At 40.9% G+C, this 72089-nt stretch overlaps 1 protein-coding gene across 1 annotated transcript; it reads right to left on the bottom strand.

Annotated features, from left to right (window-relative positions):
* Positions 1-16898: 16898 nt before the first annotated feature.
* On the bottom strand, positions 16899-43883 carry LOC147625167 (ubiquitin-conjugating enzyme E2 5-like). Its single transcript, XM_086818415.1, has 6 exons — positions 43705-43883; positions 43510-43589; positions 42666-42780; positions 42333-42385; positions 42038-42166; positions 16899-17214 (listed from the first exon to the last, which is right to left on the bottom strand). The coding sequence occupies exons 1-6, from the start codon at positions 43746-43748 to the stop codon at positions 17090-17092; spliced, it is 546 nt and encodes a 181-aa protein (XP_086674541.1). The 5' UTR covers positions 43749-43883; the 3' UTR covers positions 16899-17089.
* Positions 43884-72089: the final 28206 nt, after the last annotated feature.

The following is a 72089-nucleotide window of genomic DNA, read 5'->3' as shown; positions in this document are numbered from 1 at the left end:
CGTAAGTCTCATGGTTAGATCAAGGAAGAGACTTGCACTTGGATCATAGAGTCCAATGCTTTTTTCCTCATCAAGAGGCACAACCGTTGATTCTTTTCCATAGAACAAGGGTTATCCGAGATTTACTTCAACTATCGTAACTTAATAGCGTTGAGTCTCATTTTAGGGATCCATCAGTCCAACCTAACCCCATCCAATCCCATGGGTTAGCCAACCGCTCAACCACTTTAGTAATAGGATCCATTTAGGAATTTGGTTATGTTTTGCTCCCGAGTACTAGGGAAAGAGATTATAGTCTTTGTAAAAACAGTTTTCAATTCATGACGATTAGATTTTGAGCCATGAAAATGATAATAGTTGTCATTTTAAAAACTGATGGAATTTTGGATTTCACTGTGCTAACAACAAAGTGGATTTTGGAATCCAAATTTCCAGTGAGACTAATGTTTCTATTGTGACATCAAAATTTTTGCTTTAAAAAGTGGTTGCAAGATGAGGTTATCTAGTTTCATGTAGTGGGCGCCCTTGGCTTTAGCCAAAAAACAGGCATTTTTTCAAGAAGAATAGCCAATCTCTCCTAGTTAGCCAAGGAGTTTCACTTCAAGGTCTTCTAATGAAACATCATATGCAAAGTTGGGCACCCAAAACTATAATCTGATTGAATATCCAATAAATACAAATCCCCTTTTCTTTGGGAACCAAAATTGTATATAGGCCCTGTCGGAAGTTTAGACAAGTACAGTGAATGTGAGTAAATTGCCTATAACTTTTACATTATTGCTCATATGATGTTCCCACTTTGCATATCACAAATACAAATACATAGAGCTTAACTTGATTTATCGAGTAATTTTTTATTTGTTCTACTATTTTCTATATTATTAAAAAGTATTAGAATTGTTAAAAAACATACTATTTTGTCCTTATTAATCATTTGAGCCGCTTTTATGTGTTGGAGTTTCCTTTATTGTGAATTCTCAGTAAAATGCGATGTGTGGGATTGAATGTGTTGGATGTCTACCTATCACGTTGTAGTGATTTTTATCCAAAATGTTTTCCTTGTTAGTCATTTGGGTGGATTTTAAGTGTTGTTGTTTCATTTATTGTTGTGAATTGAGTAGTACAACGCGATGTGGGGGATTGAATGTGTTCGATGTATGTCTACCATGTTATAGTGGTTTTTATCCAAAAATTTCTTTAGTAGTCATTTGAGCCGATTCTAAGAGTTGCAGTTTCTTTTATTTTGAATTTAGTACAACGCGATGTGGGGGATTGAATGTGTTGGATGCCTTCCTATCGCGTTGTAGCCTATTTTTACCCAAAATGTTTTCCTTGTTTATCATTTGAACCCTGCGCGTTTTTGTTTTGATTGTGAATTCAGTACAACGCAATGTGGGGGATGGAATGTGTGGGATGTTTGTCTATCACATTGTAGTGATTTTTATAGAAAAAGTTTTCTTGGTTAGTGATTTGAGCCATTGTCCAACTTTGTTAGATGGCACATACAGTGGACCACGAGAGGGCGGCCTCATCAAAAGATCCTAAAATATATCAAAAAGTTTCACCAAGCAAAAATATATCCAGCCTTTGGTCAATGAGGACTCGAAGGTATGAGAAGCATAGGTCCATTCTACATGAACTGTGAAAGATGCAAAGGCACATACATAGTGTACTTTTGAAGCTCCCATTCCAACACCTTGTCAAATACATTTAGTGTACTTTTGAAGCTCCCATTCCAACACCTTGTCAAATACATTTACGAAAGGAACCACATTAGTATGCATTGGCAAAGTTCGGTGCTCGATTTCTTGTGTGAGGCTATCGAGGGTTGGACAGCTACATTCTAGCAACCCATGAACAAAGAGTGTTGTCAAAGGACATGACTTTAAGTATGACAAGACTTTAAAGCCAGTTGACCTCATTGACACAAAGATGAAAGATACCCTGGAGATCCCTCCCCTGAGAGAAAGAGTTACTATCACTAAAGAGACAATTACTATCACTAAAGAGACAATGTCAATCATTCATGTGACACATGGCTTAATGCACAAAGGACCAATAATGAAGCCAGAAATAGGGAGACATAGAGAGAGTATTGAAAGGGCGAGGAAAGAAGGTGCCTTTCTAGAATTTCATAATGCTAATGTTGAAGCTATGAGGTATTTAGGCCCCTCCTTTGTTATGAGGCTTCCGCTATGAAACACTTTTCAACACTTCCCTTTGGACATGGAGGAGATTGATATCTTGTCCAAAATGCACAAGGAGGAGATTGATATCTTATCCAAAATGCACAAGGAGGAGATTGATATCTTATCCAAAATGCACAAGGAGGAGATCACGGGCAGAGTTATGCACGCTATTTTAAGGTTTGTTATGTCCATGTGATAAAATTTAATTTAAAGTATTATGCTTTCTTAAAGTAATACGATGTGAATTAAATGTGCAGCTTGGTTTTATCAAATCTCCCATGGGAAGCTCAGCGTAGGGTATATGTTTTGGATTCTCTTATATCCTTGCTTCTAGTTTTAGAGGAGGTTTCCTATGTGGATGTATGTCCATGGTTTAGGCATGTAGTTTTGGAATAATCCCATATCTTTGTAATGGCCTACTATGAAAACTAAGTGTCATGTGACCTAAATTATACTTTTGGTATTCCGACATAGATACTAGATTTACCATCTTATACTATTTACTTACTTTTGTAGTGCACACTAGAGTTTGATTGCTATAGATACTCAGTCGAAGCAATGTTATCTTGCAAATTCAAGTGTAGGATTTCATAGCAATGTGAGGCAATAAGTCCACACGATCGTTTTTTATATTACTGAGAGAGAGAGAGAGAGAGAGAGAGAGAGAGAGAGAGAGAGAGAGAGAGAGTATTGACAAATGAAAAATGTCGTGCCGCAGATCTATTAGAAAGTTAATAGCTAGTATCAAAGCCTCTACTCATGTTAATAGCTAGTATCAAAGCCTCTACTCATGAAGATTTATAAGGCAACAGAGATCATTAGATGCAGAGTCCCATAGCACATGATGGCTTTAGTTTTGGTTCGAGAGTATGCTACAATGCCATGTTGCACTCAATGTTGGGACTGCCCTTAGAAAATGTAAGCATGCACTTAGAAAATGTAAGCAACATGGGACTGCCATGTTGCTACTTCCCTTAGAAAATGTAAGCATGCACTTCTTCTTTTAATGACATCTCAGTTTCTTTGTATCTTCACTGAAAGCATATATGTAATTTTTCATATGTTTAGAATCCATGATTAGCGCAATATACGGATTTGCATGTACAACTATTCAAGGCCACAACAATTGAAAATCTAATCAATTGTTGTGGGCAATGATAGCCTAATGTGCATGTACAACTATTCAAGGCCACAACAATTGAAAATCTAATCAATTGTTGTGGGCAATGATAGCCTAATGTGCCATTTGCATTTGTGCCCCCTCCACAACAGCAGCCAAGACCAATGCCACCGCCATGGGCAGTATCCACAAACGCCGATAGGAAGTGGATCCACCTTGGAGATTTGCCATCCCCTCGACGAGAGCAAGCATAGCAAGAGCATGCTTGTGACTCTACCAAACAGCAAGAGCATGCTCGTGACTCTACCAAACAACAAGAGCAAGCTTACTCTCCCCCACAACAAGAGCAAGCTTCCCCTACCTAACAATAATATTCTAAATTAGCCTAGTTAACTAGAATTCACATATTAAGAACACATCTCTAATGCAATATGTAAATTCAATATATTTGATAATGTAAGAAGGCATTGATCTTTTTATTACCTACTCTCAGCATGTACAAAATTTTTCCATGCCGGATGTTAATAAGGCATTTTTGTATCTCCATGTTGTAATGCTAATCATCTCTATGATATAGTCGGTAGTAGCACCAAGTAAACTTTCTTCATAGTAATGTCTTTATATGAAATGGTCCTTTCATTCATGTAGAATTCAAAGTAACATATGTAAGTAATAGCCTATTATAGCTTAATGTTGTTCAATCTAGACATTTTCAAGGACGAGGAGTAGGCATGCCTATGACTTGTGGTTGCCATTAAAAGCAAATAGAAAGAAAAAGATGCAAAAAGAAGAAAATTTAAGAAGTGATATTTACACAACATATAGACAAAGATAACTCTTGAAATTTTATTATGGATGGAAAGGTTACAATCTCGAGGTGATTCCATAACCTCTAGGATATGTGGTTCGATACAAGCAGAGAAAGTTTTGGAAGCTTCACTCCTGCTTCTGATTTTTCTACCACCTAACTTAAAATAGAAATCCCTTGGTGCATCACTACACATCATTTGGATCTCTTGTCTAAGAAAGGACAATGGAACAATGGCTTTCTAGATTGACCACTAAAACGAGTCTCGATCTTGTGATTGGATTACAACATCTATGATGGAAAAGTGAGTTCCATCACACATGTCTTGATCCAAGCATTGCCATATACCTCTCCACATTCACCATCTTCTATAAAATCTCATGCATAATGTTTGCCTCCCAATGAAATACATGGTCATTGAAATAACCAATGCTAAAAATTAATGGTTGTCACCCCCTAATAGAATTTGCTACAAACATTATGTTCTAATTTTACCTCAATGTAACATCTGGCGTTGTTACTTTGCATTCAATCAATGGCATCTTCTACAAAGGTCCTCTTTACATCCCATCCCTCACCCAAAAACTGGTTTGTCCAATCATTATCAAGGGACCTCACTTAATATGTTAACTTTGTTTTCTTGACACCCTCACATGATGCAAAGATCTGTGCAAAGGTGCTAAATGGTATAAACCAACTCAAATAGATGTCCTTAGAACCTATTCATGGTTTCATTACTGCATGCATATCTGTTCTTATCTTATTCTTGCATGCTATAATGATGTTTGTGTAAGAACAACCCCATTCTTGGCTAGACAATGGTGGTAGTGGGATACACTCCAGTCTCAAAATATTATTGTTTGCATTAGCCAAAACATACATAGAATTGTAGAAGAAGATTACATGTGCTACTAAATGGCTGGGTGGGTTGTCATATAGTAATATGCCTATCTCTACATGGAAAGACATTAATTCTTCCACTGCTGCACTATGCATTCTGCCAATTCTTCATATTCGATGGATATAAAGCTGCAAGAAAATTTTAATTCTTAGATATAGAGCACAAAAAATTTAGATATTGAACATAAAAAATAAAGACTACATATTGAATCTTACTATTTGTCTTCGATCTTGTACTTTCTAAATGTTGGCAACTACTAGAGAGAAGGGCAAAGTACCCAATGAGGACCCCACATATGTTGCCATTGTATGCCCACACTTTGTAGACCTTGTACTTTCATCGTAGTGATGTAGCACTATGTCCGTGTGCATATAAACATGCTACACAAGGACCTCTATTGCACCATTTCGCCGCCTGTAGAACTCTAGAATCCTACCTTTCCAATTCTTGTTATGATGACCAATGTCTTTTTGTTTTACCTTGAATGCTCCTTGATGAATGCTCCTTGAGTGCTGGGTCTCATCATGATCCAGTCTGGCTTCCTGAACCGTTGAGAAATCCAGATGCCAATAGCATCCTTCTTGTTGAAAAGCTCCACACTTTCAATGCTGCAAATATGTTTTCTCTTAAAGCTCTTCTATAAGGGAGAACGGAAAATTATTACCATTTTGATAGACTCAACAATCTAAATAACAAAAAAAACTATTAAAAAAAATTGTGAACCTTACACTCCGTTCTTCTTGTAGTAGTCGAGTTGACAAATAACCGTGTAAGTTTTCACAAATGACATCATGGTTAATAATGCTAATGAACATAACAAACAAAACAAAATCACAAAGAAATCGTGATTAGCAAACATAGCTTAACAAAGTTTACCACACTATTAAGATGGAAAAAAAAGAGATTGAGAGAAGAAGAAGAAGCAAATATAGTGAAAATAAGTGATGTTGTAAGAGAGGAAGATCAAATTGTGGAGAAAGTTTTTAATCAGACTAGTTTTGAATCAGTCTGGCCCTAACTTACATTATACGGCTCGTATAATGATAATTTACCAAAAAATACGAGGATATACCTGAATAAATGTATAATTCAAGGAATAACATTTTTTTTAGCATTTGATTCGATCAAAAGATATTCGAACGAAAGCCATTCGATGGATAAGCATTCGATCGAAAGCCATTCGATCGAATAAAAATGTGAAATCGCCCCTCATTTTCACCATTTCGCATACGTTCTCTCTCTCTCTCTCTCTCTCTCTCTCTCTCTCTCTCTCTCTCTCTCTCTCTCTCTCTCTCTCTCTCTCTCTCTCGCCATTTGCATAGGTTTAAAAAAAGTAAAAATTTTAAATTTTAGATTTTTTTAATTATAATTTTCAAATGTGTTAGATATCCGTAACGCCACTACGGGCGTTACCACAAGAGGGGACGGCCTCTGGCTCACCACCCAACCATAGAGGAAGAATGAGGATTGCCCCTCATCCCCCAGGCTATATAGTGTGTGGCCTGCCGTCCACACTAGCATGGCCACCCACGACTCCGCATGGGCGTCCTCTCCCACTAAACCCTGGACATGGCCATCCGGTTTGCCGTCGGTCACACAGGCATTACAGCCTACGTGACATTGCCCCCCCCTTAAGAAGAGTTTTCGTCCTCGAAAACAAACTGGGGAAACCTTTTGGAAATTGCACTACGGCGTTCCCCAGGTAGCTACCTCCTCCTCTGATACTAGTGTTAGATTCCGTAACGTCGCTAGACGGGCGTTACCACACAAGAGGGGACGGCCTCTGGCTCACCACCCAGCCATAGAGGAAGAATGAGGATTGCCCCTCATCCCCCAGGCTATATAGTGTGTGACCTGCCGTCCACACTAGTCTGGCCACCCATGACTCCGCATGGGTGTCCTCTCCCACTGAACCCCGGACATGGCCATCCGGTCTGCCGCCGTCGGTCCACAGGCATTACAACCTACGTGACAAAATGTGTTTTCAAATTCGAATTCAAATGTGTTTTTAATTATAATTTTCAAATGTGTTTTCAAATTAGAATTTATTTTAAATTTTTTTAAAATGCATTGTTCTCATTTGTATTGCATATGTTGTCCCACTCCGCTATTGTTTACAGATACCGCTATGGGACAACAATTTGTGTGTAAAGCATATTTTAATTTTAAAAAAAATATCTTCATTTACATTTGCATTGCAGTGTCACTGCAATGTTCAATTAGACATTGTTGTGATTACTGCAACCTACTTCACCACTGCTAAGTGATGCGATAGGTGGTGATTGTAGGTTTGTTTGCTTACTACCTGTGTGCATTGTGCCATTGTTTTGGGTGGCATTGTGCACTTCCAAGTTTTTGTTTGTACTCACCCATGTGAGTACTCTGTCTCACTGTTTTGGGTGGCATTGTGCACTTCCAAGTTTTTGTTTGTATTCACCCATGTGAGTTCTCTGTCCCCACTGTTTCGGGTGGCAATGTATCACTTCTGGGTATTTCCCTCTTCTCTTTAGGCACCACCTGTGTACAACTTTATCACTGGTTCGAGTGGCATTGTTGTACTTTTCCAGGTTTCCATATCGTAGATTCTAGAATATAGATTAGTTGATAGAACAACCCAAGCATTTTTACTCAGTGCCACTCATTTGGGTGGCACTTTAAGCACTTCTGTTTCCCTAGGAATGGAAGGGGGAGGCAGTGTTGAGATAGTCGAACGTCTGTGCCACTGTTTATGGGTGGTATCAAAGTTCAGCTGGCTTGATACTCTCTTTCACTCCATTCATTATGATAAGCTTGTGCATATCCATGCATGGTGAAATCAACATTCATGATTTTATCATGCTTTAGATTTAGGTTTATAGCTTTGAAACTAGGCATATCCATAGTTTTCTTTATCTCCTGACTATATATCTTAGGTATATCCATGGTGGAAACATTTCATGTCAAAACACAAAGTTTTGGTGTATGAAACGTTTCACCCCGTCACACAAAGACAAAACGAAATGCATAACCGAAACGTCTAAGCACTTATGTCTACGCACTAATGCACACACACACACACACACACACACATGTATTAATGTTTGTCCTTTGTTTGTAATTGTAGTTAAATTGGTTATGTAAGCATTATCGCATAAATATTAATGCAAACACGTACGCACTAATGTGAATGTGAATGTCTCCATCTATGTATTGTTATAAATTGTCCATTTTTATCTCGATAGGTTTACTGGTATACCTGGATTCAGCCATGAGCTTTTCAGAGCCAAAGCAAGAGCCTGTACAAGCACCAGCGTGGCCGTATGGAGAAAGAGAAGCATAGCAACGGGAAAGAGAAAGCAACGCAAAACTCCAACTCTTGAGAGCATGATTCCTGTAGTATGTGGTGATATTTGTTACCTTTGGTTACCATGGATACTACCTTGGTTTTCAGTTTTGCAACATACTTATATAACTTATTTTGCTAACGTTAGGTGGCAGATTAGAACAAGCTACAACATTAACACGGACTCTGAATAGATGCTCCTTAACCCTCGTTGCACTGCCATGAAATTCATGGCCACAAGACTTACACTTAACATGAGATGTGTATCTACCATGCTTCAACTCTTCTACATAGTCCCACTCAGGCCCTCGGGATCCACCCATCATAATCTTAAGCTGTTTAAAGCACAAAATGACTCGAAGCTAGCTTCTAACACGGTCTATCAACAATGTCCCACCCCTTAGACCCGAGTGTGAACTATGTTCGAACACAAGGGATTCTAGCTTTTGCAATTTAATAACCTATACCCCAGTGTGAACTATGTTCCAACACAAGGGATTATAGCTCCTTTAAGTAACCTAAACCTAGTGTGAACGATGTTCCAACACAGGGGATTCTAGCTCCTTTAATTGACCTAATAAGCCCTAGTGTGAACAATGTTCCAACACAAGGGAACCCTAATGTGAACTATGTTCCAACACAAGGGATTCTAGCTACTTTAATTGACCTAAGCCCTAGTGTGAACAATGTTCCAACACAAGGGATTCTAACTACTTTAATTGATCTAAGCCCTAGTGTGAACAATGTTCCAACACAAGGGATTCACGCTACTTTAATTAATCTAAACCCTAGTGTGAACAATGTTCAAACATAAGGGATTCTAACTACTTAGACTCACTAACCCTACTAGTATGAACTATGTTGAAACACAAGGGTCTCAACCTACATAAATTGCCTAATTTAATAGTTCTAACTAAGTTAGATTTTTATTTTCTTACCGCCGCAAGTGGCAAGAGGCAGATTCCTTTTGCAAGAACCCAGGGAATTGTACAATGACAATGCGGCCCATAAGCAAGCTTATATAGCTAATAGTCATTGTTTCGATAGAATTGAATTCGAATGAAATACATACAATAGAATACCTTTCGATCATATGATATTCTATTGTATGACATTCGATCCAATACCATACGATCGATTTGCTGGGACTAAAACGTTAAGGTCCGACGTGGCATGGAATAATACAGCCGTATTTTAAGTGTATTTGACTAAATATTCCCTTATTCGTGTATAACGTATAACTCATATAACATATAATGCAACCTAGGTCTGGCCTCTTTTCATGATATTCCTTCTAACATACGTTTTGGTAGGTAGTAATCAATCTTAACATTCTTCTATTTTTTAAGTTTTATGCCAATATATTTTATTCCTCATTTTTTAGCACAAAATTGTGGAGCTTACTCTCACGAAAAAGGTCCATGTTACATGGATCTCAAATCCAAACGCTCATTGGTTGGCCTTATATTATTTTGATGGGCTCTAAAAGGGCCCATTTGGAGCTTGAATTTTCCCTAATGTAAGACCCTTGGAGAAGAAATTCTAATTTATCAACACAAAAATTAGAACATAACATATATTTGTAAAAATAAAAAGCATAAACCTTAATAGATAAAATAAAATAAACAAGAGAGATAGAGAATAGAGGCAATTGTCGACACAACATTGGGTTGAAGCTCACCAAGGATAAGTGTGGCCCTTCCCATATTAATATGTATTAGAAAAAGTGCTAACTTTTAAAAAAGATAATTCCAAAAACAAAGCACAATTTATGAGCGTGCAAGCTCTACAAAAATATAGCAAGCAATAATATAAAGTCTTGGGCCTACCAAAAGTATAAAATTCTATTTGGTATATGTACAAAGGTATGAGTCCTTCAAAAATATTGATGCGTAAATATGAAAGCATAAAAGGTGTTCTTATGTCCTCCAAAATATCCCATATTAGTCCAACACTTGTTCCACACCCGCGATTAACACATAATCCACCACTCAATCATTGCCTTTATCAAAATAATATTAGTCAATGCACACAATTGATTAACCATATCATACCAATACACACACCTGACTAAACAAAGTAATCCTGATAAACATCATACCAACACACATAGCTTGATTAAACACATTAATCTTGGTAGATGATATAAATAAAAGGCACATCTAAAATAAAATATCTTGAAATAAAATAATGGGCATCCCTATAGAGGTTATAACTAACGTTCCCTTTTGCTCAGGTTGCAATTGATCTCAATTGCATGGATGATAAGAGCAGATGAGATTTTGGTAAGAATGGAAAAACGTTTCCAGCATGCATTTGGCATCTTTAATAGAGAATGGTTCTTGAAAGTCACAAGATACTTAAGTGTTACCGATGTGTGTAGACTCAGGCATAAGATATTCTTGTAATTTTAGCATATGTTATTTTATTTCTTTATCCTTAATTTGTGCTTTTACTTTCATCATTATTTAATTATTATTATTTAATTATTATTAATATTAGAAACATATGAGGTGAAACATATGAGTTATTTTAGCATATGTTATTTTATTTCTTTATCCTTAATTTGTGCTTTTACTTTCATCATTATTTAATTATTATTATTTTTAGAAACATATGAGGTGAAACATATGAGGTGAAACTTTATTTTCAATAGATTTAGGCATACCTAGATCTTTTTTTTTTTAAGAAACATGAGGTGAAACTTTATTTTCAATAGATTTAGGCATCCTATATAAATATTCAAAATTATCCTCTTACTCGAGAGAGAAGTCTTTGTCCTCTGCATCTTCTTCACCATCAATCATGTTGACATGTGCGGTTGTTGACTTCTTCTTATTCTTCGGGCAATTGGATGCAATGTGTCTTTTTTGTTGACAATTGTAACAAGTCACCACCCGAAGTACAAAATCTTGTTTCTTCTTTACATCATCATACTTCTTGTTGTTGTTGACACCATGATTAATATTGTTGTTGAGCAACACCCTTAGTATCATTAGTGTACAGTCCTTGCTTCGAATTTGTTGAGCAACACCCTTAGTATCATTAGTGTACAGTCCTTGCTTCGAATTTGTTGAAGTCGTATGTTGTCCCAATTTTGTGGAGCAAGAATTCCCAACTTCAAGTGTCACTAAACCCGTAAGTGCTATTTGAAGCCTTCGAGATTGACTTGTTGTAGTAGCCTAATTCTGCCTTTGAGATGTATTGCCTTTATCCCAAAATCAATTTTTGGAAGAACCCGATTTTGTAGTAATCCAAAACTTTGATTTTTTCAAGCCTTTGAACTTAGCTTTTTGGAGATATAGATTTATTTTGAAGCAAAGTGTGAGTGGTAAAAGCTTGGATTTTTTTTAAAAGCTTGATTTATGTGCTTTTGATGAGGGCTTGTAAGCTTTTAATATAAATCTTTTGTTATAGGCTTTTTTTTAAAAAAAACTTGGGACTTTGCTATTCAAGCTTTGAGGCTTAAAGCTTTTGTAAAACAAAATCTTAAAGCTTTGTTATTAAGGCTTCATATAGCTTTAAAGCTGTAAGTGATAAGTTTTAAAGCTTTAAGTGATAAGTTTTAAAGCTTAAAGCTTTTAGTAAAGCGCAATGCACATCGCTAATTTTTTTTAATGATGGAGATGGAAATTTGGCAACCAATCGAACGAATAGCCAACGGGCTAGGGCACAAACTGAGAAGAGAGAAGAAATAGATGACGGCCAATTGTGCAGGCAACACATAACTCTCTTCTTCTTTTTTTCCCCTTTCAAAATTCTTGAGAGATTTTCCTTGTAATGGGTCTAGCAATTTGAAGATTAGGGGGTTGGAGCTCTTGGCCAAATTGCATTCATATACCACTTGATCCTTGGGGGATTGAGAATTGAAGAAGGTGGTTATGAAATAAGTTGAAATAAGTTGATATTGGACTCAAATTGCATTCATATACCACTTGATCCTTGGGGGATTGAGAATTGAAGAAGGTGGTTTTGCAAATAGAGGAGTGGTTTTGAAATAAGTTGATATTGGACTCTAGCCCTTCTTGATCCAATGGCTCGGAAAATTAAATTCCCATAAACCATCCAACCTTTACCCAAAGGTTTTTATGGCCTTCTTCTCTTTACGCTTTGGATTTTAGTAATTCCCAAAAATCAAACCTTTGGCCTTCTTTGCACCAAGGAAATTGCATAAACCTTGATTTTTGAATTTTGTTTCAAAAATCATTCTCCTTGAGTGGTTCCCAACGCTTTGATATACCTCTGTCAAGACCTTTAAGAAGACCCTTGGTAAAGGAATTATAATTTCTCAACACAAAAATTAAAACATAACATATATTTGCACAAATTAAATGCATAAACCTTAATAAACAAAATAAAATAAATAAGAGAGATGGAGAATAGAGTAGAGGCCACCGTCGACACAAGATTGGGTTGAATCTCCCTTAGGATAAAGCTAGCCCTTGTATCACTCACCCATATTTATATGTATTAGAGAAAGCACTTTCTTTTGAAAAAGATAATTCCAAAAACAAAACACAAGTACTTTTGAGTTTATGAACGTGCAAGCTCTACAAAAATATAGTAAGCAATAATATAAAGTCTCGAGCCTACCAAAAGTATAAAATACTATATAGTATATACAAAGGTATGAGGCCTTAGCCTTACAAAAATATTGATGCCTGAATATGAAATCATAAAAGGTGGTCACATGTCCCATAAAGGTTACGACTAACAATAGCAAATTATTGGAAGCAAGAAAAAACCACAAACATCAAGATTAGTCACTCTAAAGAAATGACTCATGGCCATTACCACAAACAAGTTGCAAGCCCAATCTCATCCTCTACTCTAAAAGCTTACGAGTTACCACGAGTGAATCTTCTTTGTTATCACCATTCAGAGCAAGAGGAGGTAAAGCTCAGCCTAGTTATTCATGGATTTACAGTTGCGAGATCATCAACCGTCATTTTGTGTCCATTCCTCCCATGAATAGACAGCCCCATCTACAGAAACCCACATAGTCCACAAGACATCAAGGATCTAAGGATCCCTCCATGTCCTCCTCACTTGATTCATACTCCTCGCATCACTGCTCCTCGGCTTTTGCTTATTATGTTTTTGGAGCAGTGGTCCCATGGAATATATATGTAAGGAATTGTGGATAACTGCTCCTTATGGAAAACATTTCTTTTGGAATAAAAAAAAGTGGAACCACTGGTGATGGGGATAAAGCACATATATGAATGGCATCCAATAAGTTTGGCAATAGGGGCCTACAATGAGTGATAAAAAGTATTTTCCCAAAAAATGGAAAACTTTCATGTAAGAATTGTGAAATTATTTACAAAGGATCTTAAGGTTTTTGTTTTATAACTTCTTAAAATTTGGAGGTATTTCTACCTTCAAGTTTTAAATTTGAAGGTATTTTTTAAAATATACAAGTGCAACTACACTAAACTCCTTTTTTTAAAACAGTAATCCAATGGGAATGATCTATGAGATATGAGAACAAAATTCCTTGTACACAAAGTGCTAGTAAATCCTTGTTAAGATATTAAAATGAGAAATTAATATATATATCAAATTGATTTTTAAGGGACAAAATTTATATCTTTTAGAATCAATCCGACAATTTATCTAAGTTTTAGTGCTAAATCTGGGTTGATTTGGAGTGTTATTTCTTTATTATCCTTTTCGAGTAGTGGCCCCATGGAATTATATGCATCATTGCATTAAGGAATTGTGGATAACTGCTCGTTATATGAGAGAAGATATTTTGTTTAAAGTACCTCCTGAGATGGCCTGCTGGCCCACAAATGAATTGATTGCAGTTAGATGGAAAGCATGATACACGAGGAGTGTTAGCACTGAGATGAGCAATGAGCCAATAATAAAGGTTTTCTTTTTGTTGCTGTTCATTAGGGTAAGTGTTGCTGTGCGTCAGGAGGCTACTACTGCGTGCAGCACAGATTCCAGGCTTGCAAAGTGCGTGCGGTGTGTGCAGAAGTCCTATAAATCGCACTCTTTGCCTTCAACCTTTGCAGCATCAACAGTACACACACACACTCTCTCTCTCTTTCTCTTACACACACACACACACACACACATCTCAATCTCGCAGTCAATTAATGGGATTTGGGTCTCAGGCCAACCCCCCTCCTCCTCGCAGGGGGCAGGTGAAGGTAGCCATAGCTACCAACTTGGCCCGCTCAGTTTCCGACCTTGTAAAAAAGAACACGAAGTCCAGCTCTCCTCCTAACACCCCCAAAGGCTAGTTATCATGGTGATGATCACCGTAAGTTTCTTGTTGCGCTTCCAAACTATAGTTAGGGGGATGGTGATGATCTGTAGACTGGTCAGCCGTGATGATCAATGCCAGAAAAACCTGGCATTTTGTATGTTTTTTACTTGCTAGAAATTGAAAATTTTCGGCTGAAATTCTCCCTTGTAGTTTTTTCTTTTTTCCAAAACAGTCATTAAATTCTAGTCACGCTATGGGCTTAGTTTGGGGTGAGATTCAAACCCACGTTCTCTTCTTGAGAACCAACAAGCTACACCAACTCAACCCACACAAGCACCCAAGGATTTGTTGGTTTTAGCATAATTCAGCTATAATCCCAGCTTGTTTTGTTGTTTTTCAAGTAGTGAAAACCGATAACCTTTGAGGCTCATCATTATTTCAATGGTCCAAAATAATGTTTTTTTTCGAGCACTATGATGATGATGAACTTACACACAGGAAAGACCACCTTGAAATTTTGGTTTCTAAAAAAAGCCACCCAAAATAGATTTTCACTAGTATTGGGTTTTACATGGAGGCCAAGGTACCTTACTGTTTTGAAGTCCACCAAAGGGTTGCAAATTTCAGGCCTAGTTAAAATCTACAAAAATCATTTGACCAGGTCAAGTAATTATACTCTCTCCAAGTAATTATACACTCTCTAAATGCAAAGGATGCATGTACCATTCTTTACATTTAACTTTGAGCTTTAAAGGAAGCCTATGTAGGTTGTCCAAATGCCATATGATACTTTTTGTCATAAGATTGAGCCTTAAAGAGAAGAAAAAACCAAAATTTTAAAAATAATTGCATTATGCTTTGACATTGTTTAATAATGTAGGCAAAAGTAGGAAGTAGAGCATCTTGCATCTTGATATTTGCCTGTATGAGTATCCACTAAGTGGTGAGATTATCTTTCCAAATTTAGTCCCTCAATTAGTCTTAAAATGATGATGATGTGTGCATAACTGAGCCAATTAACCACGGTTATGTTTCCAAATTAGTCCCTCAATTAAAAATAAAATGATGATGATGTGCTCTGCATAACTGAGCCAATTCACCACCATTGTCAATACGCCCATCGTTAAAATGTATGCATACTCTGCTAAAATACGTTGATACGGTGTTTTCATGCAACTATGCAATTAACTCCATTTCTCATTCATGCTGGAAGTATAACAGCCTCCCAATCAAAAATAGCCTCAAAATTACAAGCGTTGGTTGAAGATAGTTTCAACGAGAAGAGTACTATACCAAGCCATGGCAAGGTGCACCCAATTCTCAACCACAACCTGGAGTCCAACTTTAAATATAGCAATTTCTTTGCATGCTTTTATTTGCACATGCACAAGCGAACGTTCAAAGGTACTTAGGCTTCTTTGAGAATCCAAGTAAAGCCTCTCTAGACATAAGAGAGTAAGAGATTATCCACCTGAGCTTTACCTCCTCTTGCTCTGAATGGTTATAACAAAGCAGATTCACCTAAGTGGCAAAGTCGTAAGCTTGTAGTCTAGAGGATGGGGAGGGGAAAGAGTTGGTTCCTAGATTGGGCTTGTGGTGATGGCCATGAGTCATTTCTTCAGAGTGACTAATCTTGATGTTTGTGGTTTTTTCTTCCCACCAAGGATGAGCTTATGGACATCTGGCATATGTATGAGGATATTTGGATTTTTTTGCCTCACATATTAAGTTGGTGTAAATCTGTTCTATTTTGACAGAAGCCATTGAGCTCTCTCTCTCTCTCTCTCTCTCTCTCTCTCTCTCCCCTAGTTATATTCATGGATCATATGTACTCATTTTAGGTCTCACCGACCCTTTGGATCTTTCATAGATGAAAGACGCACTCTCTCTCTCTCTCTCTCTCTCTCTCTCTCTCTCAAAGATATTAAATGACTAGGAGGTGGAATATTTCACTGAGTCCAAGTTGGGATGCTCAACATGTTCCACCATGGGACTTAAACTGTGATAATAAGACCATGTATTGCGACAACGTTAGGATTTCATCCACTTCTCTCTCTTTGTCAACAAGGCTAAAGGAGGCCCTAGTTCTTGCACCTGTCCCCTGCCAAAGAAATCAAGTTCACCACCTGTCTCATTTTCTGCACTTGACAAATTTGGACGCCCAATTTTGTTTCTGCCTTTATGGGTTACATGTGAGGATATATGTCCTCCACATTGGTGGCTACACAACAGCCATTTCCTCACCTATCTGAGTCAAGTGTTGCCATGCATTATCCCTTGATCCTCTTCTCTAAGCCCTTAAACATTCATGAAGAAAATACGAAGCGACTATATAAACAAAATAAAACGATAAATTTACAACCATCACTGTGCAGCCCCCAATGTATGTACAGTTGTGGGGATTCCAGAAACCATCATTTACGGTGCCGTAATTTTTTATTACACAGCCTTAGCATCCATGAAGAGAGATGAAACAGACAAAAAAAGTAATCCATTCCTCCACAGAAAGCCACAGTCCACAAGACATCAAGGATCTGAGGATCCCGCCATGTCCTCGTCACTTGATTCATACTCCTCGCTTAGTTCACCATCACTGCTCTCTTCTGGTCTGCTGCCAGCATCCTCGGCTTTTGCATAACGTTCACAATGTTCTAATCACGAGACCCACCAAAAAAAATTGAAATGTAATACTAAAAACAGTTTTAGTACAAGCCTCCATCTCTCTTCAGAAAAAAAAATGTAATGAGGAAATAGCAACTAATTTAGGATTAAAGATGCAATGGAAACCAAAAGAAATGAGAGCTGATCTTAGAAAAAAAGATTCCTTTCTACAAGCACCAGGGAGGGAAGACCATGCAGAGGCTGAGTCAGCTCTCTGACTCAGCTCCACATCAAGTTGTCTTCTGTCCACCTTCACCCAAAGACCCATTTCTTTATTTCTTTCAATGAAGTCTCCAAAGGTCTTTAACCTTACAAGCTCTTATAAAGCTTTAAAGGCCAAGTGTGAATAGGTGTATGAGGGGAACCTTAATAACCCAAGGTTGTTTTTATTATAACCTCTCTTCTTGCCTGCAGCCCACAAATGTCACTGATGCCGCCTGCTCCTTCTGCAACATGCATGCCAAGCTCCACATTGAAATGCTCCTCCTCTTGAGCTGTGCCAGATTCCTTTCTGCTTCTCCTATTCAAAAATTGCATGAACTCCAAGGTGACGCCATGTCACCAGCTCAATCAAAACAGCTGATAACTCAAATTTTTCCAAGTGCTCACCATATCTCCTGGTCTGATTGCCCATTATTAATCTCATACTTACATTTGGCCTCTGGAAAGCTGATGCAACACAGTCAGCTCTACAGCTCTTGCTGTCAATCAAAACAGCTGATAACTCAAATTTTTCCAAGTGCTCACCATATCTCCTGGTCTCATTGTCCATTATTAATCTCATACTTACCTTTGGCCTCTGAAAAGCTGATGCAACACAGTCAGCTCTACAGCAAATTTCTTGCTGTCAACTTTTTCTCAAGTGCACATTTTATTCAATTGTTCAACAATTTTCAACCTTCTAAGCTTTTATAAAGATTCAGACGCCAAGTGTTAATGGCTGTAAAAGGGGAACCTTCATAACCCAAGGTATGACCTTCATGCCTGCAACCTACAAACATGACAATGCTTGCTGCTCCTTCCGCAACATGCACCACACACCCACATTGATATGCCCCTCTCTACTTGGAACCTGCACCAAATGATGGTGATCCCTCTTGGTGCTATTCAATGCTCCTCCTTTGGAACTGCCAGGTTCCTCTCGTTGCTTGGAACCTACACCCAGTCATAGCAGCTATAAAACGCGTTTTTTATAAAAAATACTCGACGAGACGTTTTTTTGGATAAAAAACGTTCTTTTGAAAAAAAACGTGAGGTTTTTTTTTTTTATTAAAAAATTTGCCAGGCTAACGTTTAACGTTATGCCTGGGCTTTTTTGGGATCCGCGTGCGCTCTGGTGCGCTCTGTTGCTTCCCAAACTTGCACGCCCAAGTTCCAACCTCACACGGTACAGTACTCTCTCTCTCTCTCTCTCTCTCTCTCTCTCATCTCTGCTCTTTCGCCCCTGCACCCCGCTCCCCCTCTCTCCCTTTGTTCGCCTCCTCGCTGTGCTGGTCGCCCCCCTTTTCCCCACCCACCCCGCTCCCCCTCTCTCCCTTTGTTCGCCTCCTCGCTGCGTTGGTCGCCCTTGCTTCCCCCACCCATGCACCCACCCACCCAGCCACCGACCCACCCACGCACCCACCCACACACCCACCCTTGCTCACGCCCCCAAGGCAGCAACATAACTCTCTCTCTCTCTCTCTCGAGTCTTAAAGTTCAACACTTCAACTTTCAACTTTAAACATGTATGTGACATGTCTCGACCAAATGTAATTAAACTAGTGTTTTTTATTTTAAAAAAATGGTGTTTTTTATTTTGGCCCCGCGAAAAAGACGTATAATACGCGTATTATACTTTGCCGTATTATACGTCCCGTCCCGTACCTGGCTGCTATGCACCCAGTGATGACGATTCCTCTTTGCGCTCTCCCTCGTGTTTCGGGCTTGAGGTGCACTAGGTTTACTGGTGACTATACTGGTAATTATAGAATGTGCAGATTTTGGTTATGTAGAATAGATATCCCCTTCCGAGATTGGATGATAGAGAATAGACCTAAGTTCCGGTTTATTTTACGGAATTGGATGGGTACTAGGCTTTAGTACCATAGATGTTAACCAAGGGAGACATGTTATGCAGATGTGTAATATACAGAGCATGATGGTATGACCTATACTTGCTTTATGCCTTTGGCTCACATATGTCCTCTAGCCCAGAATCATAAACAATGTTGGATGGCATTTTTTATAGTTTTTTTTTTTGCATGCCGTGACTACAGAAGGTTTCCTTCCGGATGTGTGTGGATTAATCATGAATCAAAAAAGCTCTCAAAGAGCTAGAAATAAATATCCAGATCATGAAGTACAAATGTCATAAATGGCCTATGGACCAATCACCAAACTTTAAAAAAATTACAATCTCAAGAGTAAAGAGTGAAGCAGCAAGCCCCAAGTGTCAAAGCCTCAGCATCATTCTGATTCTTGATGATCCTCCACCTCCTCAATCTCATCCCCCTCCCCATAGGTATGACTCACTGTCAAAAGGAGACAATGCCTCAATGTCGGTAGGACGGTGCAACAATTGAGCGCCTCGCCAATCCTATCCACAAACTCATACAAGAGTCCAAGTGTGCTACCCTCCATGTCTGTAATACGAAGAACACTGTAAATGGGTTGAAACTTGAAACGCCTTCACAAGTGCTTCACCCTCTATTCACCAAGTGCCCTGCATGACCGTGTGCACAAAATGTATCGCTCTAGGCTGCACACAATCCTCCCACAACATCCACTCCCGTGAGACAACAGTAGAGAGTACTCCTTGATGGACTCTCACAAGCCTCCCAACCACAATAAACATGTAAGAAAATCTAGTCTTTGAAGGCTTAAGCAAAATCTGGTCTTTGAAGGCTTAAGCAACTCAAGATCATTGTTGGCCCAATACCTAGCCAAGACCTTGGGCCTCTTTGTCACAAATTTGACCATGCTCTGAGATGTATTAAAGATTTCAGCAATCCATCTGCTTTTAGCCACATCTTCAATCAATAAATCGAAGCTGTGGGCAGCACAAGGGATCCACATAATATGGGAGAACTCATCCTCTAGCATCCTGCCCAGGGGGAGACAGTTCGACCCTTTGTCGATGATGATCTCCACAGCATTGTGTGGGCCACAAGCTCACAAGCAGCTCACCAAATGGGGCTAGTACATTGAAACATATGGATATACATGATGTACTTGGAACACATGGATGATATATATGAAACATATGGATGTACTTCGAACACATGGATATACATGGAACGTATGGATGTCCTTGCAACACTTGCAGTCCACAGTTGAGGACAACTGCGATATAAGAGAGAGGGAATGTAACTATTTGGCCCTCCTAGCTCTTTTTCACATGATGAAACCCATGCCCAAACACCAGACAGGTGGAAGAAGACAGGGGGCAGGGTCCATAAGGTTTGATTAAGAAAAAGCACCATTCTTGGTCAAAAAGCAAGAAAAGCAAAAAGTCAAACAAGGTTGACCACGAGCCAAGGACACCATTGGAAAGAGGAGATTGAGCCGAACCAAAAAGCTAAAAGCCGCTTTGTAACTATTAGGTCCTCCCAACCCTTTTCACATGATAGAACTCATGCCCGAACACATGGACAGGATGATGGACATATGAAAACAAGGTTCCTAATGTTGGCATTGGAAAAAGCATCAATCTTGGTCAAAAAGCAAGAAAAAGCAAAAATCAAACTTAAGCAAGGCCTTGAAGATTGTAAAAGCAAATCAAGAACTTTGAATATTATTATTAATACTTAATAAAGAAAAAGCAAAGAGGCAAAGTAAAAGCAAGAGAAATAAAACAAAAGCATGGAGCATGGTCCCCCATCAAGTATATAAGGAGCCATTACCCTCTTGGAGAAGCATAGAAAGTAATCGTGAAACCTTGTGAAGATTCATCATCAACATCAACTTTCCTCTCTCCACACGCAACCCATCTCCTCCACCTCAAATGGCGGCAACCACCTTAGCAACACCAATTTCAGCCATTGCCTAGCCTCCCTCTGTCGCCCTGCTCTGCACATCCATCTGCAGCCCTTGCATGCCCAGTCGAACCTGGCTACACCGCCAGTGCCAACGCCAACCACCAGCTTCAACACCCCCTGTCTCGTCGCCAGTTTCCTAAACCCCTACGAAGGAGGGGATTTCCTTGTGAAGATACATACTCATTATCTTGGTATGAAATCTTTTGGATTTGCCTTTGTCTGGATTGAGTATAGAGAGCCTTGTGGATATCTGGAAACATTAGCTTGATTCAAACATTGGATTTTGGTACTAGCCCGATGTAAGACTCTTATGGGCCATCCTCATGGTGAGCTCGGCATCAATTATCTTGTGCCTCGACATCGACCTCGGCCCAATCTCGACATCGACACTTTTGTTTGATATTGTATTCATTTGTTCTATTGGTACTGGCTAGGAAAAGCCCGTGGATTGTTCCTGAAATAAATTCGTAAAAAGGAGGCGGGGCCTGTTCCTCGCTCAACGTGGTATACTGTTTGAAACCCCTATTCCCATCTCTCTCCTCCTCCTCTCTCTATCTATCTCTCTCGTACATGTGGTTGCATCTATCACTGCACGCTCCAATGGGCTTACAAGCTTTTTCAAAAAGCAACTCCAGGGCCAAAAAGCAAGGCCCTGAAGCTAGAAAAGCAAAACAATAACTTTTGACTAAAGTTGAGTAATATTTTACTATTAAAAAGACCAAAAGCCAAGTCAAAGGCAAAAGCATTACTTTTTGGCAAAAAGAAAGGCTTCCCCAAGTATAAAAGAAGCATGAGCCTCTCTTGAGCATCAAGTTGAAGAAGTACCTGTCATGTGCATCACAGATGCCATGGACATTTCTAGGGCTAGATCCAGAAGAGGCAAGCAGATAAAGATTATGAACCAGTAGAACCAGAAGGTAGGAGCTTCAGGTGACTCATCTGAGGTGGACATGGAGCATAGCATGGATCAGAAGGCTGTCGGCTGCATGGAGGCTGACATCAGCATGACCAAAGGACTGTCGGCTGTAGGACAGAAGGTGCTGGCAGCAGGCGCATCCAGAAGACAGAGTCGGCAGCATTAAATGGATTTTATGAATTAATAACTGGCCGACCAGCAGGCGGCCAGTTCCCCACATGCTCCAAGGCCTATATAAAGGCACCTTTGCTCCATGTTTGAGTCATTCCACCCACTAGGGGTGTGAGTCAATAGGAGGTCCCATAGGGGACAGATTTAGGGGTTAACAACCTTTTTATGAAGGCAGCCCATGGCTGTACAGATATGTACCTTTTTGTACCATAGTATATACTGAAATTCCAGCACTTCTCTCTCTCTCTCTCTCTACTCTCTCTCTACCTGCGTTTTTGCATCAGATGGTGCGTTTTGCATCAGAAGGTTTTCAAGAGTGTTTAGGGCTGAAAGAAGACTACCCAAAGCTTCCGCGCGTTACATTGGTATCAGAGCATCAGGCTCAGCAAAGCTAAACACTGATTCAGTCCCAGATGATGGTGTACAGGTCCAAGGTACAGGAAAGTACACGGATTCGAAGCCCAAGGCGGAAACACAGATCGGGAAGAACTCCCAGGAGGTTTGTTGGTGGTGTTCCGCAGTGTCAGATGGGGATGGCAGTTCCGTGAGCCAGATAGGTTCTAAGGGAACGGTCCCAAGGGAGGTTGATCCTCCAAGGGTGATGTGAGAGTGCCAGACTCAGTTCCAGGAACGAAGACCAAGACGGTGTTCAGAGTCAGGGCAGGAATGGATTGTGGACTAGAGGAAGACCAGATGCATAGATCTTCATCAGAGACAGAGTGGTTTGGAGAACAGACCGGATTTTCAGAGAAAAAGGTTTGCCAGGGATGGATGGATGACAGAGGGACTTCGGAACAGGATTGGGATGATGACAGTCATCCAAGAGCAGATTGGATTCCCGTCATCAAGTTTAGCAGAGGGGGATGTCATGTGCATCACAGATGCCATGGACATTTCTAGGGCTAGATCCAGAAGAGGCAAGCAGATAAAGATTATGAACCAGTAGAACCAGAAGGTAGGAGCTTCAGGTGACTCATCTGAGGTGGACATGGAGCATAGCATGGATCAGAAGGCTGTCGGCTGCATGGAGGCTGACATCAGCATGACCAAAGGACTGTCGGCTGCAGGACAGAAGGTGCTGGCAGCAGGCGCATCCAGAAGACAGAGTCGGCAGCATTAAATGGATTTTATGAATTAATAACTGGCCGACCAGCAGTCGGCCAGTTCCCCACATGCTCCAAGGCCTATATAAAGGCACCTTTGCTCCATGTTTGAGTCATTCCACCCACTAGGGGTGTGAGTCAATAGGAGGTCCCATAGGGGACAGATTTAGGGGTTAACAACCTTTTTATGAAGGCAGCCCATCGCTGTACAGATATGTACCTTTTTGTACCATAGTATATACTGAAATTCCAGCACTTCTCTCTCTCTCTCTCTACTCTCTCTCTACCTGCGTTTTTGCATCAGATGGTGCGTTTTGCATCAGAAGGTTTTCAAGAGTGTTTAGGGCTGAAAGAAGACTACCCAGAGCTTCCGCGCGTTACAGTACCTCTTCATCAAGAGTGCCTCCATCAACTATTGTGCCACTTCATCACCTGTCCGTAAGACTGTACAGATCCATACAATCGTATGAACATGTACGGAGCTGTACGGACTCAAAATTTCAAAAAAACCTAAAAATTTCAAAAACCCCAAAACTGCTTTTTGGAGGTTTTTATTGCCTAAAAACTATTAACACAGGTTTTCGATCAATTTTCTTGCCAAAAAGAGCTTTTCCATGGTTTCCTTCATCAACAAGGCTATAGGAGATGTGGAGATAACTCATGGGATAAGCGAGTGATTCTTGGATTTGGACTTGGACTTGCACTAGAACTTGGATTGGAACTTAGACTTGGACTTGGACTTGGATCTGGATATTGGATCTGGTACTAGCCCGGTGAGAGATTCTTGTGGGTCATCCTTGTGGTGTGCTCGCCGCTCGGCATCAAAGATCTTGTGCCTCGACACCAACTTCAACTTAGGGATTCTACATCGCCATATTTGTTTGCTTTTGTATTCATTAATTGTATTGATCCTAGCCAACGGATTGTTCCTGAATAAATTCCTAAAAGGAGGCGAGGCCTGTTCGCAGCTTAGTGTAATGTAGTGTGCAAGATCCCTATTCCCCTCTCTCTCTCTCTCTCTCTCTCTCTCTCTCTCTCTCTCTCTCTCTCTCTCTCTCTATATATATATATATATATATATATATCATTATCTTTTCGATACGTGGTTTCAATCTGTCACAGTACACCCCGCTGGACTTCCAGGGGCTCTGTGAACTTGACCATGACTACTTACTTCTCCATGGGTATAGCTAGGAACAGTTCCTCTAAAGCACATGGATGGAAGGGAATTTGTACTCGTGGTTGTCATCTGTGTAGAAAAGCACACGACATTGATACATAAGAGAGGCTATGTTATGTGTGCATGAGGGTGCAAGCCTGGACAGCAGCTGGGCGTAGGCAGTCAGAAGACGTGGACTGCCCAGCAGCAGCCACGCTGCCCAACCAGGCAACGCAGAGGGCTGCCCAGCCATGCGTACAACTGCAGCAGCAGGCACATCAGCAGTATCTTCAACATCCACACAGTCAGTGTGTACAGCAGCATCAACAGCAAAAATCGACGCCCCCTTTTCTGCAAAACAGCATCAACATCATACATTCAACCTGCAAATTGTAGAAAATCACAAACTACCTGAGATATTTGCTTCAATTTTTTGGAATTTGCATGTCCAATTTGCAATTGAGCAGGTACAATCATCAATTGAGCAGGTCAGGTGCCGAATTGCTCAATTTTTTGAGCAAAATTGGCAAAATTGGGTGACATTGGTCACAATCAGGATCAATTTGCAGAAAATTGGATGTCAAAATTTGGGGCTTTTGATGTATTTGTGCAATTGGGCATTCATACATGCTGTATGATGTGAGAAATCGCACATTCAGGCAAAATTGCAGCAAATTGCAATGCAAATCAAGGGGCTTTTGTGCCGATTGGACTGATTTGCATGCAGGCAATCGCATTTGATGCTTTGGGCAATGTGTTGATGCCTGACAAGCACTCAATGTGCTTGTAAATCAAGGGGCTTTCATGTATTGGATGTATATGTGGCCAAGGGGAAGCACTGTGAAGACTCTGGATGCCTTCATGTGCGTCAATGTACCATGTATGATCAGCAATTGATCTTAAATCAAGGGGCTTTTCAAGATTTTATGCTTGTTAAGCTTGGCAATGCAGCAAGCAAGACTTTTATGCCTTGAATCCTCAAAAATCAGCTTACAGTCAAGGGGCTTTTGCCCAATTTTCTGTTCAGGACTGTTGTATGCAGTGTTCGGGACTGTTTTCACTCATTTGGACAGCCAAGAGAGCATTTATTGCTACTGTACCTGCTGGTACAGATTTGGTACAGCTTATTGTCAGCCAAGTTATAAATCAAAAGTTGGCAATGGACGATGAGTTCAAAGCCACCTTTCTCTTATGCACTTTGCCAAAGAGTTGGGACACATTCAGGACAGCCACTAGCAATTCGAATGCTATGCTGTCATATGCAGATGTTGAGGGTGCTCTTCTTCAAGAAGAGATGAACAAGAAGAACAATTCTGTTGGAAAGTCCAATGCAATGAATGCACGTGGGAGATCCCAGCAAAGGGATAAAAGCCAAGAACGGGGAAGGAGCAAGTCTCGCTCCAAAAAGGACTTGGAATGCCATTATTGTGGCAAGAAGGGACACATCAAAAAGCAATGCTACAAATGGAAAAATGATCAAAAAGAAAAGGGAAAAGGCAAAGACAAAGACAAAGATGAAGCCAAAGATGTAAAGCCAAAGGGCAAAAGTGGAGTCAAGATTGAAGAAATCAATGTGTCACATGCAAGTGACAGTGAGGATGAGGTCCTATTCACGTCTTCACTTGATGCCCGTTCACTTCTTACAGGAGATGGTCATGGTATGCACTCATGGATCATTGATTCAAGTGCCTCCTTTCATGTCACAGGTTGCAGAGACTTGTTTGTCAGGTATACTGCTGGCCATGAAGGAGTAGTTTATTTGGGTGATAACCATGCATGCAAGATTCTTGGCAGAGGTGATGTGAGGCTTGTGTTTTCAGATGGCTCACAGCTTATGCTCCATGATGTCAGGCATGTGCCTGAGATCAAGAAGAACCTGCTTTCTACTGGACAGCTTGATGCTGCTGATTATGTTACCACATTTGGTCGTGGAAAGTGGAAAATTAGTAAGGGCTCACTAGTTGTTGCCAGAGGCTCTAAGGTGGACACTCTTTACTTCATGCATGCAGGTGTTTGTCACCATGCTAATGTAAATGCAACCGAGCTGCCGAAAATCTCTATGTGGCATAGCCGGTTGGGACACATGAGTGTCAAAGGAATGGAGCAATTGTCTCGTTTGGGTTACTTGCCTTCTCTAAAGTTTTCAAGTTTTCAGTTTTGTGAGCATTGTATATATGGTAGGCAACTACAGTGCCCCCACAAGAAAGCTCTTGGACAGAAAGATGCTCAGTTAGAGCTTGTAAGGAGGCTTTACAGAGGGCAGACAAGGCTCTTTGGGAGCGTGCCATGAAGTCAAAGATGGATTCTCTGCACAAAAATGGTACATGGAAGTTGGTGCATTTGCCTGCAGGCAAGAAGGTTTTGCCTTGCAAGTGGGTTTACAGGCTCAAAGTTGCACCAGATGCTAAGCCAAGATACAAAGCCAGGTTAGTGGCTAAGGGCTTCAAGCAGGAATATGGTGTGGACTTTGATGAGATCTTCTCTCCAGTGGTCAAAATGACCACACTTAAGAGCTGTATTAGCTTTGGTTGCTCATGATGATCTGGATTTGATTCAGATGGATGTGAAGACTGCTTTTCTTCACGGTGATCTCCATGAGGAGATATATATGCAACAACCAGAGGGTTATGCAGTGAATGGAAAGGAGAAGCTTGTATGCAAGCTGAAAAAGAGTCTTTATGGGCTCAAACAGGCACCAAGGGAACGGTATCATAAATTTGATACATTCATGAAATCCCAGAAATTCAGGAGAAGTGACATAGATCACTGCTTATACACCAAGAAAGCTTTGGATGGCAGTCTATTGATCCTCATCTTGTATGTTGATGATATGTTGATTGCCGGGAAATCTCGTAAGGAGATGGATGCCTTGAAGCAGAGGCTGCATCAAACCTTTGATATGAAGGATTTGGGTGATGCAAATCACATTTTGGGTATGCGGATACTTCGGGACAGAAATCAGCATGTGTTGTATTTGTCTCAGAAGGAATACATTGGCAAAGTCTTGCAGAGGTTCAATATGGACGGGGGAAAGAAGACTAGTACTCCTTTGTCTCCATATGTGAAACTCCGTGCTATGGACAGCCCACAGTCGGATAGTGACAGGGCTGATATGGCCAAGATACCGTATGCTTCAGCTTGTGGCAATCTCATGTATGCCATGGTTGCTACTAGGCCGGACATTGCATTTGCAGTGGGAGTGGTTTCTAGATACATGGCCAACCCTGGCAAGAAGCATTGGGAAGCAGTGAAAGGTGTCATGAGATACCTGAAGGGCACACAGGATATGTGCATTTGTTTTGGCAAACAGGATGCATTAGTGCATGGTTACACGGATTCGGATTATGCCGGTCATCCAGATAACCGGAAGTCTACTACCGGTTATGTGTTTACATTCACAGGAGGTGCTATGTCATGGATATCCAGGATGCAGAAGTGCACTGCCTTATCTACTACAGAGGCCGAGTATATTGCAGCCACAGAGGCTTGCAAGGAGGCATTATGGCTATCTCGGTTAGTGGTTGATTTGGGCTATATAGGGGATATTCCATTGTTGCATTGTGACAGTCAGAGTGCCATCCAGTTGGCAAAGAACCCTGTCTTTCATGCAAAGACGAAGCATGTGGATGTGAAGTATCACTTCATCAGAGAGGTGATAGAGAACAAGCAAATTCAGCTTGTTAAGATTCATACGGATGACAACCTGACTGATCTGTTGACAAAGAGTTTGCCTCCAGAGCAATTTGCTCATTGCAGACACTTGATGGGCATTGGATGAGGCCAGTTTCAGCCTTGATATGGCCTTGTATATTATCATGTACATGCTGATTTTTCTTTTCCTTCATTTAAGGGCACTTTGCCTTTAAGTGGGAGGTTGTTGGGGTAAAGGCATTATGCCCACCCTTGTAATGGGTACAAGCCCATAAGTTATAGTACATAGTACACTTAGTACTTTTAATGTACTAAGTGCACTATGTGTACTAGAGCAATATACATGTGTGATAGGGGAGTCACACACTCATTATCTTGATGAGTTGACTTATCCCCACAACTCTCTCTCTCTCCCTTCTTCTCTCTGTGTATGTCTCCCACATGAAAACCTAACCCTAATTAACTCTCCCATTCAACAACTCTCCTAAATTTTAGGAGTGTGATCTTTTGTATTCCAGGATAATCCGCCATTCCCAAAGCTTGTTCTTTCCGAATATTTGGACGTCCTAGAGTCCACCAAACCCCTTTCATACTGGAAATGTCTAGGCTGGTGACAGTCGACGATGGTGACTTTAAGCATGTGAAGCCACCACGATGGCTTGGATTTTATCCACCATCGTTGCACGACTACGAGCCAGTCGGGAGAATGCTATCAAATATCCCGCAAGGAAGGATGACATCAAAGCCCAAGTTGATGGGTTCTCAATGCCTTCACAAGCAAATAACCACAAGGTTGCTAGTGGTATCAAGAGGCTATTGCTATGTGGAATTCATGTCAAAATTCACATATGCATTGATGGATCCAATAATGGCTCAATAGTTTTGACTTCACAAACCTTTAAGTCATGATTTTTGTATTTGCCGTATTTTATGTACGGCCCCTCATTCATGAAATTTACATTTTTAGAGCTCTTTTTTCGAACCATGATGAAATTTATTGTCTTGCATCGTTTCTACATTAGTAGACATGGCTTTTTTAAAGGATGTGGGAAGGATACCAAGATTTAACTTGAACCCTTGATGTTATCCGGATAGCCACTAGCTGGTTGGTGGTAGGCAATCTTATCAGAAGTTGGCATAACCCAAGACATGGTGCCAAGTCAGGCAGTCTTGTGGGGTTGATCATACTCGGAGATGCCTAAGCCAAGGTTTCCAAAAGACTTATAGATAGCCAATTGTGTTGACTACGGCCCATGACACAGACTAGGGTGTGGTGGTATCTTTTATCTTTGACTTTGCATGGATTAGATTGACCCTCAGGTTGACCTAAGGTTTAACCTTGGTGTTCAAGGGAAAAAAAGGTTGCTTCAAGGCTACGATATAGGGAGGAAAGTTGGCCGTTCCACCTATGATCAAATGCTTAATGGGGGTTTTATGTGGGGTGTGCTCTGGTGGCATGGGACACCAAAGTGTGTTCTCATGTGGGATCTCATGAGGCTTTACAGGTTTCTAATCTAGAACCCTCTACGCTTGGGCATAGTTAATCTATGGTAACTATGACAGCAGTGCTAGTCTGTGAGTGACAACAAGATAAGGAACTTTCTTGGTTATCAGAGTATGACATGTTACCCGTAGAGTGATTCCTCACACGTGATGGCCAAGTGATATTGATGCATGAGGCAACCTCACAATTGTACATGAGAGAGTAGTTTGGAACTTCTCCGTCTAGGACCAAGTGTGCCTAAGACCAGGTTGTGTATCCAAGATTCACAATCACCCAATAGTGGATATAACTCCACATATGATGTTATACTTCCTTGGTTGCTTTTGGAAGTAGGGCCTCTACATGAGGACATGTTCATCCCTAATTTGGGGGAGTGAGAAAAAGAGTGACATGATAAGTTACTCATCAAGTAATGGACTTTCCATCCTCGTAACAACCCATTGACATGTTAGGGATGGAATTTATTATAAAGTTGTATGTTGTCTTCACATTATTCGGGGACAAGGGACATACGCAGGTTGTTTGAGAGTCGTATGTGATCTTCACGCTTTCGAGCACAAGGGACATACACAATTTGATGGGAAGTTTTACAGTAAAGTAGACGTGAGTATCCTATGTTAGAAGTCGTCTCCTGTCCAGTTTTATACACCAGGGCCTTTGTTGTGGGTGTGCCCGCCCTTATCAGGTGTTTTATCATTTTTCCTCACTCCCCGTTCCCAGATCTGGTCATCACCTCCGCTGCGTATTCTGACATGGTGTCAGAGCCCGAGGCTCTAGATAGGTCTTGGGATTTGTGTGAGCAAGAGGGGGGCTGTTTTGTGGCTGATTGGTGGACTGTTTTGGACTGTTCGGGAAGAGGAGAAGCAAGAGGACGGCGGGCTGATTTGCTGGACACCCACTTGTTGCAAGTATCAGTTCTTCTTTGTTCCCACCCACCCACCCTTTTCAGAGTACATTCCCGCAATGGCAGATCTGTTAGAGATGGCCGATAGACGTGAAGATCCCGACACTCCCCACGTTCCCGGTGGACCGTCAGTTGGACGGGAGCAACTACGGCATATGGAAGGTTTTGAGAGGGGGATTGTTGGATGGAGTCCGACTCCACGATTGGAGTGACTCGGTTTGGGGAGGAGATCCGGACACGAGGGGATCTACTTCAAGCCCAGAAGCAGTTTTATGGAGCAATAAGAAGCAGTCATCTTTTGCCTTGTCGAGCACAGAGACAGAGTACAGGGCTGCTTGTGATGCTTGTGAGGTGGTGAGAATGCAGAGGTTGCATTGCAGGTATGGGCTTCCACTGGAGGAACCCCTGGTCATCCAGAGGCACTTTGTTCGTGAACAGATCGTTGCTGATGACATCTTGCTAGAGTTCTGTTCGACGGAGGACAGTACGGTGGACCTCTTCACGAAGTCGCTATCTCAGGATTTGCTCAGGCGGCACCCCAGCTCCCAGTGGTTGGTTTCACAGCCAGGAGCTGAGAGGGGGTGTTAGAAGTTAGAATTCATGTCAAATCCCCACGGATCTTCCCTCGTTATCGATCTTGGTTCGAAACTCAAATCCTGCAAACAAACGAACAACAAACAAGCATAGGGGTGCAGGCCTGACTCACCTCCCAACCATGACAGCCGTGGGCAAGCCCACAATCTTGGCTGTCCCCACCGAGCCACGAGCTGAGCTAACTAGGTTGACGTACCGACCAATCTCCTCCTCGTAACGTCCCATACCGCCACGAAGCTGCCCTCGCGTGCCTCGAGATTGCTGCCGGCCTTGGCTGCATAAAGCAGGTGCACGTCTGCACTAGATCCAGGCTCCAAGACCATAGAGCTCTCACAAACTCGCGAGACTCTCTATATCAATAACTAACCTTGGCCACCCTTTTATAGGCTCTTGGCCGGTCATCGGGCGTCCACACTTGGCCGCCCGCCCGCCATGTTGCACAGTGGGTATCTACCGTGTGCTATATGCATGCAAGACTAGTTTCGAGGCTTGGGGAAGCTTGGAACTAGGCAGGCTGATTGACGAGCTGAGTTAGGGAAATACTAACGGGCGGGCACCCAAGTATGGACGGGCGGGCGGCCAAGTGTGGACGCCCGATGACCGGCCAAGAGCCTATAAAAGGGTGGCCAAGGTTAGTTATTGATATAGAGAGTCTCGCGAGTTTGTGAGAGCTCTATGGTCTTGGAGCCTGGATCTAGTGCAGATGTGCACCTGCTTTATGCAGCCAAGGCCGGCAGCAATCTCGAGGCCCGCGAGGGCAGCTTCGTGGCGGTATGGGACATCACGAGGAGGAGATTGGTCGGTACGTCAACCTAGTTAGCTCAGCTCGTGGCTCGGTGGGGAGAGCCAAGATTGTGGGCTTGCCCACGGCTGTCATGGTTGGGAGGTGAGTCAGGCCTGCACCCCTATGCTTGTTTGTTGTTCGTTTGTTTGCAGGATTTGAGTTTCGAACCAAGATCGATCACGAGGGAAGATCCGTGGGGATTTGACAATTCATCTCCTCTCCAGTTTTATACACCAGGGCCTTTGTTGTGGGTGTGCCCGCCCTTATCAAGTGTTTTATCATTTTTCCTCACTCCCCGCATTTTTTTCCTATTTTTCCCATTTTTCTGTGGCTTGGGAGGCAGCCCTGAGTTGGCAGGAGGATCCATTTGCTGGCCGACTACATCAGATGTGTGTACTGGAGCTGGCCGACTGTACTTGATGCACTCGTGGACCCTCAGAGCTGGCCGACTGGCTGCATGCTGCTGGCCGACTGTAGATGCAGTCGTGGAGCCTTTTTCAGCAGGCCAACTGCACGTGGGGGCCTATTTACTCCCATACCACTCATTGTATCATATCGGGATCTTCTTGTGTATATATCAGAGCAGAGTTACACGCCTACATCTCTCTCTCTCTTGTGCTGTTTTTCTGCATGCGTTTTTGCTCTCGTGTTCCCAGATCTGGTCATCATCTCCGCTGCATATTCTGACATCCTACTGGTTGGAAGTACATTAGGACTTGTTTTCACATTAAATAAAGGAGTGGTTGCTCACAACTTACACAAGATGTCATTTGGTATCGTGGACGAGTTGTGCTAGGGTTGTTATGGTAGAGCTTGTTGCACTTTGTCCTATTGGATTCAAACTCTTGGACAAGAGTTGGATTGACCATAAGCAATTGGATCTTTATAGCGAGTTCTGCAAGAGGAGTCTTACACTAACTTAGATAAGAGGCAACAGACTTGGGCGCAGACGCTATGGATGGATGTTCAGATCGGAGGACTTGCTTATAGACGCTTGTTCCCTTATGCATTCGCGAAGACGTATTAAATTTAAGGGGAGAAGTATGTTACGTCTTGACCGACCTAGGGCTAGGGCGGGGAACATGTGGAATTAAAACATGGACTAATCCAAAGATTAAAATTAAGGCTTAGCCAAGGGCATGGAGACTTAAGAGACATAGTCACATGGAATGTCGTTCCGAAATGAAGGAAACGTGGAACACAATGCATCTTTCGTTTGGAGCGTGGGAACGTCTCAATCGGCCTATCACATAGCAGGCGTTCCAGCCCCGGGAACATGGAACAAACGTTCCCGTTCCGGGTCAATGTGAACGGAGTAGTGCTAAACATTCGTTTTTTTGGTTACTACCGATCGCTTGGCTAGCCACATCTATTATTAATGAGCGCTTGGTTGGCCACGTCTTTTGGCTGGCCACATGGTTCATTAATAAGCACCTAAACGCCAACCACACGCTAGTCGTTGGCCAGCCAACAAATTGAAACACACCTGGGCAAGTTGTTGGCCAACGAAACAGCGCACAATAAACGCAGCCACCCAAATTCGAAACGGTGCACAACAAGCAAATCGCCAACCTGGAGAAGAAGCGAAATGCACCAGAGAAAAAAGAAGCAAAGGCTTGCACCTGGGATTTTTATTAATTTTTTTAAAAAAAAGAAAAAAGAAAAAAGAAAAAACATCTTGCAACCTTGCATAACGACTTCTCTCTCTCTCTCTCTCTCTCTCTCTCTCTCTCTCTCTCTCTCTCTCTCTCTTTAACCTTGCCTTGTGCACTGCATAAGGCAAGTCTAGATTTTGAAGCCTTCTTTTTGTCTTCCTTTAGCTATGAGTATGAAGTTACAAAATGTCATCCTTTTCTCTCTTGCAATCTCTCTCTCTCTACTCACTCACTCTACTCTTTAGAGTTTAGAGTCTAAACTCTCTCTCTCTCAAATTTCCATTCTCTCTTTGAGCTCTCTCATAATGCCTCTCAAGGGTACCAAAAGAGCTAAGAAGGTGAATTCTTGGTCATGGTGGGATGAAGTGGAGTCCTTGAATAGCGTGTTGGAGGGGGAGCTAGGCGATGGAAATGTCACTATTGCAACATTACCAAATTCGCACAAGCCAACCGGGCACAAGGACATCTTCTTCATGAAGCTAGCCAAGAAATACAGCCTTGTGGAGCCATTCTTGCCGAGAAAAAAAGGGAGCTTGAAGCCAAGCATAATGCTGTCCTTTTTCACGCTCCCCCTCCAAGGTCTATGGTTGTAAACCCTTCACTCTTTACATCTCAACCCATGAACTTCTCTGCATCAATTGGCTCCTCTTTCGTGCATCAACCACTCCCAAGAGACACCCTCTTAGGATCCACGCAAAAGAGCAGCAGTGGATGCAGCTATTGCGAGGTTTTTTTACCATGACCATATTGCATTCAATGTAGCAAGGTCTCCCTACTTCCAGGAAATGGTTCGCCTCATTGCTAAGTCTAGGCCTACCTATACTCTCCCCTCCTCAGAGCGGCTCAAGACCACCCTTTCGCTAAAGGAGAAAGAAGCCATTGATCTTGCCATGCAAAATGTCAAAGAAGGTTGGCAAAAGAATGGTGTCTCTGTCATCAGTGATGGATGGAGCAATAGCCGTTCTCGTTTTATCCATAGCATTATGGCCTACTCTCGAGGCAATGCGCTCTTTTTGTCTTCCCATGATGCCTCTCCAACAAGAAATTCTTCAGATGTCATGGAGGAGTGGGCATAAGCAATCAAGCAAGTTGGTGCTGCGGACTTCATCCAAGTCATTGGTGATGGAGAGAACTCAAATCGAGCAGCAGGTGAAAAGTTTTTGACAAGGTACCCGCACATTTCATTCACTCCATGCATTGCACATGGATTGAATAATCTCTTGAAGGACATTGGTGGGAGGATAATGGAGCAGCAACTCCAGATCTTCAACAGCATTCTTAGTCAAAATGCAAGTTCCTCTCCTATCGAGCAACTATGGAGCGTCTTTAGCCATGTTGCCTCGAAGAAGAGAAACCGCCTATTAACAACTAGAACAAATGATTTAGCGTATGTGGCAGCCAACTTGCACCTTTTGGCTCATGTTGCAAGTGGTAATCTTGACAATGAGAGCTTCATATCCATGAAGAGAGATTCAGATTCAAATTCCGATGAGCTTCCAACTTCACCAACTCACGACAATTCCGATGAGCTTCCAGCTTCACCAACTCACAACGCAGCTACGAATGAGAGTTCGGATGATATTCTGAGCTCTATTTGACATTCTCCTTTTTAGAGTATCTTAATAGCTCTTTATATTCATTTCCTTAATTATCCAAGCCCTCTATTGTACTCTTGTTTTCTTCATGAGAAATCTATGAACATGGCTAGCTACTACTACTACTACTTAAAATTATTCTCTTTGAAGTTTTTTCCAATTTGTACGTTGTAAATTTATTGCATTCTTTACTCTATTTGTTTATCTTGTAACTTGTTTGCAACATAATTAATGTCTCATTTCTATCCAAACTCACTGTAGAAATAGCCAAGACCAAAGCTGGCGGCATACGACTGAGGGCATCCGCAACCACATTGGTAAGACAAGGAACATCCTCAATTGTCGTATGAAAATTGGCTAAGAATTCGACCCAACGCGCTTGCCTAGCATTCATAACTGGCTGCGTGAAGATATATTTCAAAGAATAATATGTTTTCACCACTGAATCCACACCAAAGAGATAATGTTTCCATGCATGATAGGCATGAACAATAGCCAAAAATTCCTTGTCATATACCGAGTATCTTACTTGAATTGCAGAGTGCTGATGACTATCAAACGCAATAGCACGTCCTTGTTGCATCAAGACGGCACCAGTGGCAATATAAGAAGCATCCGTGTAAACATCAAAGGGGAGAGTAGGGTCAGGAATAGCCATGATAGGAGTTGTTGTCAAAGCTGTCATTAAATTTTCAAAAGCTTGTGTTGCGGCTTCAGTCCATTTGAATGCAAGGGTGGACTTTAGAAGTTCTGTGAGAGGAGCAGCTATTTCGAAAAATCGATGAACCTTTGTGTGATAGAAGTTGGCAAGTCCCAAGAAAGAACGAACATCATGGATATTTGTGGGAGTTAGCCGATTGACAATAACCTATATTTTCTTTGGATCCACGAAAATACCGTCTGCTAAAACAACACGTCCAAGGTACTCCAAGGATGTCTTGAAGAATTCACTTTTGCCTGGATTAATATAAAGAGCATTGTCACGAAGCACCTGGAAAATGATCTTAAGATGTGCCTTGTGTTCTTCCATATTACGACTGAACACCAGAATGTCGTCAAGATAGATAATGACGAACTTATCCAGAAAAGGACGAAAAAGATCATTCATCACTCATAAATGTTGCAGGGACATTGGTTAACCGGAATGGCATGACCAGGTACTCGTAATGACCATATTGTGGGAAAAGCTATCGTATCTGATGATATCCAAACTTAAGATCAATTTTAGAGAAGACCTTTGCATGGAGCAATCGATCAAACAATTCATCAATGCGTGGAAGAGGATACTTATTCTTGATAGTCAACTTATTAAGGGCACGATAGTCGATGCAAAGGCGCATAGACTTATCCTTCTTTTTCACCAAAAGTATTGGAGCTTCAAAAGGGCTTTTGCTTGGTCGAATATGTCCTTTCTCCAAAAGGATAATAATTTGTCGCTGTATCTCCTGAGATTTCGTAAAAGAAACTCGATATGGAGCACGAGTACATGGAGCACTACCAGGAAGGATATCAATAGCATGGTCGACTATATAGAATGGTTCCAAAAGCTGATCAGGGAATCATATTGATACAACCATTCTTGACCAAGGATCATATCATAATGTGCCAAATTCATGACTTGGAAATCCAATTTGTCACGATAGTGCTGAATTCGAAAGGAGAGGTGTTGGGCAACGGTGTTACACAAGGATGTGGAACCATCGGCAAGCTCTACTTCATAAACAGCAGCACTTGGAGAAGTCCGAATCTTCAATCTTTGAGTCAAGGTGATTCCCACAAAGTTATGAGAACGCCCACTGTCAATGAGCACCTGAATGGGGTGACTGAAAATAGAACCTTGAAGAACCAAAACCTGAGTAGATCGCTTGGGCAATGGTGAAGAGAGAGCTTGTGCTCTGGTAGTAGCGGTAATCACTGAAGCATGTGCAATAGCATGGTGATTAACTGCATGCTTTCCTTTGTCAGCAACTAGGGGTTTCTCCTCGGAAGTGGAGGACACAATCCTGTCTTTTGTTGATCCCGTCCAAAAGGAACAGTGAAAGGACGAGAATTGCGAGATTGGTCACGTCCTTGGTCTCGTCCACAATTCGAACTGCGTGGTTGGAAGGATTGAGATCGTCGGGACCGAAAAGAGGACGATCCTTCTGATCGGCGAGGGTGTTGAGAATTATTCCATTGGAGATTAGGCCGGAATATAGAAGTGCCAGAAGATTCTCTACAACTATCTCCATTCATACGAGATCCATTCGCTTTCTGAAAGACATTGGCTCGACCGGAAGAGGCCGAATTTCGAGAATTAATGTCTGCAACGCGCTCGGCGTATCATATGGCATCGACAAGATCGACAGGGTTATATTTCTGACATCGACCCGCAGTGTGGGATTAAGACCTTCAACGAAGGTATGAAGTTCGTCCGCTGGGGACAAAGAGTCAATCTCCAGTGTCAAGTTGGTGAACTGGGAGATATAAGAGGCTAAGGAACCAGTTTGGTCCAAATGGCGTAAGCGAGTACGAGCTTGGAAATCCACATTGGCAAGTATGAATTGCTTACGGAGGACCCGCTCGAATTTTTTCCACGTTGTAACTGATTTTCCGACGTGTTGTCGTCATTGCCACCACGATAAGGGATACCGTAAAAATCACCTTTTTGAAATCAAAAAGGATCATGATTTTGAAGTATAACCGCAGTTTGTAGAGCCATTGATCTAAGATGCGCTTATTGCGCTGACCACCATAAGAGTCAAGGGGTTTAATTTCTAATTTCTTTGTTTTGCTAGCTTGTAAAAGACGATAGAGTTTTAAGGTCGTCGCCTTCTACCTCGGAAAAAATGACGTCTGCATTTGCTAGTATTGTTGCTGAAACATCTGCTGCTGGTACGAAACTCATATAGGAGTGGCGATCCATGTGGAGCTACTAAATCTGCGAAGTCAAGGATGCCATAGACTCCTGGAGTTGTTGGAACTGCTGCTGAAGTTGCTGCAAAGCTGACTGCCATTCTGGAGAGGCTGGTATGTCAACATGTTCTGCCATGAGAGAAGATATTGATGTAGAGGCTTCAGGGTGACGAGGCTCTAGGGTTTTTTGTTGTTGATGACGCCGTTGAGCTCTAGTAAGAACCATCGACGACTGGAGGGTGCAGCATCTAGAAATCCCGAGAGGAGAGGCTACGTACCGGTGAAGCAGCTATAGACCATCCAATATAGTAAGGGCGATCCTCTAGGACTGGGCTCGCACGAGAGTCTGCTGGAGAAGAAGGTACAGGGGTAGGGACAACTACTGGTGTCAAGGGTGCATACTCTGGTGTAGAGGAACGCATCGTGAATGAAGATGGATAAACATCCTCAGAATAGGTGCAATATTCATGAAAAATGATGCTACACTCGGGGAGGATAGCACCCAGATAAGGATGACGCCTGAGTATAAAACAATAATGATGCAGATCCTGTGCAAAAGTACGAACACGGATCACCCACACGTCGAATTCTCGGAGGTGAGAAGTCAATATGGCTATCTGAATGCGGTAATGAGTGGACTGGAAAAAGAGAGGCACACTCACTGGAACAAGGACTAAGACCGGTGGAGAAACACGGGTAGGAGAGGGCACTATGGACTAAGAGGGTGTATCCTATAAATAACTGAAATCATAGGTTTTCTCTGTCATATGCCGTTAGAGAAGAGGATAATGTGCATCCACGTGATCTGAGAGGTGCTCTTGAACCCGTAAAAAGTGATATTGGCCCCGGATGAGTGGAGAGCCCGCAAAAGAATGAAATGGCAGGTTTTCGATATTCTAATACTCCACATTATGTGATATTTTTATGCCCAAGAAAATAAAAAAATCACACCTAAAGGAGGTTGCCATAATGAATGTTGTTGTTGTAGAAGAAGCACCAAGGAGATAGTGACCGACAATCCAACAGAAATCAGCAACAACAACTGAAAGCGACTGATCCAAGCACGGAAGTAAGCAACATACCGCAAACGATGAAGACCGATTCCAGAGGGCTAAATATGATGAAGAGAGATAGCAACAGGCCGGTACACTGATGGTGTGTGCAAGGTGGCGGTGGGCGCTAGCTGAAAACGATCGATTAGTTATGCGCCGATTTGAGGACCCCGTAAGGTTTATTTTGCTTTCTTTTTTTTTTAATGTGTTTGTATACGTGGCATTAAAGCCTTAGAGTCATGACCTTTGATTGGGGTTATTAGGTGTGTTGGGTATTTTTAATAAGAAAAAATCAGCAAAGCAATCGTGCGCTTCTCAACGGCAGTCGACTAGAGGAATTTCCACAAAGGGGTGCGACTACTCATGGGAGGGGTGCCTGTCCATATAAGGGTGCCGACTAAAGAGGTAAGCCTCCTGGATTGAAGGTTGCTTCTTGTCTTGCCTTTATTCAAAAGTTTCCTGCATATGGCTGGCCCAAAATTAATCAACAAAAATTGGGAGTTGGGGATTGGATTTGATAGGGCATTCTCTCTTGCTCTTCCATTCAACACTTGCTACACCCAATTTTAGGGTTTGGGTAGGCTGATTTTAGGGTTAGGATTTGGGTTTGGACTTGTCACAGGGCAGAAAAGGTTTGCTCTCATACCATTGTAAAGCTTTTATAGCTTTATTAACATGATTAAGACTTAATTAATAAACATAAGACAAATACTACAAGAAAGATTGAGTTGTTTACATTGAGACAGAGGTCTTTCTTAACTAGAGGTCGAAAGGGTACAAGTGAAGAGACACATCCCTGGGAAGGGATGTGGCTCTTGAATCAATGATTATGTCCTTTGGACTTAGGGGTGTCTTTTAATGAATAGACATGTCCTTTGATAGTGACCCATGTGTAAGGGTGTGACCCTTCACAAGTGTCCTTTCAGTTAATAAGAGATTAAGGAGTAATTAAGGAGAGATTAAGAGAGTTAGTCACAATTGTGACACATTATGCCAAAAAGATTGGCGATACCCATGCTGTTAGAATAGGTAGTGAGCCTGCCGGTGATTCCTCACCCAAAAGCCAAAAATCCTCTAAAGACAGAAAGCGAGGACATGTTCTAGCATTCCAAGAGAATCAACCATCGCAACACAATCCAAAGAAGCACTCATGAGGCAAGAGAAAGTCTATACCACATACCAAGAAACTGGTGGCGAAGCCACGAAAGGACAACCTGTGCTTCGAGTGCAACCAACCTAGCCATCACTTTAGGGATTGTCCGAAGAAGAAGTGTCTTCAAGAGATAAGACCTCAATACACATTACGGAACTACAAGGTAACTCTTTGATCTCTTCTATCGAAATTCATCATCTCGATAGTAGTAGTTGCCAAGGGTGTCAGTGTCACATGTCCGGAAGCTTTGTGTCTTCTTTCAACCCTAAACACCTTTCCATAGGAACATGTAGATGCAAAACACAAACAAGAGATGGAGAGAAGAGAGAGAGATGTATTTACAATATATTCATAATGTACAAAAAGATGCAAGTCTTTGGTCTTCTTTTCCTGAGTATTGAGTCTAGCATCCTCACTCCACCCCTTGGATGATCATCACCTCTTGGAACTGTTTTCCTGAAAGCTATTCCCAAGTGGCATCCGACTCACTGGGCTGCCGTTCCCCTTGGGTCTTGTGAACCACCTCCAACCAACCTCCTCGGAACTTCTCCATGTCTTGTGTTACTCTCCTTGGATTGTGCACCTTCATCTAGGACACCATTAGTGTTTAGCATTGTTGACCCTGACGCTCTCATACCAATGTCACATGCACGGACGCTCTATGTCTTCTTTCAGCCCTAAACACCTTTCCATAGGAACATGTAGATGCAAAACACAAACAAGAGACCTGAATCCACCTAAGCACTGTCTTCTTTCAGCCCTAAACACCTTTCCATAGGACCATGTAGATGCAAAACGCAAACAAGAGACTGAATCCACCTGCTTTTCCTAATCCTAGGACTCCCCTAACCCTACTGGATTAGTCCCTAACCCCATGGGTTAGTACTAGATACATATCACAAAGCATTGTAAAAAAGCATGTAAAAAGGTACCCTAACTGGTCATGCCATCTTTGGTGCCAGCCCATCTTTGGGGAGCACTTGCAACACAGCATACACGTGTCACAAATTGAGCGTGGCGTGCATTGATCAACCCTGTTACATGAACCCTCAACCTCTCATAGGTCTCCTTTTAGGACAAGGTTTCATACTTGGACCGTAGTACAACACCCGTCCTGAGGACATAAATATTCTTTTCCAATATAGCAGACCCTCTGTGATAGGCAATCAAAGCAAATCTCATGCTTCTAGAAGCTTCTTTTTTTCCCGGGAATGCTTCTAGAAGCTTTTTACGACTAAGGGCAGAAGATTCACATCACCTACGAAGCTTTGCAAAAGCTGAAAGGTGACACCATATCAGCACTATTCTTAGTGCCTTTTTCAAGGTCTCCAGTACTTCTCCCCACGGGCTAATACGTTGGGTTACAAGAAAGATTTTCTAGCCTACAAACACCAAAGCTCTACCCACAAAGGAGTTCATATAACACACGCTGAATTTACAAGCAGTTGTGTAAGATGAAAGTAGCTGTAAAGACTAACCCTTCACAAACATAGAGAGCGCATTAAGCAAGTTACATTTACTCTGACCCCAAAGATAGGCTACATAAGTTTCACAAACCCTAACCTTTTCTGACCAAAATTTTCACATGAAGTGACAAACAAAGAAATATTTTTAAGAATGCTAGACATCAAATGCAGGCACCTTCTTTGAATTATTACCTTTAACTGTCTGTTCATATTTTGCCTTGTCACGTAACATCAGTGCTGCCGCTTCACCATTTAATGGATCTGTTGGGTTTGGATACAGTAAAAGCTGGGGGAGAAACACTTCAAAAACATTGATGAGATCTGCAAAACAATCAATGAATCTGTTCGGTTAGGATACAGTAAAAGCTGGGGAAGAACACTTTAAAACATTCATCAGATCTGCAAAACAGTCAACAACTACACCGTTTCGGAAGTTAACACTCAGCAGTACAAGCATCTTCTGCTACTCTTGTTAGAATCGGCTTACCAAACATAGGGCTCCAAGTTTGATTGATCACATCCAAACACACAGAACCAGACCTGTTTTACAAGCTCACGACGACCTCAATCCAATTAGCATCCTGAAAGCACCTCTCCTCTTGTTTAGGATTTTAAAAAATAATAATCTCAAGGAATAGCCACTTTTCCCAACTAAAGTACTCAATGCAGCTGGATTTTTCACAACAGCAGCTATATCGTGCACCCAAACGCATCTGTTTCAAATCATCAGCTTTTCTCCTACCCTTCCACTCAAGTGATAAAGACATGTACCGATAGATACACGCAGTCTTTCCCGATGGTTTTCCCTTTCAGGACTCACCCTTCATCAACATTTGGGTGAAGGATCTTGTTGATGAATCCAATCGATGGCGACTTGTAAGGATACGCATCTGGCAGCTCCACTCTGACTGTCCAAACACCATTTTGATAAGCACCTGCATTAAATGTGCATATGAAATGCAGATAAGGGCCACAAAAAGCATCTCTCAAATTATACATTGAAAGGCCATAAGTGATAAGCATCAACAGTTGCCTAGGTAAATGTGTGTGCCACGCACAATGTATTCACGCATGTCTGTATACACTAGCATATACCTGCACATGAGACTACGATATGTATTATTATGTGGTGTGTGTATGCAATACATGTACGCATGTTTGCATGCACTAGCGTATATCTGCACATCGGTACTGAGATGTAATGTGCATATGCACATGCACACATCCAATGTGTGTAACACAATAGACAGATACTTGCAGATAGGTATGAAAATATGTACTGTATGCATGCACATGGGCAGTGAGATGTAATGTGCATATGCGCATGCACATGTCCAATGTGTCTATCACAATAGACAGATACCTGCAGATAGGTATTAAGATATGAACTGTATGAATGCACACGTGTGTACATGTATATGTATATGTATTGTAACGTATGTATGCATGTCTGAATACACAACACACGTATACCTGCATACGGATATCAAGAAACGCAATGCACGTATGCATGTATTCACGACACACATAGATCTACACATTTTAAACATGTATGTATATGTTCACATATATGACACACATAAAACTACATACCTGAGTATGGATGAAATTTTTATACATGTCTGTATACGTAAACCAGGTTGATGGTGAAGAGAGCTACTTACTATCACGAGGCCCATGGAACTCCACGTTGAACTCACTCATGTCATCGTTCACCATTTCCACTTTGTAATCGCTCATCATTCTGAACACACCGACCCCTCAGATCAATGGAAACCATTGGAAAAATAGATCAAAACACGAAGATCTGCACAGCAGATCAATGGAGACCATTAAAGAGGAACATGACTTGGACGTACAGTTTCATCACGTCCATCTCCCTTCGCTTGCTAGGAGAAGACATGGCGAGGGGGGCCGGGGGGACAGCAGCTAGCGTTTGGAAGAAATGAATCTGTCTTGCTGCTGCCTCCTCTTCTTCTTCCCTTTAGTTGACAGGAAGAAAGGCAAAAAAGGCGCTGAAAGTGAAAGGAAACTGCAATGGCAACATGGGTGTTTGCTATTTATACACACCACACCCTCTATGAATCTACATATGTATGTATACATGTAGGTGGTGTGTATAATTATGTATACTGGGGTCATACATATGTATGTAAACGTATTTATTGATATGCAATTATACATTTGTATTTGAACTTATACAAATCTGTATATGCCTTAAAGATAATGATATTAGCCTTGATTCATGTCATGTGTCATGTATGTGTGTGCATGAGTGTTGGTATAATGTGTGTGCACCTATGTGCAAGAGAGGGAGAGAGAGAGATGATGATGATGATATTTTATCGTCCACCTATGTGCATGAGAGAGAGAGAGAGAGAGAGAGAGAGAGAGAGGAAAAGATGCCTTTTTCATGGGTTGATGTAGCACCACAAGCCACTCTCTTGGGTTCTCTTCTAACTAGCAAAATGTGTGGCCTTCACACAAGAACAAAAGCCTTTCTACTATAGCACACAATCTTTGATTGGGGAAGCAAGTACAATTGCACATTCTTCTTTTAAAAATCCATAATTATCTATGTAGATCATCAAGCTAACAATATGGCTCATACAAGAAGGTTTTGATTATTACATACCATGTTCAATGTTCACAACGTTTTTTACAAAAAAAAAATAGCTTCATAATCATTCAATGCTTCCGGCAACAAAATGATTCTTTTTTGCCAATGATTTAATAATTTGATGATCTACATAGCTTCAAAGAAAATCTATAAATTGCATTTAAAGCACGCTATTGTCAAAGCCTCCTTCCATTTGTTATCATTGTCATAGCTTAGTGAAGGAGGTGACATATGTATCAAAGAGTAAATACATGTTCACGAGCAATCTAAGACTAAAATGTTTTAAATTGTTGTGTCGTATACTAGCAGAATCACACTTGATCTAACATTTATAATGTTTTACTTTTTATGCATAATATAAAGAACAAAGTATTTCTTGCTACATGCATTGAGAAACTTGTACATGTACTTGCAAGTTAGATGATGGCCAAGAGGGGGTTAAACAAACAGATGTTTAATGTAATTTATTTATGCAGATTTTAAAATGGGGATTTTCAATTGAAAATCCAAATATGTATACTTACTATCTGGGTTTTTTACAAAACCGGGGGGGGGGGTTTGGGGGTGATCAATTGTGTAAATACATACTTGCATGCACTTACTATCTGGGTTTTTATAATGTGACAACACCCCCCCACACACACACACGCCGCCAAGTGTAATGTAAACCATTTTTTTCATTTATAGCTAGTAAATGATAAGGTCACAAAAGGACCCATGGTAAGTAGTGATATCCCATATAGGGATTTTTTAAACTAGCTTTTTTATAAAGGTGTATCTTATGGTGAGATGTTTGACCATCATTAGAACCAATTATGACTTAATCCTACCACATATAACCTAGCCATGTAAGATATATACATACACACCAAGCCCATACATCCAACTAACACATACATAGTTAGTACCCACATAATATCAAATGACTTAATTAAGGCTCTAAAATGCAATACAAGTATTGCTCAATATACCCAAGATTTTGTTAAGCTATTAATAGCATAGCCATTATGAAATGGAAGTCTAAGGAGTCACAAATACATGAAATACATTTCGTGCATAGATCACATATGCTTATACATGCAATGGTACCTATATATAAGTGCTCCATCCACCCTAGTGCCAACCAAGAAGAAATTGATGCATCAAACCAAAGTTACAAAGAAAAGCCTTACACGTATCCTTAAATAAGACTAGGACACATTGCATAAGACCTCACCATCTATAAATACCATAGGGACAAGTGTAGTTGTTTAGAATTAGAAGGAACATGCCCAATTATTACTAATTTATTGGTCCAACATATTAAATGAGTTAAAAGTCGATTTTGTGTGTGTGTGTGTGTGTGTGTGTGTGTGTGTGAAACATTTCGATACAAGACATACAATAACCGTCACAAAAGTTTGAAAATCCTTTGTTATAAAGCAAAAATTAATGATTATACAACAAAGAAAGAGATAAATGAGACTACAAGAGTCAATTTTATGATTTAAGAAAGGCTAAAATTAGCACAGTCTTAAAATATTTTTAGAATAACTAGCAATTGGAGTACAAGACTTATTCAAAGGTAAAGGAACAAAATGGACAAGAAACTTTTTATAGAAGTAACCACTTCTTAAGAAAGAATTACATGAAAAAATACTTATGCAAATGAGAACTGAATGTAGAAAAACCCAAGGACTTCTTCTCATACCTCTGCAACCATCCATAAAAAATATTAGGTTAGTACCTAATATACTTTTAAGGGAATGCAAGTATCAACAAAGAAGTCCGGTTGTTATCCCTGTCCAAGTAAAAATACATCCACCTTTTGAAAGTCGGAGGAGAAAGACATATCCATGCCTTACAAGCTGTGAAGATTAAGACTACACGGGCTTCAAACCAATGAGATACCCGGCTAGAAAAACAGCTTTTGCTTATATAGTAAGGAACTCTCTGAAGTAAAAATGATAACAACTTTGCAAAAAGATTTTATAGATTTTGAGCATTCAGACAATATAGAACCGCGGTTCAAAAATACTGAAAACCAAGGTGAAAGAGATTATGTCAAAGCAAGCAAATAATTGTCTCATGACATAGTAAAACTTTTTAAATTTTGGGGGGCATGCCTGAATCAACATTAGATCTGAGATTATGGATTTGAAAATACTTTAAATGTTTCTGCTAGCAATAAATCATTATGAAAAAGCAACCCTTAGGGTTAGCTTTTTGTATGAAAAAGAAGCAAAAAACTTTATTTTTTCTTCCCATTTAGGCAAGAAAAAAATTTCATCATAAATAATGATCATTTAATACCTAAAGCTAAGCTTTAGAGATTCTGACTTAATCAAATCATCGAAAAAATGAAAATTTCATTTATCAAAAATACATATCACAGTCTGTCAGATGCGCTATGCATACGAATGGACAAAAATTGACCTTGCTCAAAGGCCAGAGATCGATGCAAGTCAGCATACAAGGGTATGCCGACTTGCATCGACACCGACGTTGCTCAAAGGCCAGAGATCAATGATGCAAGTCGGCATACAAGGGTATGCATGTCAAATCAGGAATCAAGCCGCCGGATCTGAAGTGTCCATGAGATAAGAGCTTCATGGCTCTAGACACGGTAACCAAAATAGGCAGAATCATCAGAAGGCAAGCGTATCATCACAGAAGGTGACTCAAAACGACAGCCAACTGCTCCAATAAAACCAGAAACGTAGAGATCTTGGCAGAGAATCCATGCCTAACCATTACAGGCTCTTATGGAGAAACACCATGAGAAGGGGCGTCGCTTTAGGTTTCATTGGCCATGGGAGAGACGAAAGGGATCTCGTCTTCTTGCAAAAGGGTATATGAAGCCATTAGGGTTTCCTTTGTTGAGGGGGTTTCACATGTATGGGCATTTCATACGAAGGGAGAGAGAGAGAGAGAGAGAGAGAGAGAGAGAGAGAGAGAGAGAGAGAGAGAGAGAGAGAGAGAGAGAGAGAGAGAGAGAGAGAGAGAGAGAGAGAGATAATTGCTTAAGATTTATCATAGTAAGTGATATACGCAAGATCACGCCTAAGTAAGTAGTCCACTTACCTATGTGTCCACCCAAGATTCATACATCGGCAACATAATTTTGAAGTATATCCAAGCATTTGTAAACCATGGTCACATCAACCATAGGCTCCAAACTGGAACATGCCACTATCATGACATTAATGTGATAGAAAAAAACTAAATCTAATCGATTGCAATCCAAAACATGAATAACATAATGAGCTCTAGCTCCATTCACCACTACATGAGAGTAGAATCTCCTCAAGAAAACTATCATAACATAAACTAGATACTAAGGGCCTATTCTCATGATGTGCATTCCAATAGTGAAAAGGAAAAAGAGGCTCCATGAGTGGGTGGATCCCTTTATGCTTAAAGGATAACTTCTTTTTGCTCCCACTAGCCCTTTTCCACCTTGGAACCCCAAATTACATAATCAAAGTCCAAAGTGAAACCTAATACCATCTATTAGCATAGGTGCATGCACACACACACACATTAATACCATCTACTAGCACATGTGCACACACACACACACACATGTTATTTACCTAATTGGCTTGATTGTGATGGTGCCCATATTCATGACTCCCATTGACTACATGCATCTATAAAGGTCTGTAACATCTTCCATAATCTTTATATGCTCCTTGCATCTTCAAAGTGCTTGCATAAATTGCAACTTTAAGGATCAAATTGTGGCTCTATCATCCACAAGGGAGGTCATCCCAACCATTGAACCCTGTTCCTTTATATGTAAATCCACGTTCCAATCATTGTGCTACACAATTAATGAATTTTGAAGTTGCCATTCTCCATAACTTTTTGGCCTAGTGGAGAGGTTAGGGATTTACACCATTTTTTGGTATAAGAGATGGCTCAAGTTATGCTCTAGCCCTAGTTCCATGAGTGTCTTATCCACCTCGACACAATATCATCATAGAAATATTTTATATGCTCGAGATCTCGTATCCTAATCCATGAGTGTCTTATCCACCTCGACACAATATCATCATAGAAATATTTTATATGCTCGAGATCTTGTATCCTAATCCATATCTTCAATGTCTAGGCGTTTTCTACTAGAAAAACATCTATGCACCGCCACACTTGCTACCATGTTTGTTTGTAGCCTAACATCCTCCCTCCCTCATTGACATGTATTTCTCCCTCCCTCATTGACATGTATTTCTCATTTGTGGATTTCATTCACAGTTCCTCTCTCATTCTTTTCTAGATTGTGTAATTATATAACTATTTCTAAGAAACAGAAACTATCATGGAGTAAATCTCTTTACTCAATGGAAGTTTGGATTTGGAGCTCAATGGAGCAATGCAAATACAAGCCTTGGAAGGCCATTTACGATTATCCTCCATGTTTTTGTTTAATGCTATTCTTTTGGGAGCCTTGTGATTGAGTGTAATCTTATAATTATTAAGGAGTATTGGACTACAAAAATGTTAAAGAACAGACAAGCTAGAAAACAAAATAATAGGGACCCCAAGAAGTAAAAGTGGAGAGGAGTCATCTCTCTAACCCCCAATCCTACTCCCCAAAGTTGGACCGAGGATTGATCTATCCAACCCCCAATCATACTCCCCAAATTTGGAACTTGGAGTAGGTAAAGTTGTTTTTGTGATGCGACGGCTTTCGTGTATCCATATGCATGAGGTTGTCACCCATATTCATATGACGCATAACTCTATGATCTTGAGGGTTAGCATGCATGGCTAGTCTTAAACACTATGGTCTTAAGGGTTGACATGCATGGGTAGTCCTAAACTTTATCATGATTGTAGATAAAAACATAGCCATCATCCAAACAATGAGGTTGACCCTTTTCATTGTAGTAAATTTTGTTCATAAAGCAAGGTTGAGGATGACTATATATCTCTTTCAAATTTCTCCACTTTTCCTCCTAAGAACTTTCCAATTTGTGTCTCACTGAGGGATAAGTCACCTATTAGAAATAGGTAATATCTAGATGGTATGTGAATTCCATATAATTCCCAAGATGTACAACTTTGCTTTTGAATATATCTCTACTTGAGGTCATGGGTTAGAAGTTATGAGCCTCAAAATTTCCTTCATTCTTGGTCATCCATGTGCACTTGGCTATATGTGCTTGTGCCGATGGGGTACACAATGGGTGGTGGAAAGGTAGCACAATGGGTGGTGGAAAGGTAGCACAATTTTAAGTATAGGTTGCATGAGCTAGGGATGGTACACATGGGCAAGGGCGAGTACACATGACCATAGGAGAGGGTGGACATGATTTATGTACACAACACAAGGTGAGTACATGTGACACGAGGTGAGTACACATGGCAGTAGGAGAGGGTTGGCATGTCAATAGGAGAGGGTGTACATGACGTGTACACATAACACTAGGTGGGTACATGTGTCAATGGCATGTGGTTAAATAGGGGTGGTACATATGAACAAGAGGTGGGTATATGTGACAATGGCACCTAGTTATATAGGGATGGTATGTGGAGGTGGAGAGGTTACTCACATTAACAAAGGGGTTTGTTCAAGCAAATCTCACCTAGCCTTGCCAAAACATGTGTTGTTGTTGTGAGCTTTATCTTAGAGCCACAAAATGTAACTTCCCAGTTATGAGTGTGCTAGCCCGTTGCTCGCATCCTCATGCCATTGTTACACCGAAGAGATCCGTTAAGCAATGGGGTGTGGAGGAAGAGATAAATGGAGGTAAGAAGAGGGTTTCATTCGTGGTAGTTGAAAAGATGCAAGGGAGAAGAGGGCTTGAGCTCTTGCAAGCACTCACACACTCACAAAACCCTAATAGAGAACACACAAGGTGAGAGGCTGAAAAAATTCTTCTTCTTCACTCAACACTCAACACACCATATACAAAGATAAGAGTACACACCATATAAAATATTCAACCAAATATATACTAGGGTTCTCTATAGTGTGAACCCAACTAAATGAGCTGGCACTATAACTATGCCAATCTTTAGAATGGCTGTCACACACAGCCTGTCATCCCACTGGCCGCATATCACCCATGATCTCACCAACCATGCCAGTGGTTTAAGTGTGGGGCCTATCCCCTAGGCGGGTCTTCAGTGTCCAGTGCCTCACTAGATGAGCTCGATATCTCAACACCATCTCATGTACACCAAGCGAAGCCCTGAATCTGCGGAGCTTCTCTATACCCAATGCTTTGGTGAAGATGTTAGCTACATGATCCTGTGTGCTGACATAAACAAGGTCAACGTCTCCTACCAAGACCTTCTCTCTGACAAAATGGTAGTGGACCTCTATATGCTTCGTGCGAGCATGAAAAATTGGGTTCCTGGCCAACTGTGTACTGCTAATGTTGTCACAAAAAATAACAACTTGTCTATCCACTGATAGACCCAAATCTGCAAAAGTAGCTTTCTCAACCAAGCTACCTCACATGCTACCATAGCAGCACCTCTGTACTCGGCCTCTGTAGTACTGGATAGAGCAACCGTAGGCTGCTTCTTGCTGCTCCAAGTCATAGTAGCACTACCCAAAGAAAACATGAAGCCACTAGTAGATCTTCTATCTGAGATACTACCAGCCCAATCAGCATCTGTGTACCCATGTACACATATCTCTGTCCTAGTTTCATAAAATAGTCCACAATGCAAAGTAGACCTCACATACCTCATCATGCGTCTCAATGCATCCAAATGCAGCAGCTTTCGAGGAACCTGCATAAACTAACTCACCAACCCAACAGCATAGCTCAAATCTGGCCTGGTGATCGTCATGTAGATCAAGCTTCCTACTATGTGCCTATACATAGTAAGATCCTCCAAAATCTCTCTTGAATCTGCACTTAGCTTGCCATTCTGATCCAATGGCACTGAGATAGGCTTACAGCCTGTCATACCATACTTGAACATGTCCAAGCCATACTATCTCTGCAGTAATCCAATACCATGTGGTGACCTAATCACCTCAATGCCCAAGAAATATCTAAGCTCCCCCAGATCCTTCATCTCAAACTTCTGTCTAAGCAAGATCTTTACATCAAAGATCTCTGCATCATGGTCCCCCGTAATGATCAAGTCATGTACATAGATGACAACAAGCACAACCCCTCTATCACCGTGTCTCACATATAGCGAGAAATCTGCATTGGCTACATGAAAGCCAATAGTGACAAGATATTCAAAAATCTTGTCAGACCATGCTCTTGGTGCTTGTTTTAAGCCATACAAGGCTTTCTTCAACCTACAAACATGCTCGAGGGTGACTCACATCCTCATAACCAGGTGGCTGCAACATATACACCTCTTCCTGCAAATCCCCATGCAAGAATGCATTCTTTACATCCATCTGATGTGAAGACCATTTCTTTGACGCAGCCACTGCTATCACAACCCTCATTGTTGCCATCTTGGCAACTGGGCTGAAAGTTTCCTCATAATCAATGCCATATGTCTACGCATATTCTTTGGCTACCAATCTAGCCTTGTACTACTTGCTTATGCTTCCATCACTGTTATGTTTTACTTTGTACACCCACTTGCATCCAATGGCTTTCTTACCTTCAGGCAATTGCACTAAATCCCAAGTCTCATTTCCATATAGTGCATCCATTTCCTCATCCATAGCTTTCTTCCAACACACATTTCCAACGGCCTCATCAATGTATGTGGGCTCTACAACCGGCACAGCCTTTGCCATGTATGCATAGTGATGTGCCACATAATCATCATAGGTAAACCTCTGCACAAGGTTCTTCACTCTCCCAGATCTTCGCAGCTTTTCATTCATGGCTTCCATAGCCTTCTTTACACCAGGTGTTCTCATAGTAGCTGGGATCCCAAGCTCCTCATCAAGGCTCATCTCTGAGCCACTAGACTCTCCATCAACATGAGAATGCCCTGCAAAAATGTCAGGCATACAAAGGGACTCAACCACTTTCTCTTTGCCGTTACGTGATGTACTAATCATATTTGCAGGACTGGTATTATGACGCAGTGCCTGCCACTCCATGGTCTATCAACTGAACCACTAGATGAGGACTCTCCTGGTCCACTCAAAGACTGTGATTGCTGACTTGCATTCTGTGCAACCACACTTCCACTCACATCAGCCCCAATAGCTTCTTTTTCAACAGCATACCAACTGCTTATCTCATCAAAGACAACATCCCTGCTTACCCTCAACTCACGTGTAGTAGGGTTATAACACCTGTATCCCTTTTGCTCAAGGGAATATCCAATAAACACACATTTTTTAGCTTCCAGCTTAGTTCTCAACTCATCTGGCACATGCATATATGCAATGCATCCAAAAACTTTTAGATGAGACAAATCAAGTTTTCTACCAGTAAACCTCTCCTCTGGAGTTACATCATGTATGGTTGCAGTTGGGGAGTCCTGATCATGATGTAAACTGCTGTAGAAACAGCCTCAGCCCAATAGCTATGCGGCATATTCTTCTCTTCCATCAATGTTCACGCAATCTCTGCAATGTGCCTATTTTTCCACTCCAAATACCATTTTGCTGCGGAGTGTATCTGCATGTAAACTGTCTCCGAATACCATTTTTCTTCAAAAATTCTGTGAACTCATTGGAGAAGTACTCTCCCCCTCCATCTGACCTTAGGCACTTTACATATTTCCCTGTTTGCTTTTCAACCATAACTCTGAAATTCGGAAAGTGAGTGAACACCTCACCCTTCTCCTTCATGAAGTATACCCACACTTTCCTTGTGTGGCCAGCCTCCCATAGACATGGTCTTCGTAAGACCCCATACATCTGAATGCACAACATCTAGTGCATTTCTACTCACATATCTGTTACGTGGAAATACATGCTTTGTTTGCTTTCCAAATTGGCATGCTTCACATATTTTCTGCAGACCTTCAACTTTAAACTTTGGCAGCCCTGTCATCACAATTTCTTTAGTCCGCATAGACTTCATTCTCTGCACATTCACATGTCCAATTCTTTTATGCCAAATGTGTGTGTCTGGAACAATTCCTGAACCATTTGTAAACATTGTAGCACTCACTTCAAGCACTTCAAGCATTTTTACATTTAACATAAACATTCTGTCCACTCTGTTGCCTTTTGCAACCAATCTGCACTTGTCTTTAAAGTCTTCAATATAACAACCCTCAGGGTTAAAACCTAACTTGCAAACCCTGCTCAATCATCTGGCCAACTGAAACCAGATTCTTTGTTATGTTCGAAACATGAAGAACATCTGCAAGGTACTTCACTTCGCCATCCTGCATAGACAATGACACATCTCCAACATGGGTAATTGGATGAGTAGTGTCATCCCCTGTTTCCACAAAACCTGGTCTTTCAAGGTTCTTCATCTCCTTGAACCACTCCCCATGACTTGTCATATGGTTCAAAGCACCTGAATCAACGTACCATACATCATCTTCATGTGCTACTTCAACATTTTCAGACATGGTATTAACGACATGCTGCATACAAACAACCTTTCATTATCCTCATTGTTTCTACTCGAGGATGCATAGTTGTTTTACTACAATTTCCCATTTTGCATGTCAGCCTGCTTCTTATAACAATCTGCCTGCACATGTCCAGGCTTACCACAATAAAAGCATCCACGTGTATCATTACATTGCCTTTGCCATTTTCCACGACCTCTTTGACTCCCCCTGTCTCTGAATTGGCCTCTTCCACCTACGTGTTGTTGTTGTTGTGAATTCTGGGACTATTGTTGTTGCTGCTACTGGCTATAATTTTGATTACTTGTTCGGCCACCTCCTTGGCCACGTCCACGGCCTCCTCTACCTCGTCCTCTTCTTAAACTTGTGTAGAAGGCCTCTATGAACTATTTTTGTTGTGTGAGGACTGCTGGTCTTCACCCAAGCTCTTCTCTTCATAGACACCAAATTTGTAAAATTGGGAATGTTTTCCCGAGTCTGAATAGACGTCTTGAACGCCTTGTATTGTGGCCCGAGACCACGTAGACAGACTTCCACCTTATCACATCATCATCTATTGAAACACCAATAGATGCAAGGGATTCCATAATATGCATAGTCATTCACACAAACATACTCTTTTTCTCCACAGTATGAAGTTCATTCTTCAACTGTATCTTGCGTGCCTTGGTATTCGTTTCATAGAGTTTTACCAAGGTGTCCCACACCTCCTTGGGGGACTTGGCATCTTGTATGTGCCCAATCATGGTGTCCTGTATATTGATAGAGAGCCAATACATAACTTTTCTGGCTCCTTGGTTCCAATCCTTGAACTCTTTCACATCTGCAGCAGTCGGATTGATCTCCGGTATCTTCGGTGTCTCTTCATGCTCACCTTCTATGTAGTCCCAATAACCCTTTCCCATCAGGAAATTCGTCAACCTGAACCTCCAAGCATAGAAGTTCTTATCAAGCTTCTTAGCAACAATCTGGGTTATGCCATCATTTGACATCTTGCCAGACACACAAATTTACCAGAAATAGCACTCTGGTTTGTCCTGCACAAACTGTTGTATTTTCTGCAACGGTACTGTAGTACACTCAAATGTCACAACCAGTGACCTCAATGTGCATACATACACCCAATGGCAACTGTTGACCTCCTTGAAGCACACAGAGTGTCTGCATAGCCAATCTATCTTCTTGCAGTTCTTAAAATAGAGTTCTGCAGAGAATCAATGGCTTACCCGCAGTGCTCGAAATCGCCTACTTTCTAAAAAACGGAGGTCCAGACGCGCCCGTCGAAACGCGTTTTCAGCCCAAAAAAATGTTTTCCAATAGGACAGTATAGTTGCCCTATAGCTTTACTCCCGCGAAGAAAACTCCTCAATCAGAGATCGTTTGCCCCGGTGCCTCCTATAGAGCTCCCGACAGGGTGTAGTCGCCAACACAAACAGGGAAGAGTGGTTGAAGCTCTTACCCTTGTACCGCTTCCTCTGCTTCTCTTTCTTGTAGCTCAGCCCTTAGCATGAACTAGTGTCTGATACCCTGAAAAGATGCAGGGGAGAAGAGGGCTTGAGCTCTTGCAAGCACTCACACACTCACAAAACCCTAATAGAGAACACATAAGGTGAGAGGTTGAAAAAATTCTTCTTCTTCACTCAACACTTCACACACCATATACAAAGATAAGAGTACACACCATATGAAAGGTACTCAACCAAATACATACTAGGGTTCTCTATAGTGTGAACCCAACTAAATGAGCTGGCGCTATAACTATGCCAATCTCTAGAATGGCTGTCACATAGCCTGTCATCCCACTGGCCGCATATCACCCATGATCTCACCAACCATGCCAGTGGTGTAAGTGTGGGGCCTATCCCCCAGGCGGGTCTTCAGTGTCCACCGCCTCACTAGATGAGCTCGATATCTCAACAGTAGTTCTCACTCACAAGAGGTGTTATAAGAGGGAAAACTCATGCAAAGGGAGATCTTGTAATCAAGCCTACCTAAGCAAGCAATGCAAAGGTCCAAAGAACATTCATGTAAGAGATTAGGGAAAAGAGAGAAGAGAACTACCTAAGCAAGCAATGCAAAGGTCCAAAGAACATTCATGTAAGAGATTAGGGAAAAGAGAGAAGAGAACTCAAAAGAATTCTATTGCAAGGGGCATGATTATGTTTTAATGTTAAAATTATCTTATATACAAACAACTAGTGTTCCCACTTGGTCGATCATGAATGAAAAATAAACCATGACCACTATGTCTAGCCTTAAGTAGTATATACATGAAGTCTATAACATTCCTATTTTGTGGCATTAAGCACGTGGTAAGGCTGCTTCATATATTCTAGCACCGTCTTCATTTTAAAAAAAAAGGGATTTTGCTGCAAAAAAGTAAGATGGCAAAGCACCAGGTTAAACCAAAGTGGTTAACAAACCCTCCTTTCTAAAGATGTGACCATCATGCCCTCGCTAAGGTCGGGTGATGAAGATGTTGCCAGTTTCAAAGAGATTAAAATATCCACTTCCTAAAGGTGACTACATGCTCGCATTGTTGGTGTAGAGACCAAACCACTTGCTTTAGGCTTGTTAGAGATCAACTTTGTCCCTTAATGTAGGAAGCTTGTTGAGGCTACATGTGGTGAAGTGTCGGTGTAGAAATTCTTGATGCAAGGCCTCGTCTATACAGGGTTATGCATGGGTTGGGCCTATAAACAAAAGGAAATTGGACCTATGCCTTTGCTTTATGGATTCTTAACACAATAGTGTATGGTTCCCACATCTCATGTTGTGTACTAGAGATTGGGCTACACTCAAAGTAGAAAAAGAGTCAAAGAAAGTAGACATGAGCAGGAGAACATGTCCAAAGTAAAGGAACACACATTGGCCTCAACATATTAGCCCATGCATGCCACCTACATTATTCATTAAGACATTCACTAAGGGCTTCATACTTCACAGACACATCTTACATGAATTGACGCTCACAATCACTAGCACTTGCATTATTCACTAAGGGCATACCACTGCATTATTCACTAAGGGCTTCTCCCTTCACATCCGGCACATCTTGCATGAATAAACACTTAGAATCTCTAGCACCTACACCAAGCCTCATCGTCGACAACAATCTAGCTACATATTTGGATAGGGGAGCCATGGTGGGTGCAAGCCTAGTCCATGGTATGACACATTTCCAAGCCTTTCAAAGAATATAGTTCCTTGACCTCTTCTTCAATGATAACCAACACAACAAAAACCTCACCATCAAAGATGTAACAAGCACCTATAGATTTTAGCCTGGATCTCCTATGGCTATAGGGGCAAAGAAGGAGAAGATAAATCCATGCAAGATTTTATCCAGGACATACATGATATGTTTAAAGCAGCATGAGATAGCATCCGTATTGCATAGGATCGTGCGAAGGCTTATGTAGATAAAAGCTGCAAGAAGGTAACCTTTGAAGAAGGTGATCGAGTCTTTTTGAAAGTCTTGCGAAGTCGAAGACTCTCAAACTAGGAAAGTGTCAAAACTTTCTCTGAGGTATTGTGGTCCATTCACTATCCTTAAAAAGATTGGTAGCATGGCTTACAAACTCAAGTTGCCAAAGAGCTGTCAAGTGCATTCATTTTTCCATGTCAGTAACTACGTAAAACTATGAATCAATAGGATAACATGGTTAGTCTCGAGGTTTTAGTTGAGTTTACAGAATTCCAATCACTTCCACACAAACCATAAAAGATTCTTGAGTTTAAAAATCGAAACGCGAGGCATAACATGTACCGAGAGGCACTTATTAAGTGGAAGGATTGGTCAGAGGAGGCCTCAACATGGGAACGATTAAGTATCCTTACCCAAAGATTTCTTTTCGCTGACAAAAACTCTTCTTAAGGGGGGAGTAATGTTATGTAGCGTGTAATAGGCTTATTAACCCACTAGTAGAGTCTCGGGATCAGAGTATGACCGGTGTGGGCTAGTGGGGTTCACTCAGGGGTGAGTTGCCTAATGGTTGGAGAGCTAGAACTGCAACCATAGAGCAGGATGGCTGGGTGACTGGGCGGTCAGATAGTCGACCAGTGTGTATGGGCACACATGACTAGGGGGTGTGTGTGTGTATGCACACCTTATCTCTTTGGTTGGGTGGTGAACGGGGGCCAATGACTCTCTCTCTCTCTCTCTCTCTCTCTCTCTCTCTCTCTCTCTCTCTCTCTCTCTCTCTCTCTCTCTCTCTCTCTCTCTCTCTCTCTCTCTCTCTCTCTCTCTCTCTCTCTCTCTCTCTCTCTCTCTCTCTCTCGCGTCTGAGGAGATATGGAATCTTGGAGCGGCAAAGGTATGGAGATGGTGTGACAACTTCCCTATGAACTTTGCTAGAGCTATCCACTTAATGACACTGAATGCAATTATATAACCATTGAGAGAGATGGGTTAGACATAATGTATGCTATAAATAAGAATATACATTATCTCATGGGCTACAAAGTTTGACAACATCAAGCACTACTTGATGGTGAATAAGCCTTAAACCACAGGGTGCTTGATGGTGAATAAGACTTAAACCATAGGGTGCTTACTGGTGAATAAGACTTAAACCACAAGGTGCATCACCTAGTAATCACTCAGTTGATTTAACTATCACCGTGCAAAATGGATTAGTGTTGTATACAAGCCAATCACCTTTTCAAAATTCCAAATGGAGAACCCCCTCTAGGAGTGAAAGATTCTCTTTTTCGATGCTCCATTGTTTCACATTGACCATGTTCTAGAGAATGATGCGAAGACATCACCCACTTCTTATCCAATGGATTCCTAATTGATTGTTTATTCAAGAAGGATAGAGCCAGATGCCTCATGAGGAAGGTGTCTCCCTATCGATTGATAACACGAATGCTTTATATAAGAAGGGTCAAGATGGCATCATGAGGAAATGGGCTCATGAAAATGACTTTATCTTACTATTCTTGTGCGCAAGCCCATTCTAGCATCGATGTAGGACACTTTATTGGTGACATGATAGCCTGCAAGGTCCTTCGGGCTATACTATGGTGCCCTACACTCTTCAAAGATGCAACCAACCGAGTTTGCCAAATGGTGCCCTACGCTCTTTGGAGATGCAACCAACCAAGTTTGCCAAATGGTGCAATAAATACCAATGGTTCGCCAATGGTCCAAGAGAAGGATCATATACCCCTAACCTCTGTAAATTCGGAACAACCATTTGAAAAATGGGGCTTAGACTTTGCGAGACCCATTAGCCTAGTCATCAAGGGAACCCTGAAGACGTGCTTAATCATAGTCACTAAACTGATTACTTCACAAAGTGGGTTGAGGCCAAAGCTACACAAAGAATGTTGACGAGAGATCTATAGCCAAGTTTCTCTATGAAAATGTGATTACTTGTTTTGGTATTGCTGCCCACTAGAAATAGTGAGATCATGGTACATATTTTTTTTAAAAGTTGCTGTGAAAATGTAATTACTCATTTTTGTTACCCCTATAAATAGTAAGAGATCACATTATGTACGTATTTTAAAAACAAAGTGGTGGACTCCTTACTCAAAGAGCTTATTGTGGTGTACAGAAAGTCGATACCTTACTATCCACCACAAGCAAATAGCAATAAACCAAAAGCAAAAAAAAGACTGTGCATCATTATCACTAAGACGATAGTGTAGCCATATTTGGTAGTGATGTGTGTGAACACATTAGGACCAGTCACTAAGACGATAGTGCATCATTATCACTAAGACGATAGTGTAGCCATATTTGGTAGTGATGTGTGTGAACACATTAGGACCAGTCAGGGAAATTTATCCCTCTTTAGGAGGTTTTCTCCCCCGTGCTAGTATACACCCATCGTGGGGTATACTTAGCTTCTTTGTACAGCACATATAAATTATCTATCTATTATCTCATTGTGTGCTCTCTTGAGCTTCTGCACTGTGTGTGTGTGCATGCGCGCGTGCATTCCTACAACCCTATTAGGTATCAACGCATTCGCTCCCCGCCCCTGTGCTGTTGCCTACCCCTCACCTTGAGGCGCTTGTCTTCTTGAATCGGATCAAGGAGTCCTTTTGGGAGAAGAAAGAGGACTATGAAGTATGTACTTACTTTGCACTAAAGTTTTTGGTCAGATTTTTGTTCCAGGTGTGCTTTGGGGGCCATTCGCGAGGTTTTTGGTTTTCTGCAGACATATTCTGGGACCGGATTTGCATTATTCTTCATTAGGTTCTTGAGTAGTTATGTCAAATCTACTATAGACGGGTGGTCAGATACACAAGAAAGCACGGCTACCTGAATCATGAAATCCTATGGCAAAGCCTTTTGTGCAAAAACCTTGTCGGTAGCCACCAATTAGTCCACCCACCATGATTGATCTAGCCACGAAAAGGGATAATAGGAAAAGATGGCCAAAATGGGTCTCGACCAAGCACACCACTCTACCATGTCAAGTAACATAGCACATTTGGTTTCCCAATATAAGACCTAGTTTAAGAACTGAGCTCACTAAATCAATCAGCAAGATCGAGACTCGATAATGGGAATGGCGACAGAAGTCAGTAGCCATTGAACATAAGACCGGGAATCCATAAGAACTTCAGCAAAAGCCACAAGAACCTTCCCAAATTGACGTTGCAAAAGATGCCAAGCAAATTGAGGTAGAGTAGGTGAACTACCTACCCAATTCCCTACCTCAAAGGCAAAGCTATTATAGCAAACCAACAAGACCACATGTCCAAGGAAAGGTTCACACAAGAAGCACCTATAGATTCAATGGATAGAGCAAGAGCTGCTATGTTCCACAGAGGATCTACAAAAATTACACCAACATGCTACCTCTACATCAGAGCTTCATCCACATATACTTGGGCCTATCCCGTGCAGTATATCAAGCCAGGAAAACACCATGATTCTGCATAATAGGCCTTGAGGATGAACTAACTTAATAGGCTCTCTAACAAAGTCTCAGTCTCATGGTTGTGATTTTGCAAAATAGGCCCCGGAGGAGGACTAACTAGCTTAATACCCTCTTTGACAAACTCCCAGTCAATGGTTGTGATTCTGCAAAATCACATCAAATCACTTCTTCATCTTGGAGGGCCACAAATGGATACCAAATGCATTAGGACCAAATGGATACCAAATGCATTAGTACCTAAATTAAACCACCTCATGGCCAAGACCTCATTGTCTTGATTACTATGAATCTAGTGGAATCATGGCCATGATTCCCCCACCTGCATAATCATGCACACACAATTGTTATGAAAATCAAAATTTTGAAGCCTATATACCCGAACATGAATGAATCAGATCCATATTTGCCATTTGACTTGGCGTGATTACCTAGTAATCACCGTCGTGAGAATGATGTGATCATGTCGACTGTTGCTGTGATCATGGTCGACGATGATGTGATCACACCGATCATTGCCATGATTAGGACATAAAATCCCTATACCAATTACATTGTGCCACATGTCAAGCCATTAATCCACTAGCCCCTTGGATTTAAATAGGCGATTTTTTCTATTTCTATCATTGTTTTTCAATCTTGTTTCGATTGTCGCCTTCCTCCTAGAGCTCTCCATTGTGCTTGCACCACTGGCAACTTCTTTGGTTGTTTGTCCACCTTCTCTCCACTAGCACCACCCCTCACGTAGGACTCATGGCCATTTTTTTGTCTTTATTCACTTGGTTGGTGTTATTTAAAATGATAAGTATGCTTGGTCACAAGAGGATAGAAATCATTGGTGGGTCTTCTCCTACCCCTACTCTTTTTCTTTACTTATCTTTATTCTTTCTGTTTTTAAACACCACCATCCCCCAACCTCCATCACTATTCTCTCCTTACACTCCCCTCTATCAATCAAACACATGAAATAAATCATAGAACCCATGATCCATACTCTAAAATCACGGAATCCCCACCATACTAAAACTAACAAGAGTTAACCACTTCACTAAAACATTCCAGTTTACAAATGCCAATTTTTGATGGTTAATAACATCCTATAGTAATCATGGTTCTATAGTCTACAAAATCACGACGCATGTAAGAGCATAACCTCCATCAACATGAGATGTATGATGAGAATATACACGTGTTTTGTTAGGTAAAGGAGTGGCCAATTTATTGTCATGTAGTGTTTGAACTAACCATTTTGGCATACTTTTTAACTCCACAATTTCCACTTTCCTCATCAACTGCATCATCCACATTTGCCTCATCAATAGGCTGATTTGTGGTGGACTGAAAAATATGCTGATTCGTAACATGTGTGGGCTGATTTTCAGCATTCATTGGACTACCCAAATGCTCTATATCAATGTGTCCTGCATTGAACAATGGAAGGAGAGAAATTTTAAGACCATTTTTATGGTAAAAAAGATATTCAATGCATTTTTTATGGGTTTCCCACGAGCATGCTATCAAATTTCTACCGATTTTTTGCTGAATTTCAGTAGGGGGGCAACATGTTGCTGCATCAGGTTCTCTCCTATGTGCGTGGCATTTTTCCATCTCTCAAATTTGAATTTCCCTTCATTCTCCCGTGTGTGAACACCTCTTAGGTGGGAAGATTTGATTAATACTAATCATAATTAAAGAATGATTAGTATATAATCCAAATTCTGCCTTAGTCCCTCTGTTAAACGGGGAAGAAATGAGAAGAGAAGATGGAGAAGAAAGAATTGTTGGGAGACGGAGAGAGAGGAGGGTGGAGAAGCTTCCCTACCTCTCCCTTATAATCGACGCACCGGGGGGGGGGGGGGATTTTTTTGCTGGCTACCGGTGCACAACAACCCCCCCCCCCATGATTCTTCATTAAATTTTTTTAAAAAGCTTTGAAACTTTTGATTAAAGCTTTTTAAAAAATGGGAAAAATAAATCTTCATATTCATGATTTTTTTTAAAAAAATCATGTGGAGCCCTTTGACCTTTGGGGTCCAAAATTTTTTTTGACCTTTCAAATTTCGAAGTTTTTTGCCTCTTCATTTTCTACAACCCTTGGTTGTCCGCTTTTCGGGGTGACCATTCGGGTTCCAAAATTTTATGACCGCTCGTATTCTAATGGGTTTGGGGAACAATAACAATTTCTTAAAATTAGTGGAAAATTAGACAAAGGCTGTTTCCAATTTTTGGAATATTTGGGTTTGTCGATTGGCATGTGGCGTGTCCGTTCGGGCGCCCGTGACTATTCGAATTTCTTAAAAAATCTATTGTTTTGCCCAGAAAATTAGTAATTCCATTAAAATTAGAGATTTTGATTAGATTTGAGAATTGTCGAGTGGAATTGAAAAATTTTGTGATCGATGGGATTCTCGGGGTAAATTAATTTTATAATTACCAAACTTAGAAAAATTCTAGAAATTATTTTAAAAATCCTAAAAATTGGTATTTTTGAAATATCAATTGTATTTTGGTAAATTTTATTGTTGAAAATTTTTGGAAAATTTTAGATTTGGAGTGCCATAAGATAGAATTTGGTGGATTTCAAAATTAGTAAATTTTGAGGCCCTAGAAAAATAGAAAAAATTACGAAAAAATCATGATAATTCTTTTTTCTCAAGAATTTAATATTTTCAGGGGCTATTTAGTGTTGAAGTACGTTTTTTACTTGTTGGCATTAGATAGATGCGAGTTATGCATATAATTAATGCAAGTGTGCCTTGTATTTGTAGTTATTTTCATCTGGATTAATTCTAAATACTATTTTCATGATTTTTTTTTTACCGTTGTTTACCCACCAAATGCTAATTAAAGCATTTTTTCTTATGTGTAGTTAGTTCTAGCGAATTGATTTGCTAGATCATTTTGGTCAAGAGTGGGCAAGTAAACTTGGTTGGAGTGAATCGTGATTTTTTGAAGAACTTTATTACCATCATGGCTCATATTGACTTCTCAGTCTCATGATAATACCGATGAGATGAGTGATCATCCCAACTCAGGTAGGGAAAATCTTAAATTTCAAGTTGAAGAAGAGGAGACAGTAGGAAAGAGTGAATTTTTGGAAGTTACAAAGTGTCTAGAGGCAACTATTGCCAAATGCCATGACGAGATGGAGTCACTGAAGATGCAGATCTTGACTTTGCAAAAAGCTCTTTTGGCGGCACCTCCTGCTCCTACCAAAAGTATTTGCTCTATCGTTTGCACCAAAGGTGTACAGTGGTGAGAAAAAGGAGAAGACTCAGGAATGTGTAGATGCTTGGCTCAATAGGTGGACTAAACACTTTGCCTTTCATCCATTCCTCACTGATGCACAAAAGCTGCAGATGGCACAGGGGTTATTAGAAGGAAAGGCATTAACTTGGTGGAAGGATCTCAAAGAAGATTCTATTCCTATCACTTGGCAAAGTTTTGAGGAAGCTTTCAAAAAAGAGTTTGTCCAACCAAAGGATGAATTCGAAATAATTGCCAAGCTTGTTAAAAATAGCATGGAAAATCAGTCTTTTGACAATTATGTGCATAAGTTTAGCTAAAGCCGAGTCTGATGATCATATCTTGTGTGGGATTTTCATCAATGGTCTCACTCATGACTATCAATACGAGGTCAAAAATGCAAGGTCAAAATGGCTGAGGATGCTATTCAGGTAGCTCAATTTTTTCATGAGACTATGGTCGACGCAAATCCACGTTCACTTTTTCAAATAGTGGACAAAAACGAAAGTTGGTTTTCACACCAAAACTACAAAAATTCTGACAATGCCAACAAGGAGTAGAAATTTGTGAGTAAGGATAATATCACATGTTTCAAATACAAGGAAAAGGGACACATAAAGAAATTTTGTCCTTTAAATGCTACAGCACCTTTGACGCCTGGACAAAAGGTGGCATCGAAGAAGTTTATACCAAAGAAATCTGTGCACATTACAAAACTTCAAGGTAAATTTTCTGAAGTCAATATTACGCATCTTGAAGGAAGCCAATGTTCATATTGTACTTTAAGTAAAGACTTTTTTGGTCTAAACAAATTATTTTGTGTTTATGGATCAATAAATGGACATCAGGTTCATATTTTGTTTGATCTTGGTAGTACTCGCAATTTTATCGACAACATTGTGGTACAAAGGAGGAAGCTGGAAACCACACAGAATGATCATATGTACAAGATCAGGATGGTTGGAGGACAAGTCCAATTCTAGGACAAGAAGGTGTCAAAACTACCATTAGACATCCAATTGTACTCAGATAGACTTGATTTTCATGTTCATGAGCTTGGGTCATGTAGACATCATTTTAGGGATGGCATGATTTCATAAAAAAAACAAGGATTTTTGTATTGATTAAGTCAAACATTTAATGTCTTTCCATCATAATGGAAACCTTGTTACTCTTAAGGGAAATATTGTTGTACCCAAGGAAACTTTTATTAATGAGCTTAAGTTAATGGAAAATCTTTTTAACTATGAACTTTTCGAATTGGTTATGGATCTAGTAGTGTCTTCATGTGTTCATTTTGATATAAACATTGTTTCTTTGGATGTTTGGGAAAGTAAAGTGTTAAATTTCATTAAGAGCAAATTTTAGGATGTATTTTCTGATGAGTTACCTCATGGATTACCTCTTAAACAAGAGGTGGACCATAAAGCTGAGCTAGTGCCGGGTGTAGAACCTGTTAGTATTCCTTCATATCGACTTAGCCAGACTGAGGAAGATGAGGTAGCCAAGCAACTAGCTGAATGCTTGAGGATGGGTCAGATTAGACCAAGTAAATATCCTTGGGGACCAGTTCTCCTGGTTAAGAAAAAAGATTAGGGTACCTGGCAGATGTGTATTGATTACAAACGTCTTAACAAGGTTACAATTAAGAACAAATACCCATTGCCTAGATCAGACAATCTTATTGATAGGTTGCAAGGAGCTAAGTATTTCACAAAGCTTGATTTGTGAACCAGCTATCATCAAATACGTATTGCAGAGGAAGATGTTCCTAAAACTGTTTTTAGGACGCGTTATGGCCATTATGAGTTTTTAGTGTTACCCTTTGGTCTCACTAATGCACCATCAACTTTCCAACATATGATAAATGATATATTTCAAGATTTGTTAGGAAAATGGGTGGTGGTTTTCTTAGATGATATTTTGATATACAATAAAACTTTGGCTGAGCATAAGGATCATCTTAAAGAGGTTCTAGGAAGGTTCAAGAAGGAGAAATTGTATTGTAAGTTATCTAAGTGTGATTTCTTCAAAATTAAATTGTTATACTTGGGTCATAAGATCTCTTGAGATGGCTTAAGTATAGATTTGGATCGGATCCAAAAGGTTTTGGAATGGACAATTCCGTGTACGGTCAAGCAGTTAAGATCTTTCTTAGTTTTTGTGGTATTTCTTCAAAAATCTGTCAAGGATTATTCGAAGTTAACAGTGCCTTTTACCAACCTTCTTAAGGGTAAAAATAATAAGTCTAATTCTCTGATTGAGTGGAATGAGAAGCTACAGGAATCTTTTGATACTTTGAAATATAAAGTGTGAGATGCTCCTATGTTAGCCTTAACAAATCTTAGCATGGCTTACATTGTTGAGACCGATGTTAGTGATTTTGCGGTAGGCACAACTTTGTTGTAGGATGGAAAGCCTATGGCCTTTAAGAGCAAGAAACTCAATGATGCATAGAATAGGTACCAGTTTAGGAGAAAGAGTTTTATGCAATCATTTTAAAGGCATGGAGATAACATCTACGGGTCTTAGTTTATGGTCTTGACAGATCACCAGTCTTTGCAGTTCATTTGTGTGATCAATGGGACTTGAAAGGTAGAAAGGCCAGATGACAATCACCCATCTTTGATGAACATTATGAATAGGTGGTTGATGCTTCTAGTGTGCTGAGGTTTCTTTCTTTATGCAAGCTTGGGGGACTTTTTAGTGCACTTGGGAATCCAAGCTTTGGTATTGCCTGGGTAGTTCCCTTGGGCTTGCAGTAATCTTTTTGGTACTCACACTTGTTGAGTTGCCGGAGTTCTTTGAGGAACTCACTTAGTCTTTTGTTGGACAATGTTGTGGAGTACTTTTATTCTTCCTTAGCCTCTGAGTTTTGTGTTGAGGAAGAGGCTTTGATTGTCGAGGCACGGCACCTTCATAGTAGCCTTGAGCGACAAGTAGTTTCTTTTCCACCCACATTCTGATACCATTAAGATATGGTGATCTTGGTTATCGTGTTGGGGTTTTCATTTTGGATGAAGTGGAAGGGGTGGGGCCTTCCTTCACATTGGGTGGCGTTGAGGTTGTGGTTTTGAGACTCATGGGCGTTGTTGTTGTCAACGATGAGGCTTGAGTCTCATGCGGCATGGCTTCCGATGTTGAGGCTTTTGAGCATGCAGCTGTCTCCTGTGGTGAGGGTGGTGAACGAGGAGTTGTCGAGGTCGAGGCTTTTTCCTTGAGTTCCTTTTTAGAGATAGATGGTTGCACTTGGGAAACTTTTTTAGGAATAGCTATTGATTGTGAGGTTTTAGCATTGAACTTCATTGGCGAGGATGGAGTTGAAGGGGTAGATGCTGTATCGGAGACAATCATTGATGTAGATGGTAGGTCATTGTGTAGAGGGGCTTCCGTGGGAAGAGACTTGTAACTTTTTGCGTTCATCATATAAATCCATTAGGGTTGGATCCTCTTCTTGACGACAATATGGTATTATCAACTTTTGTGTCGTTGATCATCATGATGACCCTATCGCCTAGTAAGGGGTTAGTTTCAATATACATTGTATGTTCAAAGTATCCCAAACATGGCATGTTCAAGTCTTGTGTAAATGGAATTCTTTTAGGATGAACCGTGAGTGTTGGTTGACCTAATAGCTCAAGGGTCATGAGATTTTACTCTCATTGTAGATAAAGCCGTGCTTGAGTTGTGGTGAGTCTAGTGGAAAGTTCTAATCCAACCATAATTCTTGGGATATTCTCAGTAAGATATGTTGGAAGTTCTAGCTCCTCCAAGGTCTCTTCCTCCCATAATAGCAATTTCACAATGCCCGCAGGAGTATTCAAGGTGACTATTTGCATGGATTCATCAATTGAATACAATGATTCATGTACCCAAGTTCCACCAAGGATGACATCATATACTCAAGGGGATCTAAGATAACATGGAATCTAAATTCCACATTTCCACCGATTGTTTGAGTAGCATAGCTAAAGTAACCTGGAATTTCGATGTTTTGTCCATTGGCACCTCTTGCAAGACCATTGTCTTTAGGGATGATTTCAGGCTATCCCAATGATACCCAAGTGTTGTCATGATGTTATGACTAGCTCGAGGGCTAATCAATGTGCATTTGCGGTTAACATCAAGTGAAATCTAACCATACCATGATAGAATCTTCAAGAGGAACCATGGATGTTTCAGTTTCAAATCCCGTTTCAGTTTCATATTTCCATTTACTTTCATCCTCTTCTTGGCTTTCAGCTTTTTCAATATAGTACCCAATGTGTACAATGGGACACTCGGTCGTTTAACAACTTTAACTGATGACTGTTTGGAAACTTGTGAATCCTCATAGTCCTATTCTATATAGTTCTTGATGTCTTGGTATAACTCATGTTTAGCCTTTAAAGGTGCAAGTGATGATGCTATGCTGGCTTCGCCCACAAGAGAAGAGCACTCCTCCAAATGAGAATTTGAGAGTCTGCTTTAATTTCATAAGGGATTCATTGAATTCCTCACATGCTTTTTCAACCACATAATTCGTGCAATCTACCTCTAATGACTCTTCTGTAGAGAGTACGTCTTCCTCTTGAAAGGGGAATTGATATTCCTCTCATTCTTGTATTTTGGTTGCTTTTTCAGGTTTGACTTTATAAGGTTCAATCACAACCAGTGATCCTATATGACACTCAACAATGCTAAGCATGATCTCCTAAGCTTGCTTTTTGCATTGCGCATATGTCATGTGATCATGATTTTGGGTGGGTCCTAGTTTTTTGATTCGTTTATGAGGTGCACCTAGTGAACGGAATAGAACTCGGTTCATCCTCACTTAGCGATGTACTAAAACTTGTATCATCTTCTAACTTTCCTGGATCGTTAGGTTTTAATTATGTTTGCCTATGCAACGAGAACGAACCTTCTTTCAGGCTTTTGTATCCTGTGTCGCACATGTGGGTGTTGTGGTTTGTGTGGTAGCCTTTGAGATGGACGCTTTTACATCATGTGTACCTCTTGGCTCCTTTGTGGTAAGGACCACCATAGGCTCCTTCTCGTCTTTTATTTCAACCTTGGTTTTGACAGTTGGGTTGCCCTTATTTTTCTTGGGTTTAGAAGGTTTTGTTTCCTCTTTTGGTTTCTGCTTTAAAACATGCTCCTCTACCCATTTTGAGGTGTTTTCTTTTGCATTTGTTTTGATTATTTCTCGTGCCTTGGCTTGTAAGCGTGTAAGCACATTCAAGGGTACCGTGGACAAGGGTACCGTGGACAATTGCCCGTTTTGTACACTCAAGTTGTTAAAAGTTGTATTCTGTGAGATAGGTTGCAATGAAGCAACTCGCCTTGGGCAATCTTGGAATATGTGATCGATGCCATGTCGTGGACATATGGGTTGCAAGGTGTAAATGATTGTGGGCATGGAAGTATTCCAAACTGTGCATTCTGCCATCTTGTGCAGTCCACGACAATAGAAATGCTGAAGTGTTTGCTTAACTACTTCCTAAGTAGTTTCTACCCTTTGGACTGTTTCTCTTCGAGGCATGAGTTAATTGTAGTTAAATTGGGACATTGGGGTGTGTCATGACCAAAGGTTTTGCAATATATGCAATACAAAAAAATAGGCACCTTCTATGCACAATGGGGATTAGGATGGACGTAGTGATTGCAATGAATGCAAAGCATTTCGCCTATCACTTGGAGAGGCATTAAGGATGGTTGGCATTAGGATGGTTGGCATTAAGGATGGTTGGCATTAGGATGGTTGGCATTAAGGATGGTTGGTTTTAAGGAGAGGCATTAAGGATGGTTGGCATTAGGATGGTTGGCATTAAGGATGGTTGGCATTAGGATGGTTGGCATTAAGGATGGTTGGTTTTAAGGAGAGGCATTAAAGATGGTTGGCATTAAGGAGAGGCATTAAAGATGGTTGGCATTAAGGAGAGGCATTAAGGATGGTTGGCATTAAGGAGAGGCATTAAGGATGGTTGGCATTAAGGAGAGACATTAAGGATGGTTGGCATTAAGGATGGTTGGTTTTAAGGAGAGGCATTAAGGATGGTTGGTTTTAAGGATTTTTAAGGAGAGGCATTAAGGATGGTTGGTTTTAAGGAGAGGCATTAAGGATGGTTGGCATTAAGGAGAGGCATTAAGGATGGTTGGCATTAAGGATGGTTTTAAGGAGAGGCATTAAGGATGGTTGGCATTAAGGATGGTTTTAAGGAGAGGCATTAAGGATGGTTGGCATTAAGGATGGTTGGCATTAAGGATGGTTGGTTTTAAGGAGGCTTATCCTCTCTTGGAGATTCTGGTTCAAGGCTTTTAAGCAACGTTGTATGGAATTTAGGGAATGACAATTCCAAGATTAATTTTTCTTTAGCCATTGCTTCACGCAGTTTAGATGAGAAACATCTCGTATCATCGTGATCATCCTCCATCATGTTGTCATCTAAACGTATTGCTTCTTTACAACATTGATCGAATGTTTTTGGATTGGATATAATGAGCAAGTTGTGTAAGCTATTATTCTTTAAGCCTATTATGAAACATCTCTTCAAATGAGCATCATTTAGTTTCTCCCATGGCTCACATCGTGAGAGTCTAAGATTTTTATCCTAAGGATAAAATCTCTAATGGTTTCATTTTGTTTACGCTCAATTGAATAGAGTTATTTTGTTGAAATCCACCGATCACCTTGTCTTGAAAAGCCTTAGATAAAGGCTGTTTTCAAGATCCTGAAGTTCGTCTTGATCACCAGCATCAATGTAATAAACCATCGACTAGTCTTTCCCATTAAGCAAAGGTTTAACGCATGTACCTTGGTGGGGCAGTTTGAATTTTTGAAGGCTTTGCATCTTTGTTCAAACGTTTGTATAAATTGAATAGGATCAGTCGTTCCATTGTATTTGCCCATTATTTTGGAAATCTGTATAGCTATGTTTGTGTATGAGTCACTGAGGCCGCGTGTGAGTGCTAATGTGGGTAGGGACTCACTTAGTCCTTGGGCAACCCCCCTTCCTAAATTAGTCAATACGTCCAAGGTGTGGGTATCTAGGGGTTGCAAAGGGTTGGTGCCTAGCATGTCTAAAGGCTTAGGACTTGTGATAGTGCTAGGACAGGGGCCAAATCCTAGAGCGATTGATGTGACGAGACAGGGGGTGTAAAACCTGACGACACGCTTGTTATAGGCATGGCAAATGGTATTGGGAGATGCATTTGGGGCATGGATCTCAATGGCTTGAAGATATCAGCCCCATTGGGTTCAGTCTGGGTGTAAGCCCACGTAATCCCTCTATCGTTGCCATATCTTGATGCTGTCAATAGCTTCTTAATGAGCAAGCATAGATGTTTTTTTTTTGCTTTGTAGGTTTTTTTACAGCCCATTATACAGCCTTAGGAGACTTGGCATACCCTTCGTTGGGTCAAACGAGTGTCCGTTTACCTTAATTAGATTAGGTGCTACACGTATGTAAACCTCTTAGAGATATTTTTCCAAAAAAATGCATGCTAATAGCATCCTAGATGGAAGAGGAGGTCTCAAACCTATTTTCCATCACTGTCCCAAGATTTATATAAAAAATCAGAAAGTTTTTTCGTGTTTTCGCAGCCTGTTTTTGAATGTGTCTTAAAAGGAATTTGGAAAAACTCTATATGAGAGATTTGTATTTTTGGAGTACCACAATTTTGTCTCCTAATTTTTTCGTGATTTCGTTAGACACTCACAAAGTAGCCGGAATATGGTTCGCAATCGTTTTTGGGCTATTTTGGGTGATTTTTAGTGCTTTAAGGGTTATTTTTACCTCGATTTTTGGGTTGAATTTTGAGGCTATTGGTCGAAAGCCAAAATGATGGATTTTGCCAGCGCGACGGCGACGACAGCCAGACCATAGGCGGCCAGCCAGGCTAGTGCGGCGGTGGTGGCCAGCCAAGCCAGCCAATTTTTTTTAATTTTTTTTCATTTTTATTTTATTTTAAAAAAATTAAAATTAAACGAACACCTCTCTCCCAACAGTGGAGGGATAATCCACGGTGGTTCAAG

This window comes from Cibotium barometz, chromosome 24 (assembly GCF_041138505.1).
Source record: "Cibotium barometz isolate CiBa-2024 chromosome 24, ASM4113850v1, whole genome shotgun sequence".
Lineage (NCBI taxonomy): Eukaryota > Viridiplantae > Streptophyta > Polypodiopsida > Cyatheales > Cibotiaceae > Cibotium > Cibotium barometz.
This window is presented reverse-complemented; position numbering and strand designations above follow the sequence as displayed.

Coding starts and splice junctions, on each gene's coding strand:
- LOC147625167 (XM_086818415.1), bottom strand. CDS start 43,748: ATGTCTTCTCCTAGCAAGCGAAGGGAGATGGACGTGATGAAACT. Junction 42,781..43,509: donor GTTCCATGGGCCTCGTGATA/GTAAGTAGCTCT, acceptor CATTTAATGCAG/GTGCTTATCAAAATGGTGTT. Junction 17,215..42,037: donor ATATGAACAGACAGTTAAAG/GTAATAATTCAA, acceptor TCTCGTGATTAG/AACATTGTGAACGTTATGCA.